Raw genomic sequence first — 72,089 nt, 5'->3', positions numbered from 1 at the left:
CGGCGGAGACCGAGAAAGGATCCACGAGAATGACGATAGCTTATCGATTTTATGAAAAATCTGAAAGGTAGATGCGTACGAAATTTCTCACGACCGACGCGACGGCAGTCAGCTGGCAGGTGAGCGACTTTCAGGTGCTCGAGAGTACCATTAAATTCCTCCCCGCAGAGACATGTGGTATATCGAGCTACATCGACGATCAAGCCACAGCAGATCGAGTCTCCGTAACGACAAAAAGAACTCGTTGGAAAGACGACGGTTTCACGCAATACAAATAAAAAATAGATATAGCGCGAGAGCTCGCGTCGCAAAGCGGAGCGGATACTGCGCGTACGTCGTCGGCTGTTCGAGAGCATTGTGCGCGTACCATTCCGATCATTAGCCGCAATTAACCGTGACGGCCCCGGCATTCCCCACGGATTTATGTACTAATTAGGCTAATTAATTTATCCGCTGTGCTGCCGGTGCGCATAGATCTGATTCTTGCACTCTTTGGCATATCGGTCGCAAGAGTGCTGCGACGCGCTCAAATCGCGCGATTGATGTAGCCCGCACTTTGTGTTCTTTGCATTACATAAGTGTGAAATAAATATGTGCGATCTCGCAGCACAGTTGCGAAATATAATTTCAACCCATTGATTAAAGAAATTTAGTCAATGTGTAACGCAAGAGAATTTTCGTGATTATGTAATGAAGAATTGATATTTAATTAGATATGAAACAGAGATCGATGCACAGTCTATCGCCGACTTACGTAAAGGTTCATCATCCTCACGAAAGTTTTATAAAAAATAAAAAATTGTGAATTGAAACTGAGAAAGTATTTCTTGTCTTTGTCACTTTCACTAATTTTATAAAATTCTCCAAGATTACAAAATTTATTGTTGTATTATTTATGAATTATCAATTAATTCATTAATATGCCTATTATATCTTTCCTTGGAATTTGTTATGTAAATTACACACAGAAATATATATATATTTCTAATTATGTATTAAATATTTTCTCTAAATCTCTTTCTATATACACTTAATTTCATTCTCACAAGAATAATTGTAGATTATCCAATTTATTATTTTAATTATGTTCTGCAATTACATATATATAATTGTAACATAATTAAAAAAATAGTTCGGTAATCAGTTTTATTAATTTAATTTTGTGAGAATAAAGACATACATAGAAAAAGATTTACATAAAAGATTGAAAGGAAAAGGGTCTACGTAGGTCAAGATTCGTGCATAATCGTTAATATCAGTCCACGAAACTAGTCTTTCTCATCCTCGACAGTCCCTGACTTAATCAAGGCTTCGCCCTTGGGCTTTCTCACAGTCCTTGAGACCCGCGCTGATTTGTTCTACAAGTCGGCGCCAAAAGGCGTCCTCACGATTCCTGGTTAGATTTGCACAGTCATTATTATTGCTCGCCTGAACGATGTATACGCATGTCACATTCACGATTAGAATTTCCTTGTTAACTCAGATTTTTACATCCGCATTGCCGGATTCAGATCGCGGAAAATCCAATTATCGTCTCGCGCAACGTGGGCGAAAATGTCCAAAGGTGAAAGCGGTCGTGCGAGTCGCTACCATCGTGCTCCGAATTACTTCAGTAATTGAAGACACAGTTGCTTGTCGGTGTTCGTGAAAGACTTACGGATCGTTAAAATTAAACCCCTCACTAATTTTCGATGACCTGAATCATCCGAGTGAAGCATCCCGAGCATCGATAATTCATATATCAGAAAGTTCTGTCTTTCTCAATCCCGATAAATTCGATAAAAATTCAAGAGGGAGATATGAAATTTATTTCTCATCCATAGTCCAATTTCGAAACTAATAATTTATCAGATAATTACAAAACCAATGTCTCGCATATGACATATAAAATTATTAAAATAATTAAAAAAAAATCATGAAACGATAACTGAAGTTATTTCCATTTATTTAAAAAAATACCTGGCACTAATAAATTCGATTATATAAAATGCAAACATTAAATTCATTAAATTATCTAATATACCTATTAGATATTTCTATTGACATATTCGAAATTTAAATATCTTATATTATTAAACATCAATTTGGCACGAGATTTATTATAATTTTGTTTTTATTATATGTGCAAAGTGTTTATTTTAATTCGTATGTTGTTTGTAAATCGCTGAAAAAAAGTTACGAGAAACACCTCATTATCCTCCGTTTCGTCCAGTATAAAGACCTGCCGCAAAGTAGCGTATAGAAGGCGTTGCTGATAGATAGGACGACGTGAGTCATGGTCTCTAATTAATGAATTTGTTACGAGCGTAGCAATTTGTGCGGTATTCGTTGTACGTTACTTTCGTTTAGCATAGTTAGTAATCGACGTGCCTGTGAGCAAGTATATGAGATAAATTCAACGAACGAGACGATTCAAACGTTTTAATTTTTTTTAATCTTCTCGAGATTTAAAAAATTTAAGATTAAGATACGGCACGATCACTACGTAGGTTTTCCGGAATCGAGAAAAATATTTTTCGAGACGCTCGCGTGTCATCTCGACGATTCAGCGCTGTAAAACGTAGGTTCTCTTTTGTCCGGACGAATGCGGAAAGAATCCTGTTTCCTACTAGAAGTATAAATGCCAAATTTACGAGCAGATTGACCGTGTGAACACTCGACAGCGTTTGCTTTTATAAGGACTATTATTGTTTAACGGTTCAACATCGTTATTCGCCATACGACGTATCGTGATACACTGCTATTCAGGTCGAAAGCAGATAATTTTGCGGGATCCCTAATTACGTTATATCTCGCAATAAAAGTCATTCTGAGCGACGAGGATTAAGATTACGGAACACAGTGTACAAAAAGACGCGACAGCCTGCAAAAGCGGCTTTAAACGGCTTTATATATTCTCACCGTGGTTAAGCTCAGTATTCGTTTCAGTAATAATTCGCGTTATATAATTCGAAACTTCGTGGATTCTCCCGCCGTAATAATGTACGAGCGGCTTCGATGAAATACGAAAACAGATACCTGCCTCGATCCGGCGGACTAATAAAACATCTTTTAATGCATTATTAAGTATCTTTTGCCCCGCATACATGGCGCGCATCCCTGGGCCCTGGCGCCCGTCGAGAACGCATTACGACACCTCGCGATCCAGTTTTTTGTATCGTTGAAAATTTATGAGCGATTAACGATGACTGACTAACTAACTTCCTGGTGCGAAAGTGGGAAACCATGACGAAACTGCAGAGATATTTCACTCGCGATAAATTACATATGTTCGTTCGAAGAGAAATTTGTTACCCTTATCCGCATCACGATCAACTCTCGATCAATTCACAGAACTGTTAACTCTGTTTCTCATATCTCTCCGATCATCCACTTATTTCATCTTATATTGTACATTCGATGATTCATCGACCGATCGATACCGGAACTTGGTGAAACGCGTATTCTCGACGACGGTTGTTCTCCAGCTTAGAGCCGCGTCCTTGAACCTCGCCTTCGCTAATGTACAATGCACGCGATCGAGTTATTTGCTAAGTGCAGTCGATCGATCTTCCTCGACAAGATCGATCGGCCTTGCGAGGACCGGTTGCCACCGTTCGTTAAATAGCCGTTCATCGTATTAAATTAGACAATCATTGGCTACGTTCAATAGAGAAAGCAGCTTTGCAAATGTTGTAAAATTCTTTAATATAATTGATTTTGTTCTTAGTTTCTTACTATCTAAATCTATAAACTAATGCTTTCACTGCTGAATGCAGCCATTGATTTCATCGTTCGATTTCAGTGAGGGGCGATCTAACGAGCACACAACACATCTTTCGCACACCGGCCGTGAAACTAAAAGTGGCCGATGGCAATACGATGGCGAAGGAAAAGAGAAAAAGAGAAAAAGATAGAAGAAGAGGTATTATTGAGTGCAAGAGTCGATGGAGCGGCAGCTCGTAAGCGTCGCGTAACGACTTAAACGCGCCCGTAATCACATTGTTTGCCAGTAATTGCGCATTAATAGATGAGAACTAGGTCTCCTCTGACTGCGGGACTACGATGATCTCTTAACCCGCCTTCACCTTGCGTAATCGTAGCGGTCGTGACTGGTCAAAAATATCAGACGCTTCATTCGTTTGCCATACGTTCGTTCGTGGATTCCACGCTCATAATCGCTCCAGGCGCCTCGAAACAGTTCTCCTCCACTTTATGCTTTAAGAGCCGTGCATTATGCGTTTTTTTTTGCAGCCACCTTCACGCGATCCTACGTCGATGCCTATACCATCTTTAATCCAGGCTACGCTGCACGGTCGCACGTTGCTTCCGCTTATGAGCTGTCCGACCATCCTCGCAAATTACTCCTCTTGAATTCGCTAATCCTTCTCGATCTCCACATGCCTTATCGTATTACATAACTTTGCAAATCGTAAAAAAATTTTTTCACGCTTACCGTTATTCCATTTAAGCGACCTGTGTAATCTTTAAACCGCATAAAATTCAACAGATTTATTTGCTGTTTTATTTCGTAACGAATAAAAGTTTACGATTAAGCAACTTTTAACGGAGTCGATCTTTTTACATCTATATTTCATCTGTGTTACACGCGACAACTCTATGAACATGTCAATCTCCATTTGTCAGCAACATTCATCCATCAATATCACGAGAGAGTAAAGGACTCCGAGTACAGAACATCGCACGAAGATTATCTCTCGGCGATTAGTCTTCGCGAGATACAATGACGACTGAGTCAGTTGGCGTAATGCGCCTGCCATGCTTTTACGTATTTGTCGATAACAGAACGCATGCTTCGACTATGAGCGCGATGAATATGTAAAAGCTGGTAGGTAATCATCGTCGCTGCCGTGATGAGTGCCATTGGAGAAGAGCTGCCATTGGAGAGAATGATTTTTAACGCGCATACGGAGCGATTACGAGCGCGGCAACTATCTTCGCCGAGCTCTCACAACGAGCAATTGCAACGCACATTGGTATTAATAATGAGCAATAAACGCTTCGTCTTATGAACTAATCGATTGAGAATCAGCGCAACAAAGATCGTGTATCACCGCGAGCTATGATTCTGTGTATAACATTTTTTTTCTTTTATCTTCCGAAAATATCGGCAGCAAAAAACATTGACAATACGATACGATCGTTGGTCCGTTGTCAACGAAGTTGTCGAGCAACATAAATTGATGTGATCTACAGACATTCCTGTCCATCGATCTTTGTGCCGCGAGCCATAGCTCGGGCACCAAAATCATAAAAAAAAAAAGAGATCGTAAAATTGCAGGAGTGAATCGCGATTCGGCTGAAACTTGGTGGATGATAATATAATAAAACGATGTCATCATCGGCGATCGTGCACATTTGTGTCGTGGTTACCTGGACCCGCATATGTATACGAACGGCGCAGCGTGTAACGGTCACTAGGATGCGCGCGTTCCCCTGGACCATTCTAATATCAAGGACACACGGTGATGCGATGGATGCGACTACGAGAATAGTGATGGCGCGCGGTGGCGGAGGCGACGGCGAAGCAGGGGGCAGGTGGAGATGGGAGCAAATGCGGACGACCCCCGACCCGGCACGCTGAAACCTGGAGGATATCTAACTCATGACGACGCGACGACGCGTGAGCGCGTTCTATTCTACCGGTGCGACATGGCATGCATATCCGCAAATCCCTTCGAAATTGTAGAACGAACTTTTCGACGTGAACTAAGACAACTTCGAGATCTGACTTGATCTTGATTTAAACGATCGAGTGTCAATCACAAATCGTATTGCACAGGCCGGTATTTATAGTCGGTTTTTATTTAAGATCGTCTTGCATCTCTTCTGTGTACTATCACGTTTAACTTATTCTGTCTTACTTTATAACTTTAAGATTAATCAATAGAATGGGATAGTATAAGTTAGAATAAAATTTTATATATATATATATATAGAGAGAGAGAGAGAGAGATTGTATGTATATACCCTTCTTTCTCGATTTTGATAAAATTGATCATGGCCAGACATTTCTAGACATTACTCAAGATGGTCTTCAAATAAAGATTATGAGATTCCGGTCATAGGACGGTATTCAATCCGTTCTTACTTCAAGATATTTATCACATATTAAGTAATTTCTTAAGATGCTAATACTGCTCTAAGATTAGCTTATAAAATTTCAAGACTGTATGAAAACGGTCTTAAATATAAGAACTGACTGAATATCAGTCAAATGAAATAATATGTGCAACTAAAATACTTCTGCAATATTTACGTAGTCAATAAACTGCGGAAAATTACTTAATTTTAGATGTTCTTTAAAATATCTTCTTTTTTAAAATTAATCTTCTAAATCTTCTTACTTAAAATATATTTATATTTGCAATAATTTTCTACGTTTCATTATTTTTTATAAATTATTTAATGATTATGCCAGGAAAGATCGCACTATTATGGACTCGGAAAATTTGACGAAGGAAGGGAGTTTCTCGGTCGCGGTAAAGTTGCAACGCTGCAAAAGACGGGGACGGCGCGTACGTGATCGCTGATCGCAATCGTAGACGAATGGTTACGTTATACGGGATATGATTATTGGCCGACCGGAATAATAATTGTAATCATCGCCGGCAGATAATGATGAGTTGACGACGAGTCGTCGCGGTAAAGGCGCAGTGCCAGAGGTGACACACGCGAACTCGCACAACGCATCAGCTCCCACACTATCCATCTCCCGTACAACTAGTACCGTCTAACGGATTGCACAGAAACGATATTGCGACGAATCGACTGGCGCCAACTGCGCATTAATGTAACCTGTTCTCTTTCAATCAGCATTGAACAAGATTGTAAAAGGTGTTAGTGTTATTCTGCCGAAAAATCTTTTTGATTGCACTTCTTTTAACTGTACTTTTTTATAAAAAGAGACAAGTGTATATTTCTAGATAATAAGCTTTCTGGAGATTTATCTTTGTAGCAAATAAAATTTGTATATTAAATCAATCATATCATTAACTTTACTCTGAACTTTTCTAATTATATCAACTACGATTGTTCATTCATGGAAATAATTCTTTAATGGTACAAAGACGCTCGATCTTTCTTCAGTTAAAAAATTGTCGCGGATTGATTCGCGCGATCTTATGTTTGTAACCTCGACGAGTTCTCGAGAATATTATAAATCGTTAGTAAGGGAGAACAGTGAATCTGCAAGAGTGGCCCTGAGATTTTGATTCTATCTCGCCTCGATACTCAATCGAAGGCCATCTCGATTGACCGAGTTGGAAAACAATACGCTGGGGAAGACGGGAGAAGATTGCAAATTATCCTAGCAGCGTAATTACACGGCAAAATGATGATCTTTCTCATAGGCGAGTGTCGATCGGTTTCGATTATTAAGCATCGCGCGATATATAAAAGAGCAAGAAGGTTGTGTGATTTATATCTCATCAAAGTATCATAAAATAAATAAACGTTTGTTTGCTTTCAACACCCCTTAAGAAATTCTACCTTCTTCGTATCCACTTTATTTATAAATAAATAGCACTTTCTGAATTTAATGCACTCTTATTGAGAATTAAATATCTATCTTTGAATACTGATTCCCAAAATCCTATTCATTTCTATTACATTCGCTTTCTCACAGCATTAATTAATAAAGCGTTACATAATAAAAGGGATAATTGAGCAAACATATAAGATGACAAAATAATTTGTTTTATATTTGTCAAATATTTCAAATTTTTTTAAGTTAACTTTTTATATTAACTGATATATTTTTGCTCAATCATTGCAAAATTATAGTTAAACGAACTTATTATATTGCTAGGAAAAAATAAAGTAATTATTGTTAGCAGTATTCGTGATCTTCTCTATCTTCCATTTTCTATTTTTAATCGTTATATAACATGCACATTGCACTTATCACTCTCTTTCGTAGTTCACGCTGGTACCCAATACACCGTTATCAATCAATGATCATTCGATTCTCATTCCGCGCGCTTCATGCACCATGAACATACGTACTTAATCATTTGCGGAGAATATCTTCTCTAGTGATTGTCTTTAATGGAGACGCGAGTATGTGAGCGGCGGAGTCATTCGCGCACCGCATTCGGACATATACTCGATCGTGTCGGTCATTGCGAAATCAATAATTACGAGAATCGCGTTACTTCGTAGCGCGCGTCCAGGACACGTCCAGGATTTATTAGCATCGACCGAACGTGCGCGCAGAATGTATCACCTGCTAATAAAAATAAACTCTTCTCTCGGCTGTGTGTAACCTCGAGATCTTGAGCCGGTAAAAGTAACGCAAATCGCATGCACCTTCATCGTCGTTCGCACTACGTTCTGCATGTCGGATATCTTCGATCGTTCGATAAAGCGACAAGTATTTTTGCTCACCTCTCGAACGTTCATTTTCTATAGAGCTGATGCACGAAGCGACTTTACCTGTGTTACGAAATCAAAGCGATAAAGAGATGACTCGATAGGAGAGAGAGTTTATGATACTAGCCGAAGTTCGGAAACTCTGTTAAATTATTGCAGGTTCTGTCCCGATGATTTAGCTTTTTAATTAAATCTTAGAGCTTCTTCCAGGAAGACGGTCTCCGCGGTCGAAGTTCTGGAACTTTATTTAATTATGCTGCGATGGTTTATCTTGCTTTAATTAAGACTCGACTGCACCATTCCAAGGGGACCAAAAATCTCATTTTCCTATATATTCAAGAGACTCGTGTGTAAGTGTATGTTGGTAGTAGGTTTGGGATTAGATCACTATCTGATCTTGTTACAAGGAAACAGGAAAAAGACAGAACAGTAGCGGAAAATCTAGCTGAGAAGCGCTAGCAAAGTCAAGGACACGAGTCCTTGGACAGTTTTAACCGCGCGGAATAGATGTATTAGCCCGTTAATCGATATAATTAGTAACTTGGTTATACTCGCGCGCTGGCATATCCTTGAAACACTCCGCATCTTTCACTTTCCCTTCTGCGCGGCATTCTTTCGCTCGAACCGTCCGTGCGCATCGTATAAATATTTTAGTAGAATATTGTATCCTTCGCGCGCTCGCGATCTCTCACAATCATCACGATGAAGTCGCGTCATCATCATTACCTTACACGATCTCTCTTAATTTATACGATTCTCTCGATTTACTTATCGCACGATATCGCGTTTTTACTCGCATATTTATTCCGCGGATCACCACAATCACTATGATTATATCTTTTTTCTCATTCGCTCCTTCACAGTCTCGAAAATTTGTAGTTCACGTCGCTCGAGAACGATCGCAATCGCTAACGACGCGACGATGGTCTCTTTGCGCGTTGATCTGCCTTTTCGGACCGGCCTTGAACGAATCACTCTGGTACGTTCCAAAACAGTCGTACTGGTCGATATTTCGCGAGCCATACGTTCTTATGTACTTGGTGCACGACCGTGATGCGTGTACGGAGGTCGCCTTCCCAATGGTGACATTCGACGTGTACCGCCTATTAAAATCATACGATTTATAGACCGCTGTCTGGCAAAGTAATTCACGTTACTCGCTCGTTACTGCGTTGTTGTCTACATTGTGGCGAATAAAAGCACGAATTCACTGATTAAGAAAATAATAAGTGAGACTGTTTTCTCCATACTGTGTATACATGTATAATTAAATATTATAAAAGAACCATTCCTATAGAAAATATAACGTATCCTTATATTCTTCTTCAATATCCCCTTCTCTCTCTCCCCTTCCCTCCCTCCTCCCCATATATATATATATATATATATAGAGAGAGAGAGAGAGAGAGAATAAAAAAAGAATGTTCCATTGTCACATACATATATGTGAAAAAATAAATTAGTAAATAATATTTATATAATTATACATCACATATATAAAAAGATTTTATATATATTCGTATATCTTTTTATATAAGTGATGTATAATTATATAAATATTACTAATATATTTTTTCACATATATGTATATGACAATGGAACATTCTTTTTTTTAACGTTTCTGCATAGTAATATACAGTCCGTTATGATAATTAAATAGATTGCTAAATTCGTGGAGTATTCTAAGAAACGCAGGCATTCTTCAGTTTTCTAAGAATGTAACTTGAATTGTTCCCGTGCGGGACATGAGAGTATTCATCAGCGAGATAAACGGTGCACGGAACAGTGTTATCGTCGCCTGCATGTCCGCGCGACGAAGTATGAAAAGGCAGCATCGCGAAGGCGACACATGTGTACCAGCGTGGGTACACCGGCGCTGTATGCAAAAGCACGAGGCCGATAAAATCAAATCCCGCGTACGTACCCCGGTACGTGACTGACAGGTCGGCTTCGTCACCGGGACTCGAGAGATAAAAGCTAGAGCGCATAACGAGGTGCCTGCGAGAGTGCAAGGCTCGTGAAGAACCACCGTGGAACCGAGCGTGTGCACGCCACGACACGTATGCGGTTGTTTTACCAAATGCGGTACCATTTTCCTACGTTATTTTCATTATTTTCCGCTTGTTGTGCACGCGATCACGTTCCTTCCAACATCTTTTCACACAGTCACGCAGACAATATTTTTGCGTAAACTAAAGATTTCAATGAATCGTTTGAATGCTTTTCACAGTCATAATTTTGTAAATTACGATAATATTTTCCTTTTCACAATTACAAAATCATGAAAATAATTAAAATTTTAATTGAAATGTTATTATTTAAATATTTTAATTAAAAACGTTTTTCATAGTCGTGACTTTTGGAGCTATAATATGTTTTCATTTCTACTCTCACAATATAAAATTACAATATTATAAAAATAATTAAAATTATAATTAAAATGCTGTCATTTGGATATTGTAAGTGAAATAACGAAACAATATGATAATGATTTCAATTCTACTTTCACAATTATAAAATTGTCATAAAAATAATTATAACGGAATGCAGTCATTTGAATATTTTAAGTGAAAATAAACTTCGTCGCAATCTGTGAACAGTGGATGATTAGGAAAAGTTATATCGCAGGATACGAAACGAAAGAGAAAGGATATGTATAATGCGCGCACTTATTACGCGGAATGACATTACTGTGACAGATACAATGGGGTATAGCCTCGGAGCGACACATGTTTTGTTATCTCAGTATTCGAAAACCGTTGGAGACATTAAGTAACATTGTTTAACCAGGGCAACAGGTATAGCGGTGGAGACGATGCGCAAAAATAGCATCGAAAGCGAATCGTGGCGAGTTCAAGAGCGAAGGCCTCGGCTTATTGAGCGAAGAGAGACAGTCGGAGAGAGGAAGACAATAGGTCGAATGTAAATGTATAAGAACGTGAGACTCATCCTTATTATCTTCGTTTATACGACGATTCAAACAGAAAGTGATCTCTTCGTCCTCCTCATGCTAATTTAACTGCTAAGGTCTCTCTCGGCAGTCCTGTATACGCGATCTTTTTTAGCAATTTATTACTAAAACCAAAAAACTATACAAAAAAACCATCTTTCTCTACATTTATTGGTAACCGACATGGTCAGCCATTTTTTAAATATATATATCAAAGGTTATAATTTAAGAAAAATCGAGAGTCATTAATCAAAATAATTTATCAAGGCAAAGCAAGAAGATATTTCATCACGTTTGTCGCTGATGCTTAACTCTGATCATTAGTTTCGTATGGAAATATGAGATTGCGTTTTATCTCGTAGGTATCATTATTCTATTATAAATATAACGCGTTGGTACAGGTACAGCTAGTTGAAAATATCGCGGGTGAGGTGGCACGAGTAGTGTCCTTGCGAGTAACACGCGGGAGTGTATCCGGTCCATGGATAATGCCGCGTACACGGCATACATTGCATATATTCGCACTTGTGATATCCATTAGAGCCTTCGTTACGTGTCATCAGTTTGATATCAACCACGTCTGGCATCCGGTCTGTGTAGACACGGAAAACGGAAGATAGGACGGGAGGAGAGGAAGGAGAAGCGGGTAGCGTGGCTCGCACAATTATGCATACGCAGAAGACAGAACATTAATTTATAGCTGAAATAAGGGCCCAGCACGGTGTGCGCACGCGTGTCGGCGCGTCTGTTGCCGCGGACGAGCGTGGGCGCCGCGAGTGCCTCGCTTAAAACATTTCTCTGGTTCAGCTCTGGGTGCGTTGCGCCTCCAACGAGCTCAACTGAGACACGACCGCGTGTTCGTTATTTGTATCCGCGTATTTATATGCGTATATAACCACACGTGTATGCAAGAGACGTGCGCGAGCACATGCAACCTCACGCATGGAGGAACCAACCTCTTAACCCCTTCTCGTCGCGCCCCCGACCCCTCTCCTCCGAACCCGGGGCCAAGCCGGGCACCACCTCCAGGGCCCGTCCCGGTCCACGAAGCGGACGATTAATAACCGAGGTGTTTCGAATAAATTAAAGCACTTACTTATCTTGCGCGAGCGCGGAGCTCCGATAGCGCGGCCTTTGTCGTAACAGGACAGACATATTCGCTTGGATTCGTTCTCACCTATTCATGCGGCGTGCTCTGGTCGAGGATTGGTTACACTCGGCTACTTGGGTGGTTCTAGACACCGCATCGTAAAAGGAATGAGCCGCGTAAGAGTTGACGAACGACACCTAAAACATTATCTTTCCTCAGTATAAAGCTCGTACTTATAATCGCGTTTCTGCTGAAGAACTCAGTCGAAACCAGTTTGAGATATAATGCGATTTAATAAATGAAACTTGAACATCAATTTGATATGATAATATCATATTTATAACCGCGATACATTTTTGATGGGTAACGTGAGTTTTCGATTAGCGAATTTTGGAACAGAATTCTTAATAAGGCTCGAAAATCCTGACTGCGTTTTGATTAAATATATATATATATATTTGTAAGATATTAATTTAGTGTTTAAATCTTTATAACAGAATAATTAACAAAAACAACTTCAATCTTTTTAAAATTACAGAAGTTCGTAACGTCACATAATGACGATGAAACAATTCCGAAATATACTAATGGAAAACTCACGTTGTTTCTGATCGCAATTATAAACAATTAACAGATGCCTTAAAATTGGAATTCATTTTGAGACATAAAACTTAAATTCTGATTTAATTTTCTTGAAACTTTCAATTTCTTTAAATATAATATTTGATTCTTGAAAATGGATCGTATGTGTATGTACTAATAGTTTTTGAATGTCGCATTAATTTTATAAGTTGAAAAAAATTGCGTATCTTAATTTTAAATATAGTCTAAAAATTACTTGAGAAAAGAAATTGTACATATAATTTTGATATTTTATATCAGATGAAAAATCGAAATGTCTCAAGTAAATAATATGATTGAGATTCAAGAATAAATGTTCGAAGCGATACAATTAGAATACTATCTTTACTTCAATTAGTAATTTGGGAAAATGAAATTATTAAGTTATTGCTTTTTCAATTCTTTTTTGCTCTAAAAAATAAAATTTTGTGTGATTTTCATAACTCAAGGAGAAGGATAAAATTAACACGCAATGTAATTTAATTTTCTTAATTTATATATATAAAATTAATCCTTAATACACACCTTTGGGTCATTCGTGTCCTGTGCAATTCTTTTCTTTGAAATATTAAGATCACCTGGTCAAACACCGGTCTCTTTTCTATTCCTGAAAAAAAATTTGGCATCTAGAGAACAAGTTTTGTGCCGGCCTCAATTCGTGCGTATCATTTAACTAGAATAAACTCTAGAATAAAGTTCATTTCTGAGTCACAAATGACCTATCGTGTGTATAGAGTGTGCATTTACTGTGATCAAAAAAAATTATTTTTTTTACTTTCAACTAATTTCCGTTTGTATTGCAGGAATAATTCGCGAATTATTAAAAAAATGAATTTAACCCTAGAACAACATATTAGCTCTTAATAAACACGATAGTTTTTGGCACCCTAAATTTTTTGGACAGCTGATACTTGAATTGTTTTTTCTTTTATAGTTTGGAATGTCAACTTTAAAATATTGAACATATTTTTCCTTTAAACATTTTTGTTTCAGTATTAAATTTTTACATGAAAAAATGCATCTTTTTTCTCATTTTGTTAACTATATTTAGTTATAACAATTTATATACAATTGGTTATACACAACTTTGCAAATATTTTCTAAAGATGCCAAAATATACATAAAAATCGTATATTAATTTTTATATATTTGTAAAAGTGATAAAAATAAATCCAGTAGAATGCGAATGATCCAACGTGTGTAGTAAGGGTGCCCAAAACTAAGGTGTGTAATACTAAGGGTTAAATTTCTTAAATTATTAAAACTTCAAATCTCTTTGAGTAAAAAATTAAGAAAAATTAATAAATATACATTAATTAATATACATTAATAAAAATACATTTAAATACACATTTCTCAATTAAAATTAAATTTCTATCTTTCAAATATAAATATATAAAAATTTAACAATTTTTCAAAAGATGTAATTGAAATTAATATTTTAAGTTAATATTTTCAACCATTTATATTATTATTAAAAATAAGATGCAATAATTTGCATGTAACAGATTAAGAATCAACAGGTTACCTTCATCTTAGATTTGTATTACATCAAATAGCAATTAAACAATCATATACATCAAAGTGAGAATTCTTCCCTTAAATTTCCAAAACGTTTTTAATTGAACGGTTAAAATAAACCTTACCTTATACAATGGCGAGAAGTCTAGAACGAAAAGCAGGTATCGCAGGACGTCCCGAGGACGGACGAGTCCATTCGGTTACGTGAAAAGTCAGGAATAGTCGAATAGAATATCGGCATAATTTTCCATCACGATTGTATCAAATATTTCGACGTGTTGTGCTGCGTGTCGCGACGAGTCGGTTGGCTCGTCTTCTTCGCTAGTAATTGGCCTCGACTCCTACTATGGAGTCGATACGGCCAGAATCAAGATAGTCGCTCTATACGGCGAGTAACGAGATCGGTTGGCTTGTGTTTATCTTTTTCCGCGAATTCGGCGCGAGCGCGTGACGTATACACAGCCTTGTTGGTTGTCGAGTGACGCCATCTCAATCCCGCGCGCGGCGCCCAGCGGGTAGTGGCACGAATTGTTTTGCATTTCATTACTCGTCGACGCACTCGCGACGATACACGAAAACCAAACGCGATTATCCCCTGCGAACATTAGGCGATTTTTTTCGCCCGTTATGACTCGTTAATCCACGCAATTCGGTCTTGCGATTCGCGAGAACATCTGTGGAGAACCCATCGCGGTTTACATGGCGGTTTACCTGAAGTAAGATTCGAAGGATAGCGAATAGAGTGAAGTGAGCCTATTTTACGGATTAAGCCCGCTCTACATCGCGTGGCGCAAGCTCGTTGCGTCAGCCAATCTCAAAGCGTTACTTTTAAAATTAACGCATCGGATTGGAAGATGCGACAAGCTTGCGACCTGCCACTCGCGTTCTGCGTTTTAGATCGGACTTGTTATTACTGAGAGCGTGCAATGAAGCGCGAATCGCCGCCATCGCCGGTTCGTGGAAATCAAAGTAATAGAAATTGACGATATACCTAAGCAGAACACACAAGTCATCGTGACATCAAAATGACATCGAAATGACTCGAAAATGATTGTTAAAAGTCACTTTTCAATCAGTCACGATTTATTTTAATGTAACTTCGACGTTATTGTGACTCGTAGTTGTAGTTGTTGTTCTGCTTGGATATTATCACAAGAAAAGTGACACAAGACGATATTTTTCGATTTTCTTATTATGCGTTCTACATCGGCTTTCAATCAGAAAAAGTAATATAAATCGAAATGAAACACTTATAATATTCCAATTCTGCTTATCGAACTAACAACATCTATCTTTCAAATTGATCATTTCATGACAATATCATTTCATATTTCACAATTTTAAGTTATAATAGTTTCACCTAACTTATTTTCGCATACCATGGACTTTCAAATAAAATCCGACAACAAGAGGAATCATAAAAAATTGTAATCTAACCGACATAAGACAAGACTGCATCGTACGAGTAGGAATTTAAAAGATTTGATGAATTTATAAGTTTATTGTCCACCGAAGATGGTTCTGTGAGAATCGAAACGTTTGGAAATTTGTAATATATAATTATTTGAGCACCTACATCGTGCTAGGCTCTTTGCCATGATTTATTACTCTAATTGAAATTTATAATTCGTTGAGCCTTTGGAAAGTTAATTTTTAACTTATAATACTGATGCTCTATAAGCATCTATTAAAAAGACCTTAACAATAGGTAGTATATATATGATATTTGGCTAAGCGAAAAAAAAAAATTTTAATGCAGGAATAAAGAACATACCTCCTGTGTCGCGCGATACGAGGGTGTGGTTGCCAACACTGTATTTGAATATTTCGTTAGTGACGCAACGCCGCGAACGCGGAGTAACTCGATTCCGAAACGGCGATGTCGCGGTGCGTGAAATTAATCCGTAAAGCCGTGATCGATCTCATTTGGCTCGATATTCGACTGCGTAATGTACGGGTATGCACGATTTATACAAGAGTGATACGTTCGGGTGCGTACTCGCGTCGCGAGATTAATTCGCCCGAAATCTACCGCGCTAACGTCACGCCATTGCGGGATCACATCGGCCGAACGACGCAACGCGACGTGACGCGACTCCGCGGCGGTTGGTTAGTTCGCGGATGCCATATCGGATCGGAGCATCGTGTTATCGCATCTCTTTCGCGTCTTATCACGTCTTGTTCTCTCCGTCGCGATATAACGAAGTGTACGTCGCGTACGATTTACTTCGGAAGTGTCGTATCAAGATGTCGCGCCATAATGCTGCGTCAAAATGTCACGCGGTCAGCGTCACTTATCGTACTCCGGTAATTAGCGCTCGTAATTAATTATATTTTCGCGAATGGATTAGTCGGTTCTGTGTTTTTGTGAGTGCTATGTGAGTGCCATGAAGGAACAGCAGTGGATGAACGATCGAGGAGGAGGCTTGGGAAGGCATCGGGTATCGGCGGAGCAGCCATGAGGTAAATAATTTATTATTTATTACTTATTATTGCACATATCTGTAGAATCGAAGCATAGATTCGTATCTAATCCATTTGATGACACAAATCGATATAAATCGACTAGCGTCGTTCTATTCTTCTTGACATTCAGAGAGACAAAGATAGAACGACACTTGTGTCGACTGTGTCTCCTGAAAGGAAAGCAGCCAAAAATAGAACGACACTTTGCGTCGAATGTGTCTCCTAAAAGGAAAGCAGCCTAAATAATATATCAAATATAGTAAAAAATGAGCGAGCAGGAGCATAAAGACGATCGATTTCCTTCTCTTTTTTAACATATTGTGGTTGATTGAATAAAAAGAGACAGAGATTGGTCGTTTCGCGTCCTATCTCTCTCAAGGTGCCTTCCATTTGGTGACACAAGTCGACACGAATGTCGTTTTATTTTTCTTTGCATTCCACGAATAACAAAGACAGAACGATACTTGTGTCGACTTGTGTCACTAAATGGAGGACATCCTCTTATTTTTATCGATCAATTTTACATATGGAGTGGCGTAGTCTATGCTTTATACTCTATAGTCTTTGTATAGAATCAATTGTTCGTCATCGCGACTGTTGCATTCTGCATGCCATTCTCTTGCATTCTTTCTTGCAATATAAAGCCCACTTTGGATGATTGATAATAATTGGTATCGGAATTCAAGATAACATTCGATTTATAATTTTATGTGTCATGTAATTCGAGAAACATCTTAAGGCTCAGGAATCACGCACGTAAATTTAACTTAATTTAATTTAAATAGTGCATTAAAATATGTATATATATATATATATATATATAGTATAAGCAATATATAAAATTGTAAATGGAATTCTACTTTGAAATCTGAATTAAGTATAGGTTGTCTAAAATGTGCTTAAGGTGATTAAAACGCATTTGATCATTTTATAAGATTATCATTCTTTTAAATTGTTGAATGATAATGATAGTTTAATAAAATAAAATATTTATTATATGTAATAAAGTATGATATATTAAATATTTTCGAAAAGTTTGAGATTTAATACTTGAATTATTTATACGTTGAAGATTTTTTCTTTCAGATATTATTATATTAAATATTTATTTGAAAAAGAAATAAAAATTTCAGTATATGCACAATAATTATTTTTTGAAATATTAATTATTTTGGGAGCTTTACTACAATTTGGTATATTTATATTCTTACAGGTCGTTGTGCTACAACTCCGCTGCTGCGCATCGCATTGGTAAGTCGAATTGTTCATTTTAATTTTTAATAAAATGAGGCAACGAATATATGAAAATATTATATCATGTATGTCTCTATGTCTGTACGTCTCTATGTCTCTAAAATATTATTATTAAACTATACTTCATATTTCAATATAATATGTATAATACTTTATTCCGAATATCTCAGAAACAATTCGAGTACGATAGGTTTTTCAAACATTATTCTTATTATTAACGTTAATATACACGTTGAATTGATAGAAAGTCAGATATGTTTTCGATTCATTATCGATGCATTACGTACGTGAGATAGCTCGCTTTCTTTCGCGTAGCTATGAGAGAATCCATATTTTCCGTTTTCCCATGCCTCATATTTTATTGCAAAACTTAAGCTTTAAAACACATTAGGTATAGTAAGCCATAAGAAATCAATCATTGATTATTCTCCCCATATTCGACTGTGATTAGCTGATATTTTAAATCTTACTAGACTTATTGCCTTTCAGAACCAATGCTCGTATTCTTAGTCATTATAAAAATAAGGCTTTTTTAAATTTATCTTCAGATACTCTATAAGAATTACTTTATTAGTTATAGAGCATCGAATGATGAACTTAAGGAAGCCTTAAATATAAGACTTGAAAATGAATACTAAGAATACTTGACTAAGAATAGGCAGAAGATTCTTGTAGATCGATGCCTCATTGTCATCGAGGCGCATGTACCTAGTCCAACGGTAATTAACTCGTAAAGAAAAGGAGAGTTCTATCTCTTTGCGGCGTGCCAGCATGTAGATATAAATATTCTTTGCGCACACAAATAAATATATAGGTGCATACGCTCGCAGAGACAATGGAGCACGAGGCGTTCCGATCGCTTAACGGTATAGAAATATCCTCGCTGCTCCTCGACTGACAGAGACAATCGCAGGTCGAGCAAGCAGCAGGTCGACGACGTCTTATTCCCGTGGCTAAGGTCGTACCCTTATACGACGATCTATATAGCATATATGAGAGGCAGAGAACGGGGAGGAGGACGAGAGAGTATCGGACAAGGCTCTAACCGACATCGTGCAGGAGCCGGCAGGTTCACCAAGGTTTAACCTTGAAGATGATTAGAAAGCAAAAGATCCCACCGTCGTCCTCCGACGGTGGATCACGACTCGTTCTCGCTCCTGCGGCCTCTCTCGCGGGAGTCCTATTGCTCTGCTAGAGATATATCTGGGGCAATATCTTCTGAATCCTACACGCGAACCGGTTGATCTATAATCATAGGAATAATCGTGCGAAAAGTATGATGATTGTAGCCTTTATGCGAACTGCCTCCCGCGATTCGGATGGGTTAACGGCTGGAACGAGGCCGCCCTAGGATGATTGCTGTAGGAAAGGAATCTTCTAATTAGCTCGTTGTAGAAGTTTGTTATTTTAAAATAACTGATCATCACACGCACATACACACATGCGAAGGTTTAAGATTATTAATAACTAATTACCAATAAGTAGATATTATTAATAACTAATTATTAACACTTACTAATAGAATTATTAATGACTATATATTAGCGCATTTAAAAAAATAATATTAATACAAAAGTGTTAAAAACGTATTTACGTTTTACAAATACAAAATGTATATTTAATTTGCCAATAAAGCTTAATTTCATTATCACAATTCTTATAATATATAAGAATATAATAATGTGATATATGTGTCGTAAATTATCCTTACTCAATAAACGCTCGAAGCTGTTCGAAATTATATTTGAGAAGTAGTTCAAGCGAAATCTAATCTCTAAATTTGATGTCGACGGATCATTATCGCTTCGTTCTCGGCTTCTTATAATCAGTATCCAATTTCTTAGTTTAGGGTTTAATGGAGATTACTAGACGCGAGTATCATCCGGTATAATTGAAGGTTCGCGCGCAGGCCGACCGAATTATAAGGACTACCTATGTGGTGGCCTTTCGCGGACTCACATTCACAGATCATACACGAAGTATTGCGCCTCTAATTTTCGTGGTGCTTCCGAAGGTCGTTCTCACGGCGAACAAAGCGTGGAAAACGGTACCTGTTGCGTGGCTCGCGGTACGATCAGCTATGGTCGCACATGTGATCCTAGATCAAACCTACTATTATCCTATACGACGTGATCATAAAGATCACTTAAAATTACTTGCGGTGGTAATTACGGATAAGTGATGGTTATTACGCGGTATACGAGTCGCGCTCGATTCCTCATCGAGAATCGGTTTTAGGCGCGCGATTAGCGGTTTAATTGATTTCGCTATCGATGACTTCCTCCTATTAAATACGAATTACGACTAATCCCTCGAGAGATGGCGAACCGTTAAAAATCGCTCCTAATGTGAAAGACGAAACAATTACAGACTCACTCGCGCTTCCTTTCTGTCGGCACGTTTGATCTACGAGTCTATCAATGAAAGGATGTTAAATTAATACATTTGACACGGTGACCTCAAAGCTATGCATTTTCGGTTCAGATTAGAGGAAACAAAAGTATACCGAAAGTTCACTACGCGAAGTATCTGTACTAGATCTTTCAGCGTTGTTGTTTTCCTTTATGATACCACGAAACGTGTACTTATCCTCCACCGTGTAGCTATTAAACGAAGCACAGGTATCGGCGATACCGTTCAAAGTCCAATATTCTCCGCGCAGCTTGTTAATCACATCAACCGTGGTATCGAGCTCGCGTTGATCGCTCATAGTTACAAGCGGAGAACGAGCGGCGCGCGTGACATTCGTGACGTCTCCGTGTGAGTTTTTAAGTCGTCCTATCGCGGCCCCATCGCGGCTGCTCCTGTGTTCGGAGCGGAGGAGACGAATCCACCTGTCGACAGGTCGGCGCCCCTTATCACGCCGACGGATCGCTCGCTTTGATTTAATAAGAACCCCGCGTGATGACGCGATCTTGACGGACGTCGGTCGGAGCCGACTCGACGAACGGTGATGTCGCCCGCGTTTCCACGAGCTCGCGCGCTCGTGACTCGTCGCCGTGCCCGCTTGCTCGTCGGAATGCGCGCCAACTGGCGTCGGACGACTCGCGGGATTCGTAGCGTCTCATTTGAATTCCGCGCGGGTATCGTTCGCTTCATCGAAGGACCCGCTCTCCCGGTATGCGAGCCCTTCGAGATCGCCTTTTAGGTTTACGAGCTATGCGAGTCATCATTCGCTCACGATCTTCCCGCTTTCATCGATGTCGGCGGACTCGCGAGTTAACTTGAATCACTTGGAAACTACGATATGGATACACTTGTATTTAGATACGCACCTACGAAGTAGTATAGTCCTCCTTTATATTCCTTTTTCCACCAAAGGATTATATTATTTAATATCTCTGCATCTTTATTTTAGCAAATTATTAAATCATTAAAAAAGAGTTTTAAAGCTTAAAATCTCTACTTTTGAAAGGTCTTTTAAGTTTCTGTGAATTTGATAATTTTTACATAAAAAAAAACACGAGCTAAACAAAATGGGAAATTTTCTTCTTACTTTATGAACCTGTCATTTATCCAAAAACATATTCCCAATATTTTTGACTTTCTGATGTGAAATCTTAAAGTTTTTCCTACAAAATCGTTTTTAAAAAATATTTAAAAAATTTTTTGTTACTAAGTTATCGGATTAAATAAAAGGAGCATTTTAACTTTAATTGCTCATAACTGATTAACAATCATATCTCGTATTGCAATTAAAAAACCAGATTCTTAAAGGTGAAACTTTGCTTTATCGAACGGTATAATCGCCATATTTGTTTTTAAAAACATGCAGACATAATAATAATACAGGTGAAGTAGCGCTACGAACTGTGTGTTACGACCCAATACATTTATTTAATCGCTAACGATCTCACTGATCGATCGATTGATCTTGCACTCGAATGCACAATATTTCATACAGTTTCAAAAGTAGCTGTCCACACCGTATTGTCGCGATAAAGCCGTAAAAATGTAGCCGATAGGTAGAACGTACAGGGTAAAAAAGAAAATCCAGATAAAAATGGAGAAAAGAAAGATAAAAGGAGCAGGGAAGGGAGACGATATCATGACGAAGACCAGCGAACGTAGGGCGAATGGAAGATGTGAACGGCCATAGAACGTTGGACCGCGTTTGAACATTCCGTGGCGAGATCCCACGGCGCGTCTCGGCGAGATTATAGGGTCAGTAATTAATATATTGAGAGGTAATTAATATATTGGTCGGGCCATGGCGGTAACGTATTATTACGTGGACCGTGCAAGGTTTTTTTTCGGGCGGTGCCCCCCCGACGGTCCCCTTTCGCGACGACAGATTCAGGCACGTCATACTCGTGTCGACAAAATGCACGAATATCTGCATTCCGCAAGCGAATGAAGCCTTTTGAATATTTTGCTCTTTCCTTCTCACTTTACAACGGGCAATTTTCCACGGTGAATAAACGCTCACGAAACTATTAGAAACGGAATAAGCGATGGTTAGACTATTAACTGTTGTGCGACATCAGCGATCGGTAATTGGAAACGCGCATCGCCTTTTCTGAGCCGCCTTCTTCTTCATGCCTCGCCGTAATTTATCGATCGACCGCCTTCGATAACTTGTCCTCACCCTCTTTTTCGCTCGAGAGAAAACGCAGAAAATAATGCATGATATAATTTTGTAATCGTTGATGGAGACTGATGAAAATAATTAGCAAAATTGTATGTATCTTAGAGCAACATTGATTTATAATGAAATTTTAACAGTAGATATTACATTGACAAAGATTTCTAGTTAAAAATGAAGAAAGCAGTATATTGTGGTCATCATAATTGGACATTTGGTTATCTCGATTAGAATTCTAATAAATTTAACTAGAAAATCTTTTGTCAAAAGGTTTGTCCATTTTCCGCCAGAATTCCAATTAACGCCATCAGGTTCTTTTTCCAATGTAAACAACTTAAAAAATATTTGTGTAATGTGTGTGTAAAAAAATCATACATAAATGTGTTATAATTACTTGGTATTCTTAGTATTTAAAAAAAAAAAGAAACGCTCAAGACACGAATAATTCAATCATGTGTATGTATTGAAAAAAATATATTAAATGTTTGTTATAATAATACTAATTAAATATTTACTGAATATATGTATTTGTTACAAGAATCATTAATTTAATTTAATAATAATTTTTTATTAAGTATTCGTTCTATAAGTAAATGTTTAGTTAATACTATTGAACAAAATATGTATTAAGATTTAATAAATTTTTCTTAGTTCAAGGATTGATATTAATAGACTTTAACAATATTAATATTAATTCTCTCATGGGCAGATAAGCCAAGCCACAAAAGTACGATTGAGAAAATGTTGATCCCGTTACTCTCCAACTACAGGAGCGGAGTAGGTCGTGTATGGAGGGAGTCGCACGCGTCTGACATCATTATCAGGTCGTCGATGACGACATTCCGACAGATGTACTGTCCGCGGGATCATTAATATGTACCTTAAGAATGTATTATATCCGCGAGAGAAAATAACTAGGAAAATGCCCGCATGGCATGACTATTAACCGAGTTAAAGATCCGCATCCATGTATGGAATTTATTAAGGCAATATTATGATCAGATTCGGGCGCTCTCGAGCATCTCGATCACTATGCAGTCTCTTTTTGTTTCACTTCGATTCTTCTCATTCCCTTTCTTCGTCACAGGGGTATCGCATACACGATACTCCGCTTTCTCTAATTTCGTGTCCTTTATTACCGCTTTAATTATTGAATCTTTAGTTACTAGAGTGTATCTGTCTCGTTATCTCCCAAGCGAACAGTCGTGAAGAGCCGACGGAGACGCTTTTTTCACCTCGCATTTCACCTCGCGACACGCGTGATCGTGTCTTATAGATACTCTCTCTAGATATAAATCTCTCAATTCCGGAGGTCTCTCTTTCTCTCTTACAATTACAAAAAAAGGACGAGCGCAGTATTCCCGAGCGTGTGGTGAAATCGCGGAAACCAAGTCAATGCGAAAGGTCAGGACGGCGACATTTCGTGCGATTTGCGTCGGCCGTGGATCGCGCGCGAAATTAATTCGTAGTCTGACCCCGTCGATGTTTTAATTCAATTTTTACTGCCCGGTACCTTTCTGTTCATTGGGGTTTTGTAGTTGAACTCGAAGCCCCCGATCCTCGATGCGCGCGATTTACGGATCACGAATCAGTCGATGATCGCGGCACGCCAGCGAGATCGAGATAGTTGGACCGTTGCGTGCAAGCTCCGCCGTTGCGATCGCGATCGTGGAGGAATCGCCCGTCAGTCGCGCCGATCCGGAGGTGCCGAGTGATGAAATCTCTTCGTTCCTTGAAGACTCGTTCATCAACGACGTGGAATTAGCAGCTTCGAATAAAATGGTAATTAGAAATTTGAATTTCAACTGAACGCGATCGATGCGTCGGCTTCGGGGGAGAATTATCGGCAGTGAAAGGCGATGAGAACTGAATAATTCTTTTCTCGGCGGTTTCATTCGTTTTCTGTTCGAATATTTTATTGCTTTATAGGTAATTCTCATCATGAATGCCAATGCGTGTTGCGTACGCAAGTATAAAATAAAATTGTTGCTCGCTAAAACGGATATTTTCTCAATGTTGTATGAAACTTTTTTTGTATCGTACAAGTAATTATTGTTACAAAAGATTTCTTTGTTAATAAAATTAATATTGTTCTTTTGTTTCAAAAGTGATAACATTATTAAAAAAAAATTAATTTTTTTCAAAAAAGGCAAAAACTATTTTTGAACTTAACAGAAAATTATTGACTAATCAAATAATATAATTAGCAAAAAGAATATACTCTTAGAAATATACTCAAATGTTATTTTTGTCATTTTCATTAAACAACTTTTAAAAGCACTCTTTTTGAATTGTAATGATTTTAATCTTATAAAATTATGACAAATTTGAACTAATTCATCATGATGGATTAGCTTTACTTGAACTCATTTATGGTAATAATTAAAAAATTAAAGTTATATCACTTTTGAAGTAAGGGAAAAAATAATATCATCAATTGTAAGTTTGAAAAATTTTACAATATTATTGTGAGCACGCTCTTTAAACGTCACAAACTAATTTATCAAGAACACTTCCATTTGGATGTATCGAAATCGTTTTACTGACCATCGACATTGAGGATTTCAATACTAGGACGTTTAATACTGCTTTCAATAGATCGCTGCAATATTTTAACTGAACGCGGACGTAAAACGCAATGCCAGGGACTCGGCCTGGCGGATCCCCCATTGGGAAAGCCCCTTTAAGAAGCCGGCAATTCTTCTAGCAGGACTCTTGGTTTCTCGTCGTCGCTCCTCGTTGAGTGATATAAAACCGGCATCCACGAATAAATACTCCATTGCGGGAATACGGGATCCTAAATATTCATGGAGCAGCTCGCTCTCCTTAGTCTGTCTCGTCCTTTCTACATTCTCTTCTTTCTCTCTCCGTTTCTTGTCTCCCGATCGCTCGGTGATCCTCCCAAGCTTGGCTATGGTCGTCGCGAGGACGTTCGCATCTTTTACTATCGCAAGTACGATGTCCTATTGGACATCGGTGGGCTCTTTGTGCCATCCTGATCCGCTCGATCCGATATTACGAGACATACTTCTTATCGAAGATGAATCGTGACAACCATTATTTGATAATATATACATAACTAAACTTTCTTTATTTCCTCCAAAAGTTTAATCAAACATATCTTATTAATTCAATTATGATTGTTTTTTTCCATGGAGAGTTCCTAATTTGCTAAAAAATCTTCGAGTGCATAAAGTTTGAAAATAGTTTAATTAAATAGGATTTTTTTGTTAACTGAATATATACGATCAGAGAAACATGCGTTTGATAGCATCGCTATCGACCATATGATTACGTGAAAATCGAGGGCATCCATATTTTTAAAGAATTGGCATAAATGCATTCACTGAGCGGTTGGATTCTGCTTCGCTAATTGTCCGCAAAGAGAAACGACTTCTCGATAAATATTTAACTACCGTCGGTGACTTTCTACAAAGTAGCTATTATGCACATTGCAACGTGTCGAGCTACCGGTCGCTCGGTTTGAACTCTCCGGGCGGAAGCGAAACGCGATCTTAAGATCGATAACGCAACGATCGGCACTTTGCGTCGTGATAATTCGTGATTACGATTCAACCGTCAGATTTTCGCGTTAATAGCCAATAGTACCCGATTTCGCGAGCGTACCAGGAACAGTCGCGCCGTTAATTAATTATCCGACGAGAATTGCTAAGGGTGAATAGCGCGGCGCGATCCTCGCTCGCTCGATCTTAGCTCGGCGACTCGACGTAATTAAGTTTGCCGGTTCGAATTATGCTCGAATGGCAAAGCGCAATGCGTCGCGTCTCAACGCGGATTAGGTACCTCTCATCGTCTCCCGGTTTTCTTTCTTATGTGTCCGACGTATATCCATCGTCTAGCAGCGTCTCGCCTAACGCGTTAATCTCCTTCGACGCATCGTCCACGGGACTTATGCGTGAAGATGCCCGGCGACTTCATCGAGAGATCATCGATCTTTACGACCGGCTCGCTCGCCGTCCGGTTGGTGCTGGTTGCGCGCAATTATCTTTATACCGTACGACAATTGAGTTTCGCTTACGAGAAAACAGCATATCTTGCATACCTCTCTAAGTACATCTCGCGTCCTTATCGATCCGTTCCGAGCATGCTTCTGCATTTTTGTCATCCGAGATCGTTCTCTAATTCGTCGAGGCATCACATACTGCGAATAATTGACGTTTGTCGCGAATAGAGGAACAGTGGACTTTCGCATAATTTCTTAATGAGTTAGTTCGATTATCGAAACAATAAGGGTTGTAGCACGCAAAAAACTTAAGCAGTAGCAAATTGGCCAGTCACAGTAGAGACCGTAAGGCTATAACATAAACAGTAGCAAATTCCACATGTTGATTTCTTTACTTCAACTTGCTGTTAAAGTTTTTCTGATTGTCATGTCATTCCTATAAATTTTGTTAGATACAAATCTGAAAATAATCTGAAAATCAAAATAATTATGTAGAACGTTAACTTAAATATGTTAAAAGGTTAAAACATGTATCGAAAGAAGGAGATTACAAGAATGATGAAATTGTAATTTTCAAAATCAAGTAAGTGGATGGTTCGCCAAAAACGTTGGCGCACCATCCTTTGATCGTGAAATGATTCGTATTAACGTGAAACAAGAAATTGGAAATGTTGGCGGATCCTATGAAGAAGCGGTACGATTTAAGATCGGGCACGCGTGATCGACCACCATTACGGTTCCATGGTCGAGCTTAATGCTGAGAGTGGTTGCCCGTGATCGTTAGCAGCGCGTACGATCGCCTCTTCGGGGATATATCGCGCAACGCTATATTCTGGCACGACCGAATCGAATTAAGAAGGCAAAAATCGTACAAGTTCAGAGCACGCCGCGCGTGCAAAGTGGAACGATAGACGATTTAACGGACAGCACGCGTGATCGGTCGCAATCACGCGCTTGCTTTAGAGGTTAATGCCGGGACGCCGGAAAAATGCTGGAATTAATGCGTCGCGTGTGCTACTGGTTGCGTGCTGGATGACCATTTCTGGCGACGAGTCCGAGGGAAAAAAAATTGCCGCAGTCCTTGAAGAAAAAGTAACGTCAAGTGTCTAATGATTCCTGATTCCGTTTCGGAACTATCGCGGGGCGCGTGTTCATGAGATTCTCGATAAGCAGTAATACGGCTTGTTTTTATTAATATCTATTATGCTATTATTTTAATATCATTGCATTGGGAACAAGTTTTGTGAATTTGAATAACGAGTTTCATGAAGAGAACTGGGTAGATTATAAATCAATATTTTATTTTTATTTGCCTCGCTCTCTCTCTCTCTCTCTCTCTCTCTCTCTCTCTCTCTGTCCTTCCAGAAGTGTATAAAATATATTAGGCTTTATATATTCCTATAACGTACATAAAGATAAACGGTGTTATTATGTTCGATAAAGCTCATTTTCTCGAAGTAACTTCGCATTCTAAGGCGCGAAGGAATTCAATAATTAATTACTATAATTAATTACTATCGTCGTAGAACCTCCTTCGTTGAAATTAAACGTATATCGCCCACGCTACGCGGCCTGATCCTTCCGCCCAGGTACCACTTTCCGTGCGTTCCCAGCGCGCGGCGAGGAAAAACGCTCGGTTCCGCAATGATAATATCGCGGCCCGCACGCGCGCACGCGGCCTATCGCGCGGAATATCAGCCGATAGTATCGGGACAAGTGCTCGCACACCCCCATGAACGCGAAGGTGCACACCTTGCGCGTCTGCCGAGACGATGCACGAGGAGGATTTACCCTCCGTGCCGGAATTCCCCTCCGTCCTCCCCCCTCCCCCTTCCCACCGTCTTCGCACGAATAATCGCACGAACACGTACGTGTGCATGTGCATGCGAACCACAGCGACCGGTGCATCTCGAGCGCCTCTTATGGGCCGCACTGGCATTGCACCATAATATTATTAGATAAACGGCGCGCCGCTAGATAGTGCGCGCTTCTATATGGTTTACATAAGCGACTGTGACCCCTCGCCTCGCGAGGGCCACTTCTTCCTCTTCTTCTTCGTCTTCTTCTTCTTCTTCTTCTTCTTCTTCTTCTTCATACTCTTCGTTCTCCTCCTACTCCGCCTCTCCTCTGTTTCACAGTGAAACATCGTGCCGCGCCACGTTGCATAGAGAAGGCCCGATATTCTCGCAACGTGCAACACACTGGCGTGGCAAGCGACAAGTGCGATCCACCGCGTCCTCCTCCCGCACGATTCTCCTTATCCTCCTCTGAAACCTTCGCGCCGCCTCCTTCCACTTCCCCGTCGTTCATCTACGAAGGGTTAATGGGGTTTCACGGAAATTGCTTCGCGCCTAGCGACGGATAGAAACCGCACGCGAAATCCGCCGCGAAACGAGGTTCTCATCAGGAACAATGTGATGAGTTGCGGGAAGAGAGTTTAAGAAGAGGAGGAGCCGTTATAAACTGAAACGTGAAGTTCATCAATCTAAGCTTTTTTTTTACATATTAATAGCACCGATTAATAATACAGTAATACTTGGGTGCGTATCCATCTCTTACAAGTCCTTTTTTATTTTCAATCTCTGTCAACAACTTTTACATATATAGAATAGCATTTGATTTTTTCTAGTAGAAAAGTTTTTCATATTGTGCGTACACACGAGTTTGTGATCATTCCATGTACGTGTATGAAGACACGTAACAGACCTATTCGAGAAAGGAGCGCACGAAGTATGTACATGAGCGGAATTGGATAATAGCAAACGTTTGAACTGGAACCACGCGTGTACCTCATATAATTCTGGAAATTGTTGAGATTCTACTTTTCGTGATCTCGCTTGTACTTACGTCCCTGAGATGAATTGTCCAATGACAATCAGTAGACATTATTAAATGATACAATTTCTATTTAAGTATCTCGCGCGTTAGAATATCAATTTAATTTGTAAATAAAGTGTCTTTAATTTTTAAAATTATTTAATAACAAAAACACTTTCTTTTTATTCTCTTCAATTAATGTATTCTTATACTTGTAACTTCTTTTGAAGAAAATGATATTTTAATATACGCGTTCAAGAAATCCTATTTTTAAGAACAGTATAATTGCAATTTTTATAATTGAAGACAAATGAAAAATTGATCCTCCTAAATATCTATATCTAAAAAAAATATCGTTTCCTATGAATACTAAGAGATTTGCTTTCGAGAAACGTGGAAAGTTACCGTCGATTTCAATCAAAGTGCGAGACCGGCGAGGAAGAAAGCCATCGATGGCGCTGTATAGATTTCCGCCAGAATGAACGTGATCGAAAAACTAATATCGATTATACTCGTTCCATGCCACGAGAGAGAAACGAGTTCGATCCATTTAATGAACTGATCGCTGTATCGATTAACACCGGTTAAAACCGATTGGTTTGAGTGTCTCGTCAAATTTGTCAACATGAGTGCGAACTGGCCACCGACATTACGCTCAAGCATAATTAGGTACATTTTACGAAAGTCAATGTTTATCACTATCGAGGGTATAAGCATAGGAAAGAAAGACGAAAAAAATATAACGGAAAACAAAAAAGAGGTAAAGTTGTGATTAAAGTCGTGATGCGACAAAAACGTTATAAATTATACTAGTAATATGAGGTTGATATAAATAAAAAATGCTCGATAAAAAGTACGGTCGAATATGACTTTAATAATTATGTTGTGTCTATCAAACAATATTTGTGCTGGAAAATGATTTCTTGGAAATAATTAGTATTTTATTACCGAAATTAATTTTGCTCACTTTAATCTTGTTTTTTTTTTAATTAGAATCGTGATAAAATCTGATTACTAGTTTAATTCTTTAATTTAGATTTTATTATATTTGTGAACCTTTTAGAGATTTAGTATAACACTTTTATAAAATCGAACTAATTAGATAAACTGTTGTGATCAGTGATCACTATGATCCAATTGATGAAATAATGTAGCAGATAAATTAGGAGTGTGCAGAGACAGGAAACGGAATTCAGGAGTCACGTTTTCCTTATCTTGCTCTACTTGTCTACTGCCGCGTATGTATGTAGGTATAATGTCCATCAATTCTTGCCTCAGGAAAGATTTCAGTATCGTCGTTTTCGACGTGCACGCTGACCGATCAGCAATTTACGATCATCGAAGGGCGCTAAAAGCATCCAGGCTGAGTCTCTTAAATGCAAGCCGCTACAACGTTGCTCCTCGAGACGTCTCTTTCCCGCTCCTTCTTCACCTTTTCTCTCTTTCTCTCTTTGCCTTTCACGTTCCTTCTTTTGTACTTGTCGTTCGTACGTGCTTTGCACGTACACATACATAAATCGCGCGAGTGCACACGTACATGTGCGTACGCAAGGCGTCTTAATACATACGAAAGACTCACGAGGAGCGAGCGCTCGACGCGGCCCAATTACTTTAAATTGAGTTATAACCGGATCAAATTGCCGATAATTGGCGATTGCATAGCTTAATCGGGTGCCAGCCCTCCTCTCGTCTTTCCCTTCCTCGATCTCACCGAGCTAGCACCGTCAACGAATGTACCGTGCAGCCCTTACCTCTCATCCCCTCGTCTTGACGTCGTTCGCCCTGTGTGTATGAAGTTATTTTGCAAAGTGGCTTCGAAAGAAAGGGTAGGCGTGCAGAAGAGAACAATGAACGAGAAAGACAGAATGAGGGCGCGGGGAAAAGGCGAGATAGAGAGAGTCTTCTTTTCGCGAGCGAACGAGCGAGCAAGCGCACGCGCGCCCTTATCCTTCGACAATACAAATTGCTGATTATGCGCCCGGCTTTTATGTGCCTTCTAATTGGGCCGCCTCGGCTCTTGGGAAAGATCGACCGATCGCACGATCGGCCCTCGTTAACCCCTAACGCTCTCCGTGCACGCCAGGGATCCATATAAACCGTATACTTCACGACGAGGTTTATCGGTACCGACGATAGCCCTTGCGTCGCGCACTGAACAACGCGATTTCTCTCCTCGATTTGTCTACGACTGTAGAATCATCGCGTGAATTGAATCGCGCCAGCAATTCATAGCTCTAAACCAATAATTACTTTATTTACTTTCTTATTAATACATTTATACTTTTCGGTTTGATTATTATATTTAGATATTACTGCTCATTAATGACGATATAAATATGAAGCAGGAGAAAAGAGAATAGATCGAAAATTGATTTAATTAATTAAAAAAAAATTTTCTGCATTTATATATCGGAAATTGGAAAATTATTTAATTTGAGGATTTTATGATACATTGCATAAATATATTTATTTATATAATCGACGCATACTTTGTTTTTGAGATAATCGGGCATTTATTATTATAATTATGAGTTTATATTTGTGTTTTTTTTATGTAATATATGTGTTTAAAATAGCAGGAACGATAACATCTGTTAATGACCGCATAGCTAATTTAAATAGAAGATATGTATGCGTTATAAAAATAAAAATATCGCGAAATAAGGTTGATTCGTCATTTAAATGCATTGTCATTTACTGCAGAATTATGATTCTCTCTCTCTCTCTCTCTCTACACAGGATCTATTTTTTTAACGCGCGTACGATACGATGGCAGCGTGATCGACCTGTCTGTTGATTGTAACATAATTTTTGTAAACAAAATGAATAGTTCTACTTTGTAAAACCGTCAACGACTCTAGGAATTAATAATTATGCGGATACACGGCTCATTACTCACGGCTGCCAGCGAGGTTTTACGCGAACGCCGCATTTCACGCAATCAATTAGGTGTTGTTACAGTCAATTCTTTGAGTTATCAATTTGCTTGATCAGAAGGGAAATAGACAAGTGAAGAAAGAATAAGAAAATGGGCAGCGAAACTAAATCGCACACGGTTAGGTATTTCTCGATAGTTTCTTATTTGTACCGTTGAATTTAAACGAATAATCGGCAATTGAGCCGATTCTTGAATTCGTTGTCGATAACTTGTGTATGTGTTCTTGTTGTATCCCACAAGAGAGCCATTGACATTCGCATGACTGCATATTGTACGTTTCTCTCTTGTTATCGCCGTTTATTATCGTTGAACAGATCTTTGGCGAGTAGAAAAGAAAGTGATTAGCATTTCCATTCGAAGTCCAAATGAATCTCTGTGATTAGTTTTAAATTTCGATGTAAATCTCTTTATTTTGCGCATTTTATTTATTACGATATAATAAGTTTGATGCTGAAGAAATTCGTAGCGAAATTGTTCATTTATTGATAGGCTCTTATATTGAAAAAAATAAATAAACGCGAAACTCTGTTATTGATTATGTCAATCTAATTTTTAATATTTCAAATCAACTTTGTCATAACTTTCTTTTCGATAAATTTTTTGATTGTTGTAAAAATTTTTCTCGAAATATTTTAAATATTTTAAAGAGAAAACGAAAGAATTAAGATTGATATTAAATTAAAGAGCTAATTTAGAAAGTAACTAAGATTCTGTGTAATTATATATAAATATTTTCTATTTCTCATCATATGGTACGAATAACAATCGCTAAACGAATTTCTGTGACGCAAACAGATCAAGCAACGATACGATCATTAATCAATCACTTCTTGACATTTATGTATTCCATTTCTGGAAATTTACGTTTGTGTATAAAGTCTCTCCGGGACTGATCACTAGCCGTTCTCGTGAAAATTCGCTTTTGCGCGTTGCAACGCGAGACGATCGACCGTGTCGCAGACTCGTAAACCGGCTCGTCTATCGATATTTCACTCGTGCCGAACGGGAGTCGCGCTCACGGTTAAAATCGTCCTGTTGCCGCGGCAGTGTTGCCCAACTCTCATGCATAGAGTCATGACGGGTTTAAGCGATTGCTTATTGCTTGACTGGTATAACCAGTCGCTGTGGACTGACGCACTGCCTCAAGTCTCGCTCGTTTGTTATCCGCATTAGTACGTGCGTGCATACACACGCGCGGCTATGCGTATGTATACACGCTGGGAACCGTGCGTTTTGATTCGTGTACTTACTGAGTATTGTTGGACTCTGATATCGTGGTACACATCGATCTCGATCATCGATATTGAATCAACTGTCTGTCCCAGAAGTTGATACGCCAAACTCGGCTCGGTCAATTTTTTTCGAGCTACCTGACAGATCATTGGTGATTTTGTTATTTATTTAAGATTGATCGCTTAAGCGTCTTTGATTTTTTTTAGAAAATTCATTGTTTTTACATTTCATGAGTGAATCAAGGTATCTTGATGCATCTCTTTTCGAATTATTATTTTATAGAAAGCTAATATGATAAGAGAACTTGATCAATCAATGTCCCATTCATATCATTTACGAAATGATCAAAAAATTTTGAGAGTGGTATATTCAATGCAATTTTTTTTTATGTCTGCTATAAATTACATTAGGATATATTACGACTTTTACGATATAGCATACAAAATGTATTATAACGTAATAAATCTATCATAATGTAACTAATGAAAACAATATTAATATGTTAAAACCTAGATTAATATATAATTCTATAAATTTTTGAATGGCAAACATGATATTAAAGAAAACATTAAGTATCGTTCAATCCGGATATAAAAAAAATGATTAATTTGCCAAGGTTAGTCGTGTGAGCTGGTAACTCGATGATTTTGCAACGCTCGTATTTCCTCCTGCAATTGATTAATGTTTGAATAACGCGATGCATCTAGAGTCGTAACGTTGCAATGTTATATGTACAAAATAAAAAAATTTGTATCTCGCAATTTGTGCGCAGTAGTAGTTTCACACAAAAAAGACTTCTATAATTTTCAGAATTGATGGAAATTGATTATAATTACAAACCGTTCGATTGTTGATCAAGATCACACGTCCCTAACATCGAAAATATTCGCGATTCGTGATACAAGCACTTATGCCCGTTTCTACCAATGTAGATTAACTTTAATCTCGGTTCAACTTACTCTTCGTCTTTTCTAAAGAAAGAAGAAAAGGACGAAGAGTAAGTTGAACTGAGATTAAAGTTAATCAACATTGATGGAAATGACTATTAGACAAACTGAATGGGCATATAAATCTGAAGCACATAAATTTAAAGAGTGTATCGCTTTCGAAGTGAATGTTCGTCGATACGCTTGCTTCCGCATTAAGCGAAGTGAGATTGAGATCCATTATGTTATTAAACATCATTTAAGTTTCTCCTGTCGTAATTCGTTCTGGTTGACAAAACATTTGGTTTATTGTAATAAAAGTCCATATTGATGTTCCTTTAATGATTTTTTTTTAAATAAAGATTTATTTACAACTTGTTTTTTTCTGAATTTAGATACAAATTTACATATTTAGAATGTCTTCAACAAGGAAATATAAAGCTAGTGTACTATCATCATCGCTAACTAATGTCGTTGACATTAGGAATGATAAATAGTAATCACAAAATCGAAATTCCAGACTAGTAAAAAAAGATAAAAGAATTAAGTATGAGAATTGTGAAAATTGAATCGGCCTTTACGCATTTATTATAGATATTTTTGAACATATCTAAAGAAATAAAAACATATTCATGCCATTTTTCTTCCGCTTGAATATGTGAATTCTTGAATTTTTCAATCATGCGTGAAAAAAGTTAAATCTAAAAAGATTCAATTTTGCATTATCTATAAATCAATATATGATGTTTATTGTATAAAATATTATTTAACCTTGGTCTTTTTTTTGTTAAGGCCAATTCATATTACGAAATGTTGACATCACATAACGTCATATTATTCTATGGGTTTCAAATAGAGAAATTGATATTATCTATAATAATTAATTCCGGGAAAAAACATTAAAGAGACACAGTGATTACAAGAAATTTGCTTATTATGCCGCAACATAAAATGAAATTGTACAAACGTTTCTTTAGATATAATACTATGAGAATATTCAAATATGGAAATTTAGACATATTGTCACGTATACCAATTTATGAATCCTTTTTTCCAAACATTTTTTTTATATTTGTTTATGAGTGCAATATACATATGTATCATTGCATAAATCATTCACTTTACGTATATTTATTTTCGTATGCATTTATATTATTGCTTTTTAGAGGTTTTTTCCCCGGAATACTTGATAAATAATATTTAATAATAATATTCTTTTAATAATAATAATAATGATAATAATCGAATCTAATAACAATAATAATACTAATGGTAATAATAATAGTAGTAATATAATATTTTTTACCATCTTTCCGTATCATCAATAAATCATATTAAGTGAAACTCATGAAATATCTCATGAAATATCATACATAAGATATCTCTACGTATATGTGTGTGTATGTGTGTGTGTGTATCTATGTGTATCTGCGTGACTGTATGATATATTAATATAAATATACTAAAGCTTTTAGTTTACTGGCCAATATATCTCACTCTGGCTCACTACATATAAAATATAATCTTTATTTTTATCTTGTCAACAGAAATGTAGCGCATTTCTCAACAGAAATGTAGTCAATTTCTCAACTATTTATATTAATAATGAAACTGAGTCTATGTATTTGTTCATTTATTTGAAACGACTATTAAGAACGTCTAAATAAATCTGCCTAAAATTTCTGAACAGATATTTTGGTATCTATACCAGTAATAATATTTTCGAAATATTAATTAATGAATCATTAATTTAATTTCTTAGTTATATAGATAAAACAGTATTGATTTAAAACAACTGCACCAATTGTATATATATATATATATATCTCTCTCAGATAGTCTAAAATAAATTAAACCAATATAAATCGCGTCGATTTAATCGTTTCAAGTACTGTTATATACATGTATATAAAATGAACACATTTTCATGATGGTACTATCTATGACGATGGCCAAAATGACCAGCATTTTCTAGTTCCACCTCAATATCATTGTTTTTCAGGAAAATAATTCTATATACATCGCAATCTTCGCTAAGTTATTTCTACTCACTTCATCAATGAAATTGTAACTATTATGAATATTGTCCATCGTTTGGTCTCTAACTTTTTTTTGAGCTCGAAATTCCAAGAATTGAAATCGATCTAACCGACTCATGAACCTACAAAACAATTCGCCGTCAAGGACGTACCAGCGGAAAGTGTCAGATCGAGCGGATACGCCGTGGTCTCTTCCTTGGGCGACCTGTCGTTCTTTTCATCCTGTTCTTCCTCCTTCTCTTCTTTTTCTGGCGATTCTCTGGATCGCGATGGACTGTCACTTGTTCGCATGCTGAGATCAATCGGTTCGTCACCAGCGGAATTATTATTATCAGAATTACTCAGAAGTAGATTGTTATACCTCCATGGAGCTGGTAACGAATGTGATCCTGACGTGAACATCCCTCCAGATAATAACAGGGGATGTTGACCCGTGAGCATAAGCATGCCGTTGATCGATACTCTGGGTATGGGCGGATCTTGTTCGTTTGCTCTCGTGGGTGTGAATGGCGATTGACTTGAACTGCTCCTGGACTGTACATCACGCTGATCATCATCATTGGACTCGCTCTCGGATCCATCAGCGTTTCTAGTATTATTCTTCGACATTGATTCCGCTGGTATGGGCGATCGGTAAGAATCCGACGAATGAAATGATGTCCCCTGAGTGAATGTCGAAGTTTCCGCTGACGGACTCTGTTGTCGTGGCGAATGATTGTCTTGCGGTGATGATGAGACTTCTCTCGATGTGGGTGGTGGTGTTGTGATGGATGGTAGCTGTGGCTGATGTTCCCCCAAATACCAATTACGCAGATAGAGTTGGTGATATAAAGCCACGTCGTCGGGATGGGGCGATTCGTCTGGTCTCGGTAGTATTGCAGATGATGTGTGATATGAATACTGGATCGCTGGATTTTCCTGACTGGTCGACGCGCCGTTATCTATCTCGTTGCTGCCGTCACTTTGTGGCGGATAACTTAAACGGAAGGACGTAAGACCGGAAGAACGGAGCGATGTTATGTCGTTTGGGATTGGATTACGCCTCATCTGATCCGAAAAGTAAGTGATCTTGAACCAATTCGAACGTCGCCCGTAGCGTGAGCTCGACTTAGACATACCGACGTCTAGGCATTTTTGTAACCGGCATGCTTTACAAGCTGTCCGATTCCTCTTATTGATTATGCAGTTGCCGCCATTCTTACATGCTGTCACGTTAGTGGGGTTGTTATACGTGCGACCGAAGAATGACTGTAACAGAAAATTATAGTTATCTTATTAATTATTCATATTGTAACATTTAGATAACATCAGAGTTTAAATATCGAATTTTCAAAAAAGGAACTCTGATGTTATCTGGATGTTACAAGACGTTCATGGCCGTGTTGCAAACACTACTCAAGTATCATTTTATCCTTGTTGTTCACTAAATTAAATGAAGATAAAACGATACTTGGAGGCATTCGAGTAGTATTTTCAAGTGCAGCCCTGATTGTGAAGTCGATAATTATGCTATTTTATTGCAACACTAATTTTTTTGCGAAAAATTTTTTGGGACATCAGACTCTATTTTTAAAATTGAAACTGCACCTTGAAAAATTTTGCTAAAAAAAAAATTACAAATTTAGTATTGCAATAATAGCGTTGTTATCGACTTCATATCTATTCAAAGCGCCTTGTAACGTTCAGATAATATCAAAGTATTTTTTTTTAAATTCGAAATTAATATCTCGAAAAATTTTACGCAAAAAAATTACAATTTAGTGCATTATTATTTTGCAATAATAGCGTTATTATCGACTTCATAGCGCCATTCCATGCGTCTTGGCACTTGATACTTTCAGATTTATGTCACTTAAAATCACACGGTGAGATTAAGGAACAGAATATTTCGCTGACGCATTCGTAGAAATTAATGCGTGTTGCTCGTTAAATTGATCTACAAATGTACTTATCGTCGCACCGGATACCTAATAGCTTCGCGGTTACGGTCGTCGGACGATCATGAATTTTCGCACGATGGCTCTCGACCCAACCTTTGACCCTCGACATGTCGGAGAATCGCGGAGAGCCGCGGTGCGGCGCGCGCGGCTCATCCATATAAATTAATCGGATTATCGAGACAAACGAAGTATTATCGCGATAGAGGTCTGCGCCGTACTTTCGCGCCGGATATTACCAGATACGTCCACGAGAGAGAAACCTCTATACGACCGAACCATATAAAGGGTCGACGGTCGGTGTGTAAGCCACGCGCGTTTCTACCGGATTAAACGTCAGGGTTTAATGTTACGCGCGTCACGTGAATTAGCATGCCTGTGCCTAGAAGAGAAGTGTACGCGAGAAAGAGAAAGAAAGAGAAGGGCAGAGTGACGAAGAGCACGCAAGAGAACGAGTAAAGGGTGAAGGGAGCGAAAAGAGATGGGGAAAGAAAGCGAGAAGACGCGAGGAGGAGGAGGAAGGAGGAAGGAGGAGGAGGAGGAGAAGGAGATAGAGTATATACGTGGCGTGGCTGCTCGTAAAGTTAAACGCCTGTCGGCCGACGATAAAACTGCCTCGAGAAGACCCGTTGCTTCGAAAGGTGCGCGCGGTCTCGCTCGCACGGTCATCGAGTACTAATTTACGACGCAGCTTTGCAGTCTTTCGCCGCTCGCGCCCTCCAGAAATTTCGAGAGCGCGCAATCGCCCGCTCGATAGGTTGGTCACAATATCGTTCGATTAGGCTTCCGTATTCGAGGAAAATGTTTGATCGATCTGAGAATGTAGCTCATCTCAAGGTGTACTTTATTTTAAATGTGCACTGTTAGATACAAAGGGGGGAGGGAGCAATGATAAGTCCCTTAAGTTAAATAACATTTTGTTTTTTTTTTAATTTCTATGTGTTAGGTCACACGTTCAAGTAAACAATGTCTATATTAACGTATGCACTTGGTAAATAATAAACTAAATTTGAATCCTTAATATATTTTCTTAAGTTAATTTGTCTAATTTAATTATTTTAATTAAATGAACGACATACTGAGTAGGAGCAGTGGCGACCCACATTTTATAGATTAAAACTAATTCAAATTCAGTATAATTTGACATTATGAATTGAATAATACGAAATAAAAAAGCGACTAATTACATTAATATTTAATAGATTTGCGTCTACGAAATGGAACATGGCGTACTTATATAGTTAAGATCAATATTAAATCCGAAAAAAATACATTTACCTTTTCAATTTACTTAATTTAAAAAATTACTTATATTTATAACACATTTTACCGACATCAATCATTATGTCTTAACATATATAGATTTCATTTCCAAGAATCAGTCGTACTATAAACTGATTCTTCTTTGAGATTTAGTACGATCGTGCCTTGTTAAAGTGTAGTTATCGCATATGTTACGAGATCATAAGAAGCAATTCCGCGTATCTATGCAACATACCAGCGTTCCCACGTTCTTCTCCTGTTATTACGATATTGCATCACGATCGATTTAGCGCATAACGCACGCGAGTTACGGAACATGATGCGGAAGGTGAAATTTCGTGTCATATCGCGAAGGCTGCCGAAATCACCGAAGGACACGGATTCTGGGCTCCACCTGACCGAGAAGCTACGTGGGCGGGCTGGTAATGGACCGAAATCTCGAAAGTTCACGTATAGCGGTATATGTCTCGACCGGGAATAACGAATCATTCGATGAAGTGTCTACAGTGGTCAAATTCACGGCCTACTTGGTCTGATTCAGTAGTATATATTCAATGATGCGATTGACTTTCAGATGATCATCGCATCGATGTCATTGCTGTGAGTCATCCGAAGTAACATGATGACTGCCCGAGTGCAAAAACTTGTATAGAAACTTGTTCGTACGAAGTATCGGTAACTTCAAGGATTAAGGAATAGCATGTTTGTGTCGTTCGGTTGCGCTGGGAAATGTCATAATTACTAGCGTAAATCAATCTGTTGTTGAACTAGTGTACACTTTTGAAACTTAAAGATTTGGCGAAAGCGAGAAAGAGAATGCAGTCTGGTGCAGGAATAAAAAATAGACCTAATGAGTCCAAGTTAACACGAATGCAATCAATTTTTTAGGAAGTCATTGTTGATTTCGAATTCATTATAAATTATACATACATATTATTTTTTGATTATAATACACAGTTGGAAAAAAATGTGTTGAACTTAACATAAATTGCATGTCCCAAACGATTCACTCAAATTTTTGAGTTAATTTTACACAAGATGAATATGTTAGAAGGTAACACAAATATTATGTAAGAGAATAAATACAAAGAAAGATAACATCGACACAGTTTGTAAACTAACTGTGGGAACATATTTTTTTCAGAAAATTAACATTTACGAAATATTAAATTAACACATATTTCATTCATTTGTCTTAAAATTTACGTTTTTTAAAACACATTTTTATGTTACTTGTTCACTTACGCATAAATTGTATCATTTTGACACTAAGAAACATTGAATATCAATTTCACAAAAAATCTTTAAATAACATAATCATATTATGTTAAATTAACACTCAAACATTAAAAAATCCAACACAAACTGTTAACACAAACGTGAGTAGACCGTTTCCAACACAAATACACAAATTTTTTTACTGTGTAGTCGACAAGCGACAGGTGACGGTCTCGTAATCTCGCGCATACGACCGAAATGCGCATCGAACGAGGCGTTGAACGACAGTGCAATCTTCTACCGGCAATCTCGAATTGCGACGATTCGAATGTGTTGGAAATAACTCGCCTCGTATACCAGATGATCTTTAGTCGTCGCCACGACTGAAGGAGATTATGATGCCATTCTGCACGTAGGAATCTAACTATATATGTGCGCCATCGGTGCGACGCCAAATGGCGCTTCCGTTTCCCAGTCGATTTATTGATCATATAAGAACGTACCCTTCGCATATATTTGATCCTTTCCGGCCATTTCACAATTGGAATCGCATAATATGTCGGATGCAAATTTTGAATAATCCAAAAATAATTTTATGTGTATTTTTTTTATTTATGACATGTTACGGCAAGCAAAATATATTATTCTCATATTATTCGCAATAAGTATATTGTCGTATTCGCGGCTGAATAGATTTGAAAATCCTATAATGGAAAATTCTATAATGGTATCCAAGGCATAGTTCTTCGAAGGAGTTCACGCTCAATCGAGTTTAGACGTGAGAGAAATCGCACGCGAGAGACGAAGTACTGTCTTGCAGCATTGCAGTGTTAGGGAGTTATGATTTACTCACAGATTTACGTGTATCACGGACATTGCGTATTCGAACGAATCGCTCAAAGTCGTCTATGCGGTGTAATTGATCTGGTATCGCGCTTCTACTATATCGGGTCTTGGATCGCCTCGGGAAAAGTGGCGACGTTCTTAAAGCGTCGTGGATGACTGTCTTTCGAAGATAGTGATTGCGTCGCCAGGTCCTGGTCCAGTCGTCGTGTGTTCACTCGGTCAGCTGCGTACGGATAGTCGGACAGTTCTCGATGAAGGGGGACAACGGGATTCGCAAGATTGCGTAACGCTGTGTATGCGAGCGCGTGTTCACTTGGTTTTTCAAGTTTTTGCGCAGTTCTTCGTCCGGTCATTGGACGTGCACGCATACGGGCTCGACACCAGGAACAGCGGGCCACGACGAGCCGCAATACGATGGCAATAGCAACAACACAACAGTAGCAGCAGCAACGGCGAAACAACCAGTTCTCGTGCGCGTGGAGAATGCACAGCGGTTGAAACACGCGCCATTTACGGGCGCGTGCGACAAATCCGTCGAAAGAAGCTGGGATTATCTCAAATCAGCCGGTATGCTTGGAATCCTGGACCGATTTGTAACGCCATAAAGCGACGCGGAGAAATCAGAATCGTCCGTGATCGTGAAAAGAAATGTAAAACGATTTACAGAAAGTGAACGCATCTTTAAATTCAAATCGCTATTTTAATAATAAATTATATTTGTATATATATAAGTATATTGTATATACACACATATATATAGTTTATGTAATAGATTGTCAAAAAAGTTCTGACTCATCCTCTAAAAAATGATTATTAATAATATATGTGAAAATCGTTTTCTGAAGGATGATTCGTAACTTTTTTGACAACTCAGTAAGATTTAATCTGGTCATAGACAGTCTTAAGATTCCATCCAGCCATCCAGCCAATGAAATGACTGTACAGTGTCTCGAGATTATACTTAAGACGATCTTGAATATTGATTAGACTAGAAATACCGGCATATATATCTCTCAAATTCATATGCAAATTAATATTTTTGTATAACATCTATTTAAAGCAACTATGTGTATGACAAAAACAAAGCAGCATATAATCATTTTTATTATTATGCAATGTCATTACGAATTTGTTAATTTGTATCACAATTTAACACCTTTATCATTATCGTTATAATAATTGTTTTTTAGAGGATGACTCAGAATTTCTTTGATAATCTAATAAAATTGTACACAATAAAAAAATTTGTGTATTTGTGTTGGAAACGGTCCACTCACGTCTGTGTTGAATTTTTTAACATATTCGAGTGTTAATTTAATATAATGTGATTATGTTATTTAAATATTTTTTACAAAATTGATATTCAATGTTTCTTAGTGTCAAAATGACACAATTTATGAGTAAGTGAACAAGTAACATAAAAATAATATGTTTTAAAACGTAAATTCTAAGGACAAATGAATATATGTGTTAATTTAACATATCATAAATGTTAATCTTCTGAAAAAAATATGTTCCCACGGTATGTTTACAAACTGCGTCGATGTTATCTTTCTTTGTATTTATTCTCTTACATAATATTTGTGTTACAAACTTCTAACATATTCATCTTGTGTAAAATTAACTCAAAAATTTGAGTGGACCGTTTGGGACATGCGATTTATGTTAAATTCAACACATTTTTTCCAACTGTGTAGAACATACGATAAATCGTTTATATACTAAAAAATTATATTGCAATGAATATTTGAAACGATTAGGAGTAATCTAGTAATGATGATAAAACGGAGAGAATTGAAATGCGTACAGCATTCGAACGTTTTCTTGACACAATGATAAAAATATCATAGGTACGACATTCGGTAAATCGATCAACAACGTGACGTTAATTTTCCTCAAAGGAGAAACGCGATAGTTTCTCGTGAGTCACGTGTAAGGTGAATAGATCGAAAATCTCGTATTTTTTATTGCCAAATGGGGAATACGAATGATCCGAATTGGCACGATTTGAACGGATCGATGTTCCAGAGATTCGGTTTCCAAGGTCAACAGAAAGTTGAGGTCATTTATCGCAATTTTGTCATTCCGACGATTCCACGAATGACTTACGTGCGCGTTTAGCGCAATCATAATTCGCACGACATCACGGATTTCTTCGTGACGAGCTAAGTGAGATGACAAATATAATTTTCGCTTTAACTACACGGCGCGTCGTAAATCGATACATTGTTGCAATTGACAAGGAAGAATCGCTCTAAGCTGTAGTAACTTTCCTCGTGTTATTAGCGACCTACTATAAGAAATATAGGATAGGTCATGTAAAGAGATTTTTTTAACTCTTTTATAATACTTTTATAATACTTTTATGATTATTTGATTACTATACTGGGCAATCGCGCGATTGCGAATAGTACCTATTATTAATATTGATTTTATTCATCTTCATTCGTATCATTGTAATTTCGCAGAAGGAATGGAATATCGCTATTTTATGACTTTACGAATGTAGAAATTTCGCATACACTAAGAGAAATGTTTAGTACGTATAACCATTTATTTTCTTGATACGTGACTAATAAAAACTTTCTTATTTTTTCATTAAAAAATTGTTATTCTAACTGAATTTTGATTGGAACGACACAATTTTTAAATGAAAAAGTAAGAAGATTTTTTAGTCACATAAACAAAGTAAATAGTTATGCATATTGAATATTTCTCTTTATGTATTATTAAAGTTTCATATTCGTTACGTAGAAGTTATGTAGAGCATCAATAACTTCGTCAACATCGAATATCGTATATGTCAACGTTCACCAGGAGTACCGTTAAATTAAGGATTGTACGACTTCAATATAATATTTGAGAAATTTCAATTTTATTATGACAATTTGATAAAATATGTTTTTGTTTCTCTTGTTATATAAAATATCGCTAAGCAAAATTTAATCCCACGATGTGCTACGCGAAAACGTAACGTAACGCCATACACGGCAATAGTCACGCTATTTCCTAAAGGGACGATTATTCCCGGTGAACGTGAACGACCTGCGGGGAAAAAAGACGAAAATTACTTTTGGAGGAAGAAACGAAGGCTTATGGCATTACTGGATTTCTCGTAAACGTTTTACGAGAAAGTCTGCGGCACATATCGCACAGGTTTCGGCGTGCAGCATCCGTCGTGCACAAATCTGAGGTCACGACACGAACGCGTGATACGGGGTGGGAGGGAGGGTGAGATGGGTTAGATGCGTGGTTATATGTACGGTGATGGGAGACAGAGAGGGAGGATGTGCAGAGAGGAATCGGAGAGTCGAGACAGTCGACACGGCCACACCGCGACTCCAATAGCATCGCTGGCATAGCTGGACAGGCCATTTCACATTCCCACGTCCTTAATATAGATTGTTGATAGGCGCGAGCGAACGACCGAGACGGGACGAGTGGGAATATACATAATGGCATCGGGGGGGAGGCGATAGCGACGAAGGTGGCGGGCGAGGGAAAAGGATAGCCACACGTTCGCAGGGTCACGGCGTGGAGCGCGGCGAAAAGTGGTCAGGAAGAAATGGACCGAGAGAGACTTAGATGTGCTATGCAGGAATGACGAAGATGAGGCGTTGCGTTACGTTGCCACTGGTGCGACGGAGAAAGGCGCAACGGTGGTGGAGTGCCTCACGGCACAGGTGCCTCGCCGTGCCGTGTGTCGGAGCGGGTCGCACCGACACGGACGAGGAAGTGAGATGGAGCAGGAGAAGAGAAAAGTTCGCGAAGTCGTGGTAGACTAAGGACACGGCTGCCAGCTTCGGCGGTGGTCGCGTCGTGCGATTACGCCGCGAGTCAACTGTGTGCGCGGCATACAGTTACGCTATAATCGTAAGTGTTGCGATCGATAGAGCGAATCGGCTGAGATGGGATCGACAGATTCTTGACGGATTCAATTGTTCCGTCTTGACAAATTGGAATTCATTGTCGCATAGTTATACGTATTAATATTATTACACGGACAGAATGATTTTACTAAAATTTGTATGAATAAATTTAACTAGATACAGATCTGAAGATAATTTTAGATTATCAAAATAATTACGTAGAATGTTCAAGCATGATGAATAATGTTGCAAAAAGTTCTTATTATCCTAGCAACTGACTTAAGCATAGTTTCTACATAATTACTCTGGTAATCCAATAAAATTATTTTCAAATCTGTACTTACAGTTAAATTTTTAGATATTTCAGCAAAACCGATTTTTCGTGTATTTTTTATCAAATAAGTACCGCCAACGCGATGTATAATAATATTCTAATTCCGATTAATTTATTCTGCAGAATATTAATAAATTTCAACAGTTTTTCTCCCAAAATTTGAGAATTATGCAAACAGTACTTATGAAAGAAAATGCGTGATCGATGATAAATGCACACTGAATAAAATTGTTTATTTGACTAAATTAATTTAATTCGTCTTTATTTTTTTCGATGAAGAATGTATGTATTTAAATTAAACATATTATATTTCTAACGTACATTCTCCAACGAAAGAAATAAAGATGAACTAAATTTAGTAAATGAAGAATTTTTTCTTGTGAGTGTACGAATAGTCATCGTCGATTTTGTTACAGCAACTCGAAACGACTCATTAACACGACCGAACGCGACATTAACACATGAATGCACGTATCGGCGAGTGACCCTGATACACGCTGGCTCGATGCCTGTCGCGGACCAACGCACAAACCGTATTCACGTCATCCTTGTTCTTCGCATCCGGTCATCCTTTGCCCGCGTTTCTTCGCTCGCGCTGGCTTTCCCAGATGAGGATGACGCGGTGCCGTAATCCGCAACGATCTGGATTTCGCGTCCTGGCACTACGTGGCACTACGCTACCAACTGGTCGCATCCATGCTAATAATAATCGATTACATAGTCACGACGGTGTTTCCGCCGTGACTGTGCCGTAATGGACTCGCTAATGGTTTTTCTCTTATTCCCGATCGTATTATTCTGCAATTTGCTTCGCTACGGATTCCGGCTAGAGCTGACGTGAGTAGAGGAAAGAGCGTTGGTGGTTACGCGTTCCGCGTAAAATTAAAACGTAACTGGATCCGTCTGACTATTTTTAATCGTTCGTCGTTCATGGTATATCCGCGTTCATTACGGCAAAATAATTGTGTATTCTTGCGATTATGTAGGCGCATCAAACATGCACGTAAATCACGATCCGCTTCATTACACGTCGCGGAATCCATCCGATGCTTTCAAGATAAGTCCAATTTGCTCATATCCGCTAATGAAATACACCTGCAAAGCGTAGCGCAACGTAAGGAAATTCAAACACTTCACGGTATGACAGTTTGTTTTACCTGGAATACTATATAATCGGGAATAACCATTTTTTACCGGATTGAAACTCGAGAGATCGCCTAGAGGCAATCATTGTTGCCGTTTCTCATTATCGTTGAATTGTACTCTCCATTTATTTAAATTTAAGCATGTTCATTGTACAATAATACATATAATTGGATAATGAAGACGGCGCGAAAACAATTATCTATAAATAGAATTTAATGAGTAGAAATATTATACATATATGTATATATATATGTATATGAAATTATTTATGCAGGCTACACATAAAATTATATTTAGAAATATATTAATATATCAAAGACTCTGACAAATAGAAATCAAGTAAAAAATTAATACCATTACAAGCCAACATGGGTCGTTCGTGGATATAACGAATGAATAATCAGTATCGGTTTGTAACAATATTAACTTTTTACTTGATTTAGATCTATAGAAATAAGAATATGATAAATTAAATGCATAATATTTATATGAATTTCTGCAGATTGTTACGAAATTCGGAAACGACGGTCATTCGACGTCACAGATATTTGGCGCAACTCCAAGAAATCTGGTGAAACGAGATCAGTGGAAACCGCGAATGAGACGAAGACCGACGGAGACGCACTGACGTCACTCGGTAGAACGGACCTTGAGCCTCATGTGCTCCGCATACTTATTCCAACCGTAGAGCACTCTCGTTTTCTTTTCGAGTGATTTCTAATCGAGAGACGAGTCTTAGCGAGTCTTAGCGTCATTGATAAATAGCCGATGGTTGATTTGATGAGGCATTGATATTTCTGCGAATCAAAATCAACGATGCAAATGCGCAATGATGAGTATCCTATCTTCGATCGATTGAAAAATATTCGCGCGATCATTGGCATCTTGACATAGGAATGTTCAGATAAAAGATATCTTAGTCAATTAGTAACGTCAAAGCTTCTATTTTTTGTGTCATCCGATCTAAACATTCGTCATTTTTATTTGTATAATATTATATATGAATTGTATGATATGTTCCAATATAAAAAAATTAGTCGACCAAACAATGATTTACACTGTTAAATTCATAATGTCAAGTTGTATCCAGTTTGAGTTATTTTGAATTATTTTTTTAAGTCACCACTGTGCCTACTCATCATCGTTGATTTAAACAATTGATTAAATGATCTAACTCAAGAAGTAAACAATTTAAGAAATTACAATTCAAGAAAATGGTATTAAATTTGATTCAGGCTATTTCTTAGCTAGTATTCATAGCTAGTTCTTATTTTAAAACTATCTTAAATAATGTCTCGAAATGCTAATACAGCTCTGTGATTAGTTTATAACCTGTTAAGGCTGCACTTAAAACGGTCTTAAATATAAGAACTGATTACGAATACTGGTCTTAATTAATTATTTACTAAGTACATATGTTGATATGGATATTGTTTGTTTTAGAACTAACCACAGAAATAGATTGATTTATATTTTGACATACATGGAAGTTAAAAATAACAAAATGTTATTTAACTCAAGAGAGTTGAGAGTTGTATAGTTAATTCATCAAAATTGTAGCAAATTATTATCGGTGCGTTATTTCAGCGGGTGTTTCGCAATCATGATTATCTTAGAAATCACGTTTTGAACGTATTACACATTCGCGGGGCAGTTTATCACGTGCGACACAGAATGCTTCCACATCCTACGGTATTGCACTGATTGAATTGCAGATAGGCACGCAACGACAGTTCCTAACTACAGAAACAATGGACGCCGGTTATTGTATGCTGATTTTCTCTCGCGGATTTTGAAAGTCTGTTTCTCCGAAGAGTAAGCACGCGCGCGATAAAATTTAATAAACCGGTACTCTCTCGGCAGGCGGAAAGTATTCCGTAGCACTGCGTTCCGTTTCACCGCTGACGCGTATAAACATAATAAATTTCTTTGACATAATAATTATTAATTATAATATTTGGTGATCCGCGTTACCAAATTTATTCTCCAACGATATATAGTGTGCTTTTTTTTTTAATATGGAGTTTAGTTTCCCTTATTAATCCTATGAAATTTTGCAAAAAGAATAAAAATAAAAGAACGAAATTTTAGTTTGTAGCAATGATAACTAAAGCAAGTTGAAATAAAATTTTGAACGTCATAAGATAATATTCCGGAACAATCAAAATGCTTAAAAAGTGACTTATAGTACGATGTTAATCGTCCAGAGAGAATCGCCGCGGCGGTTCTCTCTTTCGTTTTACCTACGCTTTGCGGTCAGTGTTGAGAACGGCAAGATCGTATGTTAGAAATTTTTACGGTGCGCCGATATGGTCGCGGGGATTTGTCCTCAGAAGCTATTTGCTTACATTAGAATCCGCCTCAATTCAAAGGAAGAGGAAGCACTCGAATATATATACTTGGTCTCTACTTGGGACAGACGAGTACGGATTGATGCACGAGGACGATTCGCGTTTGCCTTTGGAAGAGAAAAAGAACGACGCGGGATGCGTGTACGGCTATACTCGAGATCCGCTTCTCAGGAGAAGAGATAAGACTCCTCTCGGTGAAGAACGCGCGAGAAGAGGTACGACTCACGGAGACAGTTGAAAACTCTGCAAAATGGATCACCGCAAACCCGAGAATTATTTCTTCGGACTATTATGCGCCTCAGGCGAACATGTTCTACCATGATTTACCTATTCTATCATTCTAATCTAATTCTAGCCTTTCGGATTATCTTGCGAATTGAAGTGCGCTATCACTCATTTAAATGGCGCTCTACTTGAATTTTTTTTCGTATTAATATTTCTGACACGGAAACAATTACAGAGAAAGAGAGAGAGGGTGTGTGTGTGTGTGTGTACGTGTGTGTTAAATTAAAAGTTCTTGCCTCTTCATTCTAGGCTGCCAGGAATTGGAAAACTGAAATTTGTGTGTGTTATGTATGTAAATATTTTTTATGCAAACCCGAGGTTTTTTGGACATGATTATTGAAAAAAGATAGTAAACCAGGATCTTGATAAATGATGCAGTTCTGATATTCCATTTAAGCAAACGAAAAAATCGGAGAAAGCTAGAATAATAACATCGTACACCAAATAATCATGTTTTCAATCCTACTTTATACGTTAAATTTGATTGTCCATTAATGTACTTTCGTTATTGGAGCCGCAATTCGCGTCTGCTCTAGCATAAAACGCGATCATGTAATTTAGTACATCTAGGCGACTACGTAGCAATAAATGAAAACGGTAGTCTTCTATCGCTGTCTAATTTCGCGTTAACGCAAAAGTAATAGAATATGTACTGTTAAGTTTCGAGCAAACGATGCTATAATAGTTTCCGTTTGCGATGAACTACAGTGACAGGTGCTTTTAGCGAACGATAGAAAATATGTTTTTATTTACATCCTGAATATCTCGCATATGCATTAATAATATATAAAAAACGACAAGTGTTAAACAAGCTCAATTAATGACAGCGATAAAAATCAAAGACAAGTCAAAAACAGAGGTGTTTGATTAAATTTACTATGTTTCTATGACTCCGTGACAGCCAAGAGACGAGACATCTGGAGAACGTCCGACACTTACGATGGGCTCTCGTTAATCCTCATTGACCCGCGCGGTAACGGTAGCCGGCTGCAACCCTTTCGTCTGCATTTCAAAGACAGCTTAGGTAAATTATATGTATGCATCTAGGACAACACGTGCGTCCTGTCGCACGTCGCACTTCGCTGACGTTTCCTTCGCTTATTGCGGTTAGTCGCAACGGATAACTCTCTTTTCTTCGACGAATTTGTTAGGATTGCACCAATCGGTCTCTTTCCGTTTGCGTAACGCGATCGTTCTGAAAAGATCGACCGCGTTTGTAAACGCGGTGAGGTCGATGTCGCGGTTGGACATCGGTTGCGCAGGACGACGACAACGACGACCACGAAGACGACTTACGAAGCCGCGCGTCCGCTGAATGCTAACTATTGCTTCCCAAGGGCGCGCCGTCTGTGTAGTAACAGAACGATGCGATCGCTCGGGCGTGAACTGGGCCACATGCAAGAATGGTTGGTCGTTCGTGCTCGTGGGACTTCGCTATTTAGTTCACGCGATCGTATCAACCCTTTGCGCGATGCCGATACCGTCCTCACGTTGTTGCAGCATTATCATTCAAATCTTAAACATTTCAATTGCCGCGTGACCATTTCGGCATCTTTGATACGATATTTTTTTTATTTAAAACTCGCAGCTTGTTTGACAAAAAAGACTAATAAATAGCAAAAATATATCCTTATGTATATTTTTAACTGCTGAAAAAGAATATAATAAGAAACGATTAAAATTTGTTCTTCAGTGTTATTATTATTTTTTGCGAGCAAAGATTTAATTTACAATGGATAAGGATGACATTCTAGAAATCTCGCGAGTTTAGCAATAATTCGAAGCGCCGGTTGTCGGCAAGGCGGCAGCGTAAAACGTTGTCGGATCGACAGATCCTTTCATAGATCGCGATTTATTAGCTCGTAAACTGGGCATAAAGCCGACGGTCGCCGCGCGGTTTGGCCCACATACGTACGTAGTTCTTCCCTTCTACTGTACCTGTACTCATACCGATCATAAATTGCCGCTTTATACGATCGGTTGATCACCGCGGTGTGCTGAAGCGCGGTTCGCGGTTTCCTTCCTGAATGACGCCGCGACGTTTCAGAGTTGTGTTGACCAACGCCGCCCGATGAGAAAAATAAGTCACGGTTTTTCCGCTGGGGTGACTGATCTGTCATTGGGACACAATCATTTGGGCTTAGCAAATTCACAGACCTGAACTTAAATATATTGCAAATATTTATACATCGTTCATTTATTTTAGAAATGACAACTAAAAAAAATTGTCATAGAAAAAAAAAATTTTAATTTAGGAAAAAAACATAAAAGTAAGATACAATCTAATTTAAGAATAATGAAAAAAATAAGAATAAAGATAAGATCCATAAACGTATCTGATATAAAGCAAAATAGTGAAAACGAAAATTCCTTTTTTTATTTATATTAGCAGATATTCGATTGCAAAATGATTGCCGACTGAATCGATTCGATGACTCTTACAGTCTCATTTTAGTCATGTAGAGAAAGTATTTTTACACGATATATTGATATGCGACCTAGCATATAGGATGTATAGATCAGGCGGTCTTTTAGCATTACAGTCAAAACAACACGTCGCAACTTGAACCGGTGCAATCTGCCGCGTCTGCAATTATCGAATGCTACGACTGTGCCTGAGTGCTGTCGTCGACTCATAGACCGGCGCTAAGCTCCTCGAATCTCGCGTCTTCGCTCGCGGTCTCCCAGTATCGTGGTATCTGTTTCGCAGCGGTACTTAAATGGCCGGCAATTAGAAGACGTAATAGCCGCAGTTAAAAAGCGCTTCCACGAAGTCGGCGACTGATCCGCTTCGCGCGTACACATACGACGTGCGGCGAGTTAGGAAGGCAGGCGCGAGAAGGAACTGCGAACTACTCGCGGATTCTTGCCGTATGTTAACATGCGCCACCTTATGCCCATTTTAATGTCGCTTTACGAGAGAGCTAATTGTATCAGTAGAGATATCATGAAAAGATTGGGTCCATAATCAGCTTTACGGTACTATTAATACGAGTGTATATTCCCTGAACACATCTTGTCTTATCACTCCTTCCTCTTTTTATCTTTTTTTTCCTCTTTTTTCATGTATTGTATAATTCATTTTGTTCTCTTACATCCAATAATAATAATAATAGTCACACGGAAAAAACGATTTTGCTGAATCTAAAAATGTTTGTATCTAAAAATTTATCAGAATACAGATTTAATTATTTTTATTTAATCGAACAAAATTATTTCCATCAAAAAATTTAGATCTGTATTTAGTTAATTTTTTAAATAGTTAAAACAATCCTTTTCGTGCCTATATAATGCATACATATAATTCACTTCAGATGAATTTTTTATTTTATCGATTGATCAGTCGCATTATGCGCAGATGCAACTTTGCTTTGTAAAAGTTGCATTTACGCATAACGCGATTGATCAATCGATGGACTAAAAAACTCGTCTTTTATTTGCTGACCATTGCAATTTTGTGCGAATCACCGCGATTCACGAGGTGAATTGGTTGCGACAAAAAGAGAACGCTGTTCTCGACGGTGACATACGAGATGTGGACCTACCCGGTGGCGGTGTCTAAAGGGCGTCACGAGCCGATATATAATATATCGTCGTACGAGAGTGGACTGGCATACTCGGAGCTAGCACGAAAAAGGGAAAATCCAAACTGGTCGCTTAATCTGTCGTTCGTGACAGGACTCCGACAATCTATTGCGGCCGAGAAATCGTCGGTGCTCGAGGAAATCGAACGGCCGAACAATTTTTACCACGCTATTCTCAGAGTGTTATCTCCTTCGCTGGACTGCCACTTTCGTTCCGCTCGCCGTCGTCAAAGACTTCGAACGTGCTCCTTGATTTTCCTTAAGTGTGTGCTTAATCGCTAGCCATCTGTTCACGTTTTAATCTTTTGGCGACCGTAACGGCAATATCTTTTTTACATCCGCTTAATCTCTCAAGACATTTCATATTATCTTTACGTGTGTTATTTTATCTCGTCAAATCGCGCTTCACTGATTTAACAGAAGTTCAAGTGTATAATCGTTAGATTATCCAAATGAATATTGCGATTCGTTATGATACGCAAGTACTTAAACATTCGAAGGACAATTTTTGTGCACTGTACGTGCATTGTCGACTCTTTGAAACGTCTCATCCTTTTCCGCCGTTCGATCATGTATCACTCGCCGGAAATCATTGTTACTTGCCCTAAGTGTCTTTTCGGATTCTCGTCGTCGCCGGAAACTTGGCGTATACCCGACCAAGATCGTAAAAAATCGGAGTTTAATGTGGTGACTCCTTCGCCTGGAAAGTAGTCCAGACTACTTTCGGTCACAGGAATGACGCTTTTGTGCCTCAACTGTCCTCGATCGGTCGTCGTGCTTTCGACTTTTCGGACGGGCCCTCATTGTTGAACGATGAATAAACGCGTCCCCTGAATCATGCGCCATTTTTTCGATCGAAGAGAGGGAGAGGAGCAAGGCGAGAAGCGTTAAAGAATTTTTACGATGTCGGTCGCGCATAATGCGCAGGCTGTTGAGGCCCCGAAAAACAATGGCATTTGCATCATAAATAAACGCGACGCCTGACCTGAATCTCGGTCGCCTTCCGGCGCACGATTCTCTTAACAAGCGAATGAGATTCTGCAAATTAGTGCACGGGGCTGACTGAACAACGAAATTGAACGAGAGGAGAAACGAGAGAGGAAGAAGTTAAGCCATTCGCTTGCATTCATATACGACGCGTCACAACGAATTGGTGTCTTTTGGCGATCCTGCCTGCAGCTCTGCTTCACGCTCGGCCTTCAAACGACCTGACTCGCCTTTATTTGAACGCGTTCAGAACGACAAATGTGAAATTTTGTCGATATACTCTGAGAAATCAAGGCGTGAAACAGAGACGGATCGTCCACGCACGAGTTATTTACATTATGGCGCAATTAGCCGCGGTATTCTCTTACTTAAAAGAAGCAAAAGCCTTCTATGGCTGCCATTTGCATTTATTTAACTTGCTACATATTGACTGTAGATTCGTTTCATTACCTTCAAATTTATTTTGTTCCTTGACATGAATTGACAAAAGAACGTCTTGTTCCTATGATTGCAGGAGATATTGATATCGCTCGATAATCGATCCACTTTTGATATGTTTTTGAAGTCATTGACTACGTTTACACCGTGCATTTAGTATAGGCCACGGCCTATACAATAGGTGTCTTTGTTTATCCTGTAGGTTAAACAAAGACATCGCATATAGGTCGCGGACTAAGCGCAGGTGTAAACGTAGCGATTATATGTATTTTCAATCTTTTATAAGTGCAGAACACGTGTACGTTCTTTTTGCGATACTAAAAATAGGAAAAAATCGGAAAGATCTGGAATGTAGAGTAAAATGGATTACAGTCGTCGTCATCATCGTTTGCTTTGCCATCGTCGTCATGCGCGAAGAAAACAAAAGGGAACGGGAAAGATCGCCCTCTTCTCGATGTTACGCAGAGAATTCGAGGCAGTCGTTAGTATGCTAATGAATGTCCCTCGTTCCTTCGTCCGTGACCGCGGTGCGCAACCACATGTTAAATTATTTGAAATATTTTCAAACGTTCGTTCCGCGAAGATACTAAAAACTTCGAGTTGAAACTTCAAGTTAAAAATTGAAGATTATAGAACTAAGAACCGGTTTTTTAACTTTCTGGCTAACTGATTTAGACGTAACCTTAACTGATAATGACGTAAAAATTGTGTTTTCTAGCTATAATTAATATTAAACTGATGGTTTTGTAGTGGTAACTTTAAAAGTGATTGATCATAGCCAGAAAAATACAAATTTACGTCATCAGATTAAGTCTAACCAAAAAATGAAAAACCAAACTTCAGTGTGCACTTATGATGCTTGTTGCGTGTTAATGTGCATGCGCATAATTCTCGCCGCTACATTTTCGTGCCGTCTTCCTTCCCATCCTTCTTCTGTTCTTTCCATATCAGGACCACGATGACGACGCCGTTATATTTCTCGCGATAGCATCGAAACTCTGTGAGAGCATCCACATGGCGTTCCTTCTCGCTGGTATATAGTCATACAACTAAAATGACGTACGCGATATGATGATGATATTAATTTCTCGGACGGTATTGCATTTCGTACAATCATATCGGGCCATCCACGATCATTAATTAAACATGCGAAACAGAACACTTAAATTAATTTCACTTACACGTGAATGATAATAACTACATCGCAAATCGATGAAGCGAGCGTAAATGTAACGGAAATAAGACAAAATCGTATACGCGTAAGAGTTGATTTCATATCGTTCAATGGTTCATGATTAATTCTGTGTAATAAAACCTTTCTTATGCGATACAAATCGAGGTTAATTTCGATACAGTTATTTAAAAATGCTGCAAGAAACAACCCACGATAGATTTTTGACAAATTCGATTAAGACACTCAACTGCCTTTTTACTTCAGATCCTGTCGTAGCGATATATTCTCCTTCCTAGAGTCTCCCAGCTTATTTTCGTTCAAGAGGAGAGTCTAATTGACCTAAAAGGCGTTATCTGCTACTCCGTCTCCGGGAAACCGAGCGCGCGAGCCATTACCCGTTGTTGCCTTAATGAGGTCCAATTACTATCGGATGGGTCACTTAGTATGCGGTACTGATATTCTACGGTGTATAGCACACATTAGTGGGATGAAAGGACGAGAGCCAAGGGTCAACACCCCTCGAAGACCTAAAGCGCGGTCTAACGAGATTCGATCGTCGTCGTTGTTGTCGTCGTAGTAGTTTGTCGGTACAATATGCGTGCTTGCGCACTATAGGCGTACGCATTCCGACGCACGTGCACAACCCGGAATCCACCTGTTGAATATTACTCCCTACTGTGTCGACCCTCGCGTTCGACACGCGGAAGTGAACCGCGATCGAGACAAGATCCCTTCTTTCGTAACTTTCCGCTCCTGTGCGTATCCCATATTTGTCTCAGAGAAACAGACACGTCGGTTCCTTCAAGACGATTTTTCGAAGAATTTGTTTCGTGACGTCGTAAGGTCATCAAATTATTGCTGCAGAGTAACAGCACAGAATAAAGCGCTAAAGAAAAATTGCATCTTTTACTATGCGATTGTTACGGTGGAGGTAAACACACAGCGTGCATTTTCGAGATATGTTATCAACCCATATGTCGTTATTTCCAGAACACTCATCGCGATTCACCGCAACGCAAAGCTTCGTCGAACGGGGACGATCCAAGATAATCGATTGGTCGCGCTCGAGTCTCTCGTCCACTTACGGATTCGAACCGGGCAGAAGTTTTTTTTTCAGTTACTTCTCGTGTGCTCGCCTTTTTCACATATCGGACTTTCTCACCTCTTTTCGTTGACCGTGATTACCACAAGGATCCCTACCATAGCAATCTTTTCGTTTTCGCATTCGTCACGGCTTATTTGAGTTGCTTCTTCTTTAAACTAGAGTGCGAAACGCGTGCACGCATCACATACGTCAACTCATTCCCGGTGTATCGATTTTTATGACTTCACACGAAGTCTTCGCAGCAGGTTAATACCGTAGAAACTACTTCCGCCCGCTTTTTGTCGATGATTGTCTTTCCAAAGACGAATCGGTAATAAATCACCGTCTCACTTTCTTAAATTTCTTCTCAAAATAGTACGTTTTTGAAATCTATATTTGTTTTCTTTCTGAATTTTATGTGTGTAATATTATATTATTTTTTCGTTAATAATAGAAATTAAATATTACCAAAAATAAAAACATAAAGTGAGGAGGACATATATCTGATTGAATTTTTTGTTTCAGATAAACTGAATTCTACAGATAAGCTTGGCAGTATTTGTTAATATTTCTAATATAAAAATTTTATATAATACTCATTAATATAAGATATTAGTAAAAATACTTTTAAAAAATTTTAATAGTTTTGCAAAAATTTGTAAAAATAGGCATCTTTTTGACTATATGCCCCTCCTTAACTTGTTTTATACACAATCTTTATTAATTTATAATGTAAAGCATTCAAATTTCGCGCATTCAAAAACCGCGCTGTGTTAACACTCTCATTGTCCGTACGTTATATTATTGTTTTTTAATTTCGAGAGCCCGATTAGTTTTTAATTTTGATTTTTATATAAATATATTTTTCCCATATTTCTTTATCTTTTAAATCGTTTATTTAACCCTTTACTGATTTTCTTTCAACCATGTATTGCGAAGTTCGAGTTATTTCGCGTTTCGCGTGTGTGTGTGTGTGTGTGTGTGTGTGTAAAGATAGAATTATTTACTTATTTCTTAAAAACGTGACTGAAACTGTCACGCTCGACTTCGTAATTAGGCTTGTGTTATTCTTTAAAGTGTAGAATTTGCATCACAAATGTTACATAACGTGCGACTCGACAATGAACGGAGTATATGACGAGATGTCGTCGTGTGAATTCTCGGCGTCACATTACAAAGTCCGCGTACGCAAAATGTAACCGGGATTTATATCTAGCAATCTCATTATTTACAAAACTTCATCATCTCATCTGATTCTTCTTACCTTGCAACCTTCGCATGTGAACGCTCCGAAATGAAACCCCGCAGCGGGCTCGTCGCATACCCTGCACGGTTGGTTCATCTGCAATTATAGAAATTATAGAAGTTATTCGAACGAGATATAGTCAGTTAGATCAGAGTCAGTTACTTCGGCTCATCCTTGGAAGAATAAAGTGCGGTGTTACGAGATGGTGGGGCGGCGAACCGGTTTTCAACGTTCGCTTCGATTTTTATTCCTCCCACGATATCTTACGGATGTTCGAACAGGATTTGGAGTACGAGAAAAGTAATTGGAAATATGTTGAAGTTTCGATTAAGCGAGTATGCTAACGGTGATAATATAGAGAAAATATCTTGAGTCACATCTATTGATCTCGGTTGTTTTTATTCTGTCGGTGAAGTCGCCTTAGTATTTTTAGATTACACCATAGACGTAATAAGAATAGAGTGCGCATTCCTATGAAGTTATCGATAGAACGAGTGAAGTAACTTGAAGTATATCTCTTTCTCTCTTTTGAGTTAAAGAGAGATGCTATAGTTGAAAAGAGATGCTGCACTGGAAAAAAGTCTGATTGCATTAAATGGAATTCTGGAAATGGACAAATTAGAATTTTATGATTAAGAATCTATTATAATTCTACTTGAGATAACCAGATTGATCAGAATCTTTTGGTTCATTCATTTTCAATCAGAAATTTTTCTCAGTGTGATATTCAATTCTTTCTAACGGAGCACAAAAATTAAGATCCGGGAATGCGCAGTCTATATCTATTATATCTATGAACTACACTACATAAAGCGCGACGTAAATTCACAATGATATATCACGTTCATACAAAAATATTTTGTGTATATCTTTCGGTAGAGATTCGGTATTTTTTGGGTCGATTAGATCTTCGCCTATGGGCATGAAATGGATATCTGAAGAATCATTAGGTTCTCTTCTTTCCTGAATCTACGTTTCCCCACCTTCTCGTAACACTCGAATCGAAACCTGTTTTAACCCACTGGTGTATCATAAATCAGTGCTATCTCGGCAAACGGTGCCATCTGCCTCGACTGTGTCGGAGCGAAGAACCTATTTTTCGAATAAACTGGAATAAAATTAGACCATTGATGATCCGATAAGAATGTTATGGTCGACATTCCTCGTCGCGCGAGTATTTCGATCATTGCGGTATAAAAATTCCTGATTCTAAATTGCTAGAAAAACCGGAGAAACCAGATCTCTCAAAGTATATGAATCATAATTTTATAAAGTTATATTTGAAATATATATATCTATATAATTTTATTTTTGACATAAACGAGCTAAAAACGATCGAATTAGAATTTAGTCGCCATATGTCCTCTTTCTTTTAGATAATGAGTGCAAAATACAGATTCGCAAAAGACACATGTAAAGGAAATAAAGGAGAAAAAGATGGAAAATTTTATTCAAAATAACCTCTGTGATAAGTATACGTTTCTGACTCTTGGTTTGTATCTCTTGTAAATATCTCTTGATCACTATTGTGACAAGCTGTTCACGTCAAATGATGAGAGTGCGCGCAAAAAATTAACTGCATTTGCTCGTCGCGAACACTTGTGAGCCGTTTCGGGACGGAAACCACCTGCGGATTTCGTTGATTTAAAAATATAACCGGTAGTCGTTTAAGTTGGTGTATTTAGTCCGGAAAATAAAGTTCCTTGAAAGAATGTTGTATAGATGAAAAAAAGCAGTTTAACGAAGAGAATTCAAAGTGACGGTAATCAGATCTCCGATACGACATGATCTCGCGCGCCGAGTGTTTGTAATTACGCCTTCGAAGAAAATGGACTGTCGCATTTATCGACGAGGATAGATGATAAAATGGAAAAGGAACAAATTAGAAAAAAAGAGGAGAGGAAGAGTCGACCCGTAGGTTCGTTAAGATTTTAAGTTTTTTCACGACGCAGTTGCTTAACACCCGCTAACCTTCCTCCTCCGCGCGTTCGTTAATGAAGCAAAGAATTCTTCCTTTCTTTCCTATTCGATCTGCTCTCTTGATCGGTCAAATTTGGTTTATGACAATCATTACAAGGACCAATTAATCAACTGGTGATTTTAACGTCCGCATGTCTGTGCCAATTTCGATGCTAATTACAATGTCATTTTTTAAGAACCACGTCTTGACTCGTATATTCTCCTTTATGTTACATAGATTTAAATTTTAAAACATTTATAACAAACTAAATTAATATAAATAACGTCATGTAAAATGAAGAAGTATACTGTTTAAGTAAGGTAATTCAAATAAATTACAGTATTTAAATAATGCGCTTTTGTAATATCTTTTTAAAATGTCCGTGCTGAAAACATTCGGCGTAAAGATCTCGGCCGACTATTTCTCAACATTTCTAACGCATTTGAGTCCGAGAGTCGATTCTAAGTGGGTTTAAGAGTTCGAGCAACGAGAAACCTAATACAAAACCAAATAGAGCAAAGTACACGTATAACGGAGCCACCGGATCGCGCGTGCTCTCGAACGAACAGATATAGGAACGGCGCAAGATGCACGTCGGGAATACGAAGAAAACAATAAGCGCGAAAGGTCGAGACGCGAGAGGTAAAGGCCGAGATGCGAACGTCGGAGATGGAGCAATCGCAAGCGTAGCGTAAAAAATTCCATCTGCCCTAATAACAGGAGGGGAACAGTATGCTTTCGAGAAGCGGTGTATGCGCCGTGATTTGTAATAAATCACAGAGAGCGCATAAGTCAGGCTTGCGCGGTGGATGGTGCCGTAACCAGTAAACCATACCATTTACATAGCTGATATCTTATTAATTTTACAAAAGATGTTTTAATTCTTATCAGCGGATAGTCCATGGGAATCAATGTGGACCAAGGTTAATTTATATCATTGCGACGGATCGATCTCTTTGTACGCGAAGTTGCGTTGACTTCGAAATATCTGCTCGACCTTGCCGATTCGTCTCGCATACAAATTCATACGATATCAGAGAACGTTTCAATCAATAGTCGCTTTCAGCAGAATGTTTATTTTGTTGTTAGAAGTTTTTTATGTGCTGATTAGATTATACTTTTAAATCTAGAAAAATTCTCCATCTACAGATCACTCCAACAACATTGCAATATTCCAGCAATATTGCATTAACGTTGCAGCACTGTTACTGCAAGCTTCTGTTATATATATATATGGGAACAATCCTATTTTAACTAAGAAAATTTCCAAGTTGCAAAATAAATATTCTGTTGAACGCAGCCAGTGATCAATACGTGTATCGACGCGAGAAAGAAAAAATTGGCGTGATTTCTTTCAATTGAATCACCGATGTCGTTGACTTCGGTGAATCCCAGTTCGTGGTGCAATGCACGCAGTGAACAAGTGAAACGAGAGAAGAGTAAGAACTCAAAAAGAAAAGGGGGTCATGGGGGAGCCAACAGTGTGAACACGCGGTACCTCGTACCCCAGTTTCTGTGGATAGAGTCAATATTTGCTTGGCATCGGTGCGTTAATGAAGTTGATCGACTTGCCGTACCTGCTCCATATCAACTTACAGGCCTTGATAGCGATGACGATGAAACCGGAAGGGTCACGTCTTAAGTCTCCCGTGTGCGTTGCTCACACGCGTCTATGCCGCCCATATACCTGCAGACGGAGGCATATCGTAGTTTACGCGCCATTAAACACGAATCCTGTGTGACGTTTATCCCTTTATGAGGCGTTTTTCGACCTGAGAGTCGGGAGCGCTTCCTTTGTTGTTCTTACCCTTGCTACTGCTGTCGTTACAACCCTTTCTCCGTGCCGACTTTATGCGCCGCTTGATCATCATTTTCATAATTGACGAAATTCTTCCTCTTTTATACTTTTTATGATGGAAATGAATGAAAATGTTCACGCGGACTCGTCGAAAAAATGTGGGAAATATATTTACGTCGTATAATTGAGTTTTTTCTTTTCCCTGGCGTTAAGTTACTATCTTCTTGAGGATAAAATGTAAATGAAGCTATAGATTACGTAATATGTTTTCTATATTGTAACAAATAATTTTCTTGAACCTCGAACTAGTTCACGTCAGTGCGAAGTTCTCGTATCAGGATATGAACGATGACTAATAGTAAAAAGCGCATGTGATTCATATGGGTCACGAGTGTGAGGTACAAGCGACATAAGAAGAAATGAAAAGATTACGAAAGCATCTCGATCACTTGCGACAGTTGCTGCCAGAGGAAGAAAAATTATTCGATGAGGAGAGAGATATAGAATAATAAAATTAGTAGCATCATCGTTAATACAACGATGATTATTATCAAGACAATAGTTTATAATGTTTCTTTATATCTGATTCTTTTTGTGGTTTAGCTTTTTAATTTTAATTTAACTTTTTTGAGACAAAATCTGTAGTACAATTACTGACACTGGATATGTAAGACTTACCTTAATTTAATTTATATTAATTAAAATACATTAATTAACTTCAAGAAATAAAAAAAGAATGAATACTATGTATATTTTAATGAGAATAATTTAAATTTTTGGAGATACAACATAAAGAAAATTGAATTGTCAGACATTTTTGACAAAAAGATTTATAATTGAGTGGGTCTAATAGACCCACCGTCAGTTTCGGAGAATTAAAGAACATGGATAACTTTCAGTACACTACACATATTCTACAAAGATAGAGAAACGGCGATCGCTTACGTTTGAAGATGCTAATTCGGAATACTTTCTAATATACCATCCGAGGAATCTCGTTTACAGGACACTTTGCGCAAACTGGGTATAATCATTTTTCCATGACATTCGCAGGCGCGTCCGCCGTTATAATTCTTCGCGGCAACGAGAGTACACATTAGAAACGCAGTTTGCGCGATATAATTAATCGGAGGTGTATTAATTCACATATTTATTACACAGCGCGTTAAGAATGAGCACTTGATTACTGTCCGGGTCGTGATATACGGCCGGCGATTTTTCTCAGTGCGTTAATGAGTCAATGAATCTACTCGAAAGAAGGAGTCGATATATCACCCGGGATACGCGTCGAGTACACTCGCTCGCGCGCACGCATTTGTGCACGAAAGTTCCTCGTCTCGATGTTATCGGCGCTTAATTATGCGCGGAAGGATTACACTCAAATAAATACATACGGCGTATATAATCGACTATTACCGGATTACATAAAATAAACAGGATCTTGCGCTAACACATGATTATGAAAAGTCTTCGGCAAAACGATGGAAGTGAGCGATGGAAAAAGACTTCAAGAAAACTGGTTTTCTCACCAAGCATGAACAATATATAGGACGGAAAGTTTTTAATGACTTTTTAGATGGTCTAAACGGAACTTCATAAACAACCTGCAATCAATAAAATATTCGTTTTCGTAGAAATTGTATGTCAGTTTATGTTAAATAATAAAATATCTTGTTTTAAAAGCTAATTTGAGAAAAATATTCTTGTTCGGGAAGAACGGTATTACTGACGTATCTAAAAATTTAGTATTGAATACAGATCTGAAAATAATTTTATTTGGATCAAAATAATTATGTAAAACGCTTAATCTGGTTGCTTACAAAATGTTATAACTTTTTGCAGCATTGTCATCAACGTTTAAGCGTTCTGCATATTAATTTATTTTGACATGTGTTCAATAAAATTATTTTCAGATCTATATTCAGTTAAATGCTTAGGTACTCCAGTAAAATCTCTAGTAAAATGGCTCTTTCTGGAAGAAAGAGGAAAAGGAGTGGAAAAATGTTTCAGCAATTTTAAATAAAGTCTCTTTTAAGTATAAATTCTGCGTAGATTTTATACTGAATGCAATTTTATGTCTAGTGTTATCTAATTGTAAGTAAATTAGATCAATTATCGTTGTTCATGACAAGGAAAAAATAGAGTAATTGTACCCAAAATGGCTTACTTACTTGTATAAGGTATAAGTTACATGGATAGTTAAATCTTCACCGCACCCATGTAATTATTGAAAATATATCATATTTTCAATTAATGTTCAGAGACGTTTTCTACTTTGACCACCAGTTTTCAATGCTGGATTCAGCAAAAATCGCAAAGCTTAGAGCCATATCGGATAAAATTACCTTACTTAGAATTTTTGAAAATACCTATATTTACCATCTGTTTACTACATATATACATATATGATCAAGAGGAAGAGAATGCAGTTTGTCATATTATAAAATCTACGAAAGGAAAAGCCTTAAAAACGAGGCAGCATACATTGTATTGGTTCTGGAAAAGTTCTAGAAATGAGGCAGAATGCAATTTGTATTGGTGTCGATGCGTTTTTAACGATCCCTTTGATGGATGGTAGTCGCTCATTCACAGACGCGTCGATCGAATCCTTGAAAAATGATTTTGTGCATCGGCTTGCACATTCTCAACAGAAGTATATACAGATGTATCGATACGCTAGTATATAGGGTGTATAGAAAGCGATGCTCTTTCATAGAAATAGCTATACAAACAATACAATAATAACAATAACGTAATGACTATATGTGAGTGCATAATTTTAATTCCGTCAGATAAACAAATTACATTAAATATTAAAACTTTTAGTTTTTTAAATTTTATGGATAAATAAAAATTTAATAAAGAGTCTAAGCAAGCTTTACTTGTAAGAGATTTAAATCGTGCTATGATTAACTCCAACTCAAGATATCGAATTTTGATAAAAAAGAGAAAACTGAAAACACACAATGAAATCTTTAATAATAAGTCGCTTTCAAATCTTCCGTTTCTAAAGAACCTTCTATTGATAGCGCGTGATTTTTCATCACACCCTGTATATATACAGTCGCTCGCCCGCGAGCATATGGCAAGGTAGGCAGCGGAGTTCCTTTTCGGTTAATATGTTTTCGCGATCCACAATGCGCCCGGTCGGGAACCAAAAACAATTAATAACCTTCCAGAGTATCATTTATCGCGACAGTTTAGCCTCATGTTAGAGCGAGTTCGTCCCATCGAGGAGCGCGAAGCGCATAAATGCCGTGGCGCAGGTAGCCACGTCGTATAAGATGACATTGTCTGCCTCCTCGAGCCGTGACCGATCCGATTTTTAACAGCGATTTTGCGTCCGCCACTCGAGAGTCAATCGAGAACGGTCGCCGCGCGCGACCCTCTCGCACTTGTGGGAATCGTGATGGGTGCTCCTTTCGGAAGTACTGTGATTCGTTATGCCCGCGTTATGCCCTCGTGCATGTGACTGCACATGTACCAGAGCTTTAGCAGCGAGCAGCTGCTTCCACGAAGACGCGATGCGTTTCGCGAGCGGCACGTTCCGAAGCGCCAAATGAATACATAACGTTACGAGCGGTCGAGCAACTTGGAGGAAAAAAAAATCCGTGGCCGACTTCGACAGGAAAACCAATCGTCACGTCATCGTACTTTGAATTGTGCACTGTACGTGCGATAAGGAATAAATTAACGCGGAAAAGCTCAACGATAAATATTTTTTCGTGAAATACGAGAATAGTAACGCCGCTTACGATGAAGAATTTGTGCGCGTATTTTATGTATATTCGAAGAAGCATATTGCACGCAATTGTGACTAACAATAAGCAGTGATTTATATTCGCATTGCGTTTTGCCAGACATGTTGCGTGATTGACGAGATCGTGCATGGTCATCTAGATCGTGATACATGTGATAATTTACTTATTCAGGACTTTTCTGCAAGTCCAAAAACATGTTGTATTATAATTCCCGAACGTCTAGGCGGAAAAAAACGTATCATGATATTAAATAAATCACTTGAACGAAAACGTGCAGCGAAACAATGTTTCCTTCCTTGTAAGAATCTTTCTTATAACAAACGCTTTATTCACGTTTAATGTTAAATATTTAATTATTAAGATTCATAAGCAATATTTAAATAAATATGTAACTTCTCTTGAAATAAGAATGAACAATCGTCAAGTCAGAACTCGTTAAATAACCGCGTATTATAATGGAGGGTCCTTTCGAATATATAAAAGCTCCAGGTTTTATATCTGTCTTCTGCTTACTCCAAGACGCACGAGACCGGTATGCCTCGCCGGCGCAATTTAATCTCCCTTTATTTGGCGATTAAGCGCGCTACCATTGATTTATAATCTCATAAAAGGCCGAAGGCACGGTCCTGTAATGACGCCGGCAGTATCGCAAACCGAAAGAGCATCGGGAAGATTTTGCACGTGTATATGCGTGTATACACACTCTCGTAGCCGCGTGCAAGCCGCGATATAAGTGCGATTTCCACGAAAGTGATATTTAAAATTTTATATCTCGTTGACGAAATCTCTAAAGTTCTCGATATTAACTTAATAGGAATGCACAATTTAACCGATAACGCTCAGAGATCCGTTAAATTTTAGTCGTTAAAATTTTATAAAATGGAGATTTTTATCTAGAATCCCGTAAATATTGACCTACTTTACTCACATGATTTTTTTAATGTAATCACACTCGCGTAGAGTATTTCTGACACTTCAACATTGTATTTCAATTTTCAATGTTCTCTTTGATGATTTATAGTTAAATAAAGATTGATAATACTCTATACATTCTTTACATAAAGATAAATGAAAAAAATTTTTTTAATTGTGAAACGATTTGCGCCAAATAATGTATATATAAATAGTATTCATATATTTAGCGAATTTATAAGATTGATATTCTAGATGTCCCACGCGAGTAATAAAGGATTAATTACTTTTTTGTTAAAAAATCATATTACTCTCTAAATAATTATATCATCATTATGTAATCGTAATTTTTTATTTAATATCCATACATAAAAAGAACGCTCGCTGAAGTTAAAAATTGATGAATGAAGCTAAAAATTTAGCTAGATATGGAAAATCTGAAAATAATTTTGTTGGATTATCAAAATAATTACATAAAACGCTTAAATTGATTGCTAGAATGTCCAAACTTTTTGCAGAATTGCTCATCATGTTTGAGATTCCCACGTAATTATTTTGATGGTCCAACAAAATTATTTTCAGATCTGTATGTAGTTAAATTTTTATATATTTCAGCAAAATCGTGTTTCCGTGTAGAAATCTTTCTGTGTAGAAATTCTAACTATTCGAGAAGGGATAATCTCGTTGTAAGTCTGACTCCAGGCAACTGCTCCACCAGTTCAAGACGTAAGCACAGTACTCGCGAGAATATATATCTGTGATTATCTTTTGCTCTCGTCCGCAACGAGTTTCACGGTGTACACGATAAGACGATCGGATCGTCTACTCAAGGCGATCGCCTTCCGTAGGCACGTTGTCATTCTAACGGAAGCGAGACCAAGTGTAGATCGGTGTAATTCACGAGTTATCGCCGAGTGAACAAAGAGCATCGATTTAGATTAGAAAAGTAACGGGTAATTTGCGTGCACGCCGTTAAACGCGCCTCTTAAACGATCCAGATAAGATAAAGAGAGAAACATTTCCACGCATTCGCATGTTTCACTTAACTCCTGCTCGAGCATAGTTTCACTATGTCTGTTCTATGAAAATATCCTAACTGTTCTAGCATATTCTATTCTAAGACTCGATTATTTTCGTCTTTTCTTAAGCTCATTTGATTTATTTTTAAAAATTGTTGAGTTGTAAAAATGACAATTTAGTGTCGTAATGAAAAAAATTAGAATTCAAATATTTTTTTACAGATTATACGACGTGACTGCCATGTGAGAGAGTTGGATTTGAGAATGCAGAATCCTTAATCGAGTATTTCATTTACACTTTGCCGCCACGGTTAGGTCAGGGTCTTAGGCTCCATTCGGAATCGGACAAAAAAAAAGATAATACGCGTATTTGTCACGACTCTTGGTACTTCCCGCATGACTTGTAAAGGGTAGTAGTGTAGTGGCGGCAAAAAGGCGTTAAGTCAGATCACGACCCCGTGACGGCGACGAGTCACGCCGGAAGGGGTTAATATGCATACGACGCTTAGGTCGGCATGCATAAAAGATTTGCGACGCCGGTTGCACTAAAATCATGCAAATCTAATCTTTGCGTATCACTGGATCATAAATGACGCGATAGAATATTTCAGCAATTTACGCATTTTTTTATGTAACAATGAAAAACATAAATAAACGTAAAAAGAAATAATTTGTACAGATTTTTCTGTTTTAAGAAATTGATTAGAATTTTATTCAATTCAGCTGTATGTTCCATATAGAAATAAGAGACTTTGCTTTAATTTAAGCGTTAAACAATTACTAAAAATTCAGTTCTCATTTTAATATTTGCAGTCAAAAATTCTCGCGTTAAGAATTAAATAATATTAATTATATTAAAATTTTTTTAATTCGATTGGTGGAATTAATATAGAAGTTTTGTAATAAATATGGCATTGAAAAAGTTACAGCTTAACTCGTATTGAATATCCTATTGCGAATCTGTTTAAGCTATTATTTTCTTTTTGTGAGAACACACACACACACACACACATCGATGTTCTTCCTAACTCTTATATTTGACTTACCGAAATGAAGATGCGTCCCTGAGCACGCACGCAACTCGTCGCGCGAGTGTTCGCGTGCACGTGTATGAGCGATGAATCGGAGCGGGAGAAAGATCGGAGACGACATAAAGAAAAAGAGAGAGAGGGGAGGGAGAGAGAGAGAGAGAGAGAGAGAGAGAGAGAGAGAGATTGAAGAAAGAGGGAGGGAAGATGCGCGATTCTCTTCTCGGACCTCTCTTGAGCATAGAGCTCGCCGGATATACAAGTGGGTAATAACCGTATGAAAGGGTAACAAAGGTGGCTGACACACCGCGGTCGACGTAAAGAGCAGGGGGCAAGGGTATGGGCGCGGGCAAGGGAATAGCAATAAATATATTTTGACATGGGAGAGCCTCGCCGACGGTCTTATGCATAATAATTGTAACGGCCGTCTCTCTCGCTCTTGCACGGTACAACACGTACGCAGAACGTACGCACGCGGGCAAGACGTCGTCGCTCTTGGGACCCTTTATGTTGCCGAATTACGGTACTGGCTAGCAGCAGGCAAATATTATAGCAACAGGCGGAGACGAAGGGTAAGGATAATGTTTTCATTTGATGACGACTAACCTCGACTAACCGCACGTGAGATCGCACATTGGGGAGAGGACCCCTCTATCTGCCCCCTTCTCAGATGATCACGAAAGTGCGTAAGGCAAAAGAGCTTCCTCGGAATTGACGAATGCGCATTTTGAATAGTCAATATTATATATTATATATAAATGACAATTAATGTAAATTTAAAAATTTATAAATCAGAAAAGAGCAAAATCGTACATAAATCTTGGGATTTTTTATATTTGCGATATACTTTGGAAAATTGTTTATTTCGTAATAGAATTAACGATTTGTAACTTAATTCCATTATGAAAGTAATATACGGGCAAAAATGTTTTGTTCTATGAAGTAAAATTTTGCTATATCAACAAAAATTTGATTAAAATGTATTGAACAAAAATTTTTGGTTTACTTCAGACCCTGTATACATTACATATCAAGTTTAAAGACATTATCTGTTGAAATTATTTAATTCTATCAATATCATCTGTAGTTAGATGTACGTAATAATGTATAGATGTATTGATAAAATAGTTAAAATTTTGAAAAAAATTATTTGTTTGGTATGAATTACTTATTAAAATGCCCTTGAATTGAATTAGAAAAAATTTTTTTTACATGATTCCAATAAAACTGAGTCTGAAGGGGGTTAAAATGTATCGGACAAAACTGTGATTTTATGCGAATTAAATTGTTTAGTAGGTATAAACAAATATTTTTGTTATTTAGCAGGAAATGTATTTCATAAAAGCAACTAAATTTTTGTTACATAAAAGTGCCTGTTAAAAATGCCTGCTTTAAACAGCTTTGCTGAAAGCACTAAATTTTTTTCCTAGTGTATAATAAATGATGTTTATATTGCGAAAGAAAAGAAATTTATATCAAGAATTTTATTATAACGCTGCTTCCACGCGATTTCGTAATAAGTATGAAATCAAGAACCGGAGACTTTAATGCCTGGCGCGATGTACATTGGAAGATTCAAATATAAGTTCATCGACATTTATCCGTATTAATGATGTTTATTGATATTTTTATTATCAATTTTCATTATCAGAAGACAACATGTAAAATAGCCATAATGAAAGGTTCATAGCAATAATATTGATTAGTAATGACAGAATATTATTAATACATTATTAATTATAAATGCAATACATTAAAACATCATTAATAGTAACTCTGTAGACTATCTAAATGTGTAAAGTAAGATGACTCACCTCACTCAAATAAACTGGAAATCCACGCAAATATCAGTCCCGTTCTCGGATCACTAAGTCAACAAATAAGAATAATGTTCTTGCCGGAGCAACTGTTTCAGTCCGCTATCATATGTTACACATCATATCTCTCGTTCCCAGGAAACGTTTCGTTTGCTTTTATTGTTACCGATTGATACCTTATCTTCGATCACATATTCCTCCAATTATTTAGTATTAATTATTAACGCTTGAATTCGAAGAAAGTCGTTTCTTCCGTGTAACGGCCGGTGATCTTCTTGAAAGCTTCGCTGTACTCGATCAATCTCGTTCTGTACGGACTGCTACTGTCAATGTCATGCAGCTCGTTTTAATTCCGTCGACTGTACCATTTCAATTGATCGTAATTCACAACACTTCCTCGTCCGGTATTTATTTTATTCTTTTTCTCTCTCCCTTTTCTCTCCTTCTTTTCTACTTCCCCCGCTGTTTCCTCGCGATTTTTTCCTTCACCTCTTTTCCTTCTTGGTCGCTGTTCGTTGTCGTCTTTGTATACTCTCGATCTTTCTTTCTCTCTCTTTCTCTCCCCCCTCTCCTTCTGTCTTTCTTATATGTGCACGTGTGACGGTGCGACTACGACGATGGACGAGAAAGGACTGGTGCTGTACGATCGCTCAGACCTGTTTGAAGCGCCTGAGGAGAACCGTGCCGTACCGAAGGAACGATTTTCCTTCGTATAGTAAGAGCCATCTGGGGAGCTGTTCTTACCCATCGGTTCACGCCTGTGCCTGGGCCCACCAACGGCTCCAGTCCGGGCCCGATCGGTCGACCAATCAGTGTACGCCGGTTCCCGGTACCTAGGCAGTCCAAGTGCCACCCATCCGTCCCCACTTGTAACCGGCTCCACCACTCTTGAAAGATCTCAACTACCAGCCCTCACCAACCGCAAATACCGCCGCTCCGCTAACTCGTTCGTTGACTACGACTTGAATTTTTTTTTATCAAGGAAATGTATATATATTTATATATATAATATGTGAGTAGAGAGGAGGAAGAGAGAGAGAGAGAGAGAGAGAGAGAGTAGAGAGAGAGAGAGAGAGAGAGTGAGAGGAGCACAGTAGGTTGTTACTTTTGCATAATTCCTGTATTATTTTTCTTCTTTCCTCTTTTCCTTCATTGTTGCTAAGTAGATTAAAAATTATTTCAATTACATGCTAATTATAATAATGTTAACCATTAATATTTAAACTTTTTGTAAATTTATTTGTGAGTACAATGA

General features: G+C 38.0%; 1 protein-coding gene across 1 annotated transcript; it reads right to left on the bottom strand.

Moving 5' to 3' along the window:
• Nucleotides 1-36,676: 36,676 nt before the first annotated feature.
• On the bottom strand, nucleotides 36,677-71,533 carry LOC108723870 (protein embryonic gonad). Its single transcript, XM_018449901.1, has 3 exons — nucleotides 70,832-71,533; nucleotides 58,558-58,635; nucleotides 36,677-38,025 (listed from the first exon to the last, which is right to left on the bottom strand). The coding sequence occupies exons 2-3, from the start codon at nucleotides 58,633-58,635 to the stop codon at nucleotides 36,892-36,894; spliced, it is 1,212 nt and encodes a 403-aa protein (XP_018305403.1). The 5' UTR covers nucleotides 70,832-71,533; the 3' UTR covers nucleotides 36,677-36,891.
• Nucleotides 71,534-72,089: the final 556 nt, after the last annotated feature.

This window comes from Mycetomoellerius zeteki, unplaced genomic scaffold (genome assembly GCF_001594055.1).
Source record: "Mycetomoellerius zeteki isolate Tzet28-1 unplaced genomic scaffold, Tzet1.0 scaffold25, whole genome shotgun sequence".
In the NCBI taxonomy this organism is placed as follows: Eukaryota; Metazoa; Arthropoda; class Insecta; order Hymenoptera; family Formicidae; genus Mycetomoellerius; species Mycetomoellerius zeteki.
Note: the sequence above shows the minus strand (reverse complement) of the source record. Positions and strands in the feature narration are given on the sequence as shown.

Excerpts from the sequence above, each read along its gene's own strand:
- LOC108723870 (XM_018449901.1), bottom strand. The coding sequence starts at position 58,635 with ATGAACCAACCGTGCAGGGTATGCGACGAGCCCGCTGCGGGGTTTCAT. Across the intron at positions 38,026-58,557 it reads TCACATGCGAAGGTTGCAAG|TCATTCTTCGGTCGCACGTA; the intron begins GTAAGAAGAATC and ends TTTCTGTTACAG.